The 72,089-nt window shown below is 41.8% G+C and overlaps 2 protein-coding genes across 3 annotated transcripts in view; one reads left to right on the top strand and one right to left on the bottom strand.

Annotated features, from left to right (window-relative positions):
• LOC149307413 (hyaluronan and proteoglycan link protein 3-like) overlaps window positions 1–13,078 on the top strand; it is a 16,345-nt gene extending 3,267 nt beyond the window's left edge. Inside the window, exons 1-5 of one of the 2 annotated variants that reach the window (XM_089537962.1) lie at window positions 3,699–3,782; window positions 7,033–7,203; window positions 7,982–8,350; window positions 8,732–9,034; window positions 10,454–13,078. In XM_089537962.1, the coding sequence (XP_089394088.1) occupies window positions 7,071–7,203; window positions 7,982–8,350; window positions 8,732–9,034; window positions 10,454–10,734 (1,086 nt within the window). In that variant the 5' untranslated portion in view covers window positions 3,699–3,782; window positions 7,033–7,070 and the 3' untranslated portion in view covers window positions 10,735–13,078. Of the gene's footprint in view, window positions 1–3,698; window positions 3,783–7,032; window positions 7,204–7,981; window positions 8,351–8,731; window positions 9,035–10,453 lie in introns of those variants that run through there. The other variant, XM_089537963.1, reaches the window with a different exon arrangement.
• A 4,987-nt stretch (window positions 13,079–18,065) lies between these two features.
• Window positions 18,066–52,253, bottom strand: LOC149307414 (aggrecan core protein-like). The gene is made up of 17 exons (XM_089537965.1): window positions 52,184–52,253; window positions 50,038–50,421; window positions 48,745–48,919; window positions 48,329–48,456; window positions 46,756–47,049; window positions 45,517–46,005; window positions 44,169–44,343; window positions 42,213–42,340; window positions 41,786–42,079; window positions 41,078–41,257; window positions 37,866–40,013; window positions 31,211–31,324; window positions 25,799–25,957; window positions 23,104–23,186; window positions 22,387–22,531; window positions 20,624–20,806; window positions 18,066–18,170 (listed from the first exon to the last, which is right to left on the bottom strand). The coding sequence occupies exons 1-17, from the start codon at window positions 52,251–52,253 to the stop codon at window positions 18,082–18,084; spliced, it is 5,238 nt and encodes a 1,745-aa protein (XP_089394091.1). The 3' UTR covers window positions 18,066–18,081.
• Window positions 52,254–72,089: the final 19,836 nt, after the last annotated feature.

The following is a 72,089-nucleotide window of genomic DNA, read 5'->3' on the forward strand; positions in this document are numbered from 1 at the left end:
GGAAAAGACTCTACAGTCATGTAGAGAATAATGCTTGGAAATGTGGAAGGCAGTGGGAAAAGAGGAAGAGCTTATTCCAAGTGGCCACAGAATATGTGTCAGAGTCTTCTCCCATATTCACACCTGAGGCTTTAACCAACCCAGAATTTTTAACCAGCTTGTATAAAAACCTGAACTGTAAAATGAAAGTGAGAGGCAGATCTTTTTAAATGAACAAATCACGCTTGTGTCAGTTGAGATGTAAGCTTGACTTCTCTTTCAAATACTTTCCATCAGTATTTAATGCCAATAATTTTGATCTGATGGAATGTAATAGACAAGTACATGGGGCTACTCTGTGATCTTGGGATGGTAGGATTCATGTTTTGTTCACACTTGCTTTTGGGAAGCCGCTCATTAATCTTGGCCACATATTTGCATGGCAGCAGTGCTGGTCTTTAAGATTTAGATAGAATCACAGAATCATAGAGTTGGAAGAGACCGCAAGGGCCATCCAGTCCAACCCCCTGCCATGCAGGAAATCACAATCAAAGCATCCCCAACAGATGGCCAGCCAGCTTCTGTTTGAAGACCTCCAAGGAAGGAGACTCCACCACAGATCCAGCTACAGCTTACCAGTTGAAGATCAATATATGCCTTCCTTCAGGTCTACCATATTGTCATGTCTCTTCAAGTATGATTTATGGCAATCCCATCCTAAGGTTTTCTTGGCAAGATATATTCAATAGAGATTTGCCATTGCCTTCCTCATAGGGCTGAGAGAATGTAACCTGACCAAAGTCACCATAGGGCTTTCCATGATACAGTGACAGTTCAAACGCTAGTCTCCCAGAGTCCTAGTCCAGCACTTGCACTACTATATCACACTAGTTTTCTAGAAAAAGCTGTTCATGGTACTGTGATTACTATTGTTTTATGATATGTTTTAGCCTTGGCTGTTTCTATGTTCTCTACAGAGATTTACTCTGTCTTGGCACATACCTTACGGTTGCATCTGCACTGCAGAAATAATCCAGTTTCTGTAGTGTGGATGCAACCTACCTTCTCTTCCCCATCCCAGTTTGTTCAACAAAGTTCTTCCATTCTCCATTTCTGAGTTGTATGCATTTTTGCTCAAAAGTAAGCCTATTTGTGTCCAATGGGGTTTATTCTCAGGCAAGTGTGCTTTTGTTGGCAGCCGTAGGGGTGTCTTGTGTGTTGTACTTTAGGCCAGCAGACTCTAGACTTGTGGGGTCTACTGTAATTTTTATTAGAACTTTCCACCAGGTGAAAAGTAATGGCTCAATGGAAGTCTTCCCAGAACACACACTCAACACAGAAATAGATTTTCATAACCAGAAGTGAAGTTAACAACTTTTATGCACACAAATGTCTTCCTAGATTTGCTTAGTTTCAGCAGACTAATATTTGAGCATCTAGAGCCAGCCTGGTATAATGGTTTGAGCACTGGTCTGCAGCTTTGGAGATCAAGGTTCAAATCCTGGCTTGGAAACCCACTGAGTGACTTTAGGCAGGTCACACTCTCTCAGCCTCAGAGAATGGCAAAGGCAACCCACCTCTGAATGAATCTTGCCAAGAAAACCCTGTGATAGTTTCATTTTAGGGTTGCTATAAGTTGGAAATGACTTGAAGGATTGGAAACCCTGGTTTGATTGTATTATCTATCTATCTATCTATCTATCTATCTATCTATCTATCTATCTAATCTTCCTGCATAATAGACATTTTTGAAGTACTCTATTAAATACCACTTTAGAGAAGTTTCTTCCAGATCCCAAATGGATGAAATGAATCACTTAAAATACATCTTTCCGAGAGTAATGACTAACAAAATGGAACCGAGACATGAAATATTTCAGTTTTGTTAGTCACTCGGAGAAATATATCTGATTCCTTGGAACCGAAAGATAAGGATCACCTGGTTAAGGTGATTCTTCTCCTCCTGAATGAATTCTTCTTTCCTGACAATAGAAGGCATGGCAAGACATGAACAGTGTCTCCCCACCTTAGTCAATGGGAAACACAACACAGAGCAAATGTAAGCTTATAATTTCCCCCTTCAGTGCTGGTATTGCATGAAAAATAACAGACAATTCATCTCTGGGTTTGTTTGGTTTTGGAGAAGTTGTGGTTGGTTCTGTTTTTAAAGTGCATATCCTTCCAGAGCTACAGCACCAATGGACAATGATAGTTTGCCGACAGAAGGTTGTTGGGAAGGGAAGGTGTGATGGCCAACAGTGTTGCAACCTGGATGTATAAAAGCCCATTGTGCTTGAATGGACCAAGTGTTCGAAGGAGTGGATGGTTTTGTTTAGATAGGGGGAGAGATTGCAAAGGAAACCTCAGCTTGTTTAGGTAGGAGAGAGGGAGTGTAAGAACAAGTGCTGTTTTATGCCTGGAGAGGATGTAAGGGTATCATTGTATGTTTGGTGAATGAGAAGGGGCTTGGGAAGTTTCCTGTAATGGGAGTCTTCCTAGCCCCGCAGGAGACTTTTTTATTTTCTGGTGGGGATTGGGAAGCATAGGATGGGATAGGAAAGAAGGATATTGCAGAAACTGTAGAAGAATATGGACACATTAGTCAATTGACAACAGAAGCACATAAAGGTTACATTGCTAGGTCACAAGCAGGTAATTCTTTTTTAAAACACGAAATTTTATTAAGTATAAAAACACAAAAAACACATACTTATATAACATACATATACATGCATATACAACCATACGTACCTGTAGCTATATCTACATACTTTATACCAACTATGCCATCACACTCTTTCTTTCTGGTTCCTTCTTGGCCTCATTCCCACTTACAGATAAATTGGTGTGTGCTCTGAATCGATGGATTGATTCAAGATCGGATTGTGGTTTACACTACACTTGTCCTGATTGCATTTTCTGTCATTTTCTGGCATCAAAATAACCCACTTGTGGTTCCCATTCACGAATGAATCAACTGAAAATGATTCGGTTCCAGACGGCCGAAGGGGAAATTTGAACCGATTCCAATCTGCTTGTGGTTCACACTTGTGCGGAATTGATTTACCATAAAAGAAGCAGAAAAAAAATCAGTGTCAAAAAGATGCAGGTTAAATGGGTCTGGAGCATGGCCCCCTTCTTGGAATCACTTCAGCTATTTGGATTAAGTGGGAACCAGAGTCGTTTGAACTGATTTGAACCGAATCACGATCCGGTTTAAAAGGTAATGGGAATGAGGCCCTTATCTTCTTTCATCTCCAAACAACCCTACATTTTTACATCTCCAATACTCCCCCTTCCGTCTTCATCAATATATTCTTTGTTTCACCTTCTATCCTCCTTTTACTCTTCCTCACACTTACTCATACTCTCCTAACACTTACACAAACCTTCTTACACCTACACATACTTTCTTTCACTTCCTCATACCTTCCTACACCTGAATGTACCTTTTCCAACTTACTTCATCTTTTATTCATACTTCCCTCCTTGTCCATACAAGTCTGTTTCTCATCCTCTATATGACTTTCTTTTACAGTAACATAACTTTGTTTAACCCAGTCTACTTTCTTTTATACGTCTTCTTTTCATAAATCATATTTTATAACTTATACCTACAGACTCTATTCCCACAAGGTTCATATATTTACAGTTTCATTCTTACTATAAACTTTCAGGTATTCATTCGTTTTATGAACTCAGTACTGACAAGCAGGTATTTCTGAACAGACGGTTGCCAGAAATGTAGAAGGAAGTCCTGTCTGCCTCCAGATTTTAATTTTATCAACACCTGATAGTCTAAGGTAAATAATTCCTCGACAGGGGTATTTCATTTTCCATTTAAATACATATATATATTTAAAAAACATAGGTGCACGCGCCTGGACAAGATTTTGGAAACCTCTCCTAGAAATATCTATTCATCACCTTAGTATTTGCTATCTCAAATTGGAGGGCACCTTTGCTTAGGAGAGAGAGTGGTTAGTGCCAATGGGCCAGTACATGATATCTCTTCTTTCAGATACTGGGTAGAGAATTCTGGGAGTTGTTCTCCAAAATGTAACTCCTCCAAACTCTGCTTTCAAGACACCGCTTCACCTTCCAACGGAAAGGATGAACCACGAATCTGCTGTCCCATCCCCTCTACATCTGCTGTCTTAGTTCTCACTTTGCCTACAGTACAAATACAAATCCACCCAAGGATAAGGCTGCCCTGCTGCATCTCTGTGTGATTCATCATAATGACTTTTTCCATTTTCCATTGAATCTACATGAGCAGGTTAAGAGTTAGCTTTCTGTTGTACTGAAATGAGGCCGGAGGACATCTTTCATCCCAGAGAAGGCTGCTTGTTGTCTCTCTCCTATTCACTGCTCTGAATTAACTGTCATCGAATCACAGAAGAGACCTAAAAGATCATCTTTGCCATCTCCTGGTTTATTTAGGAAAGCTGCAGCTACCACATCTTTATAACTTCCTTTTTTTTAATTTCTATTAGGGTGAATGCCCCAAACAAAGACCTACATGATAACTCTCTGCTTCTGGGTAGATTGCACTGTTTCAGTTGCAGCAATCCTGTGTCTGATTTCCATGGGATTTCACACTTTGTGGAACTCAGTAGCACTTACCTTTGAGTAAACATGCCTAGACATTTGAGTAACTGCGGTTTGGCTATGCAGAAAAAGTTGGCAGGTGTGTTGTTTTGAAGAGCAAATGAGTCTTCACTTTTCCCCAGGCTGAAAATAAACCTTTTCTGTCACCAGAGCTTTGGCGACATTCTTCTGTCTTAGCACCATTAATTCTGCTTTTGAGTATTCAATCAAATTTTATAGCTTTTTACCAAAGGTCATTGCATAGCACAACAATATAACAATATAACAATTCTGCTTTTAATGAAATGTGAAGTCTCTCCTCCATTGCATTTCAGTGTACTAATAGCAGAGATCTGCAACCGCATGGTGCTGCATGGAGTGATCAATTCAGGGTTCCATTCAGTTCTACCCTGTTGGCTTGGATAGTGTGCTGGCTGGGGATGATGGGAGTTGTTGCCCAACACATCTGGAGGCCAGCAGGAGTAGGGAAGTCTGATCACTGATCTTAATATCTTTCTGAGATGGGCATGGGTGAGAGAGTAGTCTTGGAAGCAAGTGAAAATATGAAGCGAAGTGCCTGCATTTCTGGAATGCCTGGCAAGGATCGGAAATGGCTGGTTGCTTTTCATTGGAAGAAGGAAAGGAAAAAGGCTCAGGTCTTGGACCCGCTCCCGCTTCTTTTACACACGCAAGGGCAGTGTCAGCTTAAAAAAGGAGGTTGTAAACTATGTCTAACCAAAGAGGCCAACAAGTCAAATTCCTGAATGAAATTGCTTGCAGGAAACTTGATGGACACAAAGTGCCCTCTGGCGGTTGGTCAGGAGTTTGATACGACTTTTAAGTTTCAGTCTAATCCTAAATACTATGATGTCTGATGTTGGAATCTAAGCAGTATCAAGTCTGGTTAGTACTTGGGTGGTAGAGCACCGAGAAAGACCTGATGCTGTAGGCCATATTTCAGGGGGAGGCAATGGTAAACAATATCTGAGTACTCCTTGGCTAAGAAACCCTATGGAATTCATGATGTTGCCATAAGTTGGTAACAGGTAACTTGAAGGCACACACATACACCAATCATTCAGCTCAGTTTTATTTATGTTTACACAGATGTAATCTCATTGAGTTCAGTAGGAGCCACTCCTTACCAAATGCACTCAGGACTATGAGCTGAATGGCAATGCATTTAAAATTAAAACCACATATTCCATAATTGTAGGAAAGGAGGAATTGCTTCTGGCTACTTCAGGCAATTGTATAATCCATAGAGTGAGGATCCAGCCAAAGTGAAACACTCTTGAGCTCCATTAATTGAAGATCAGCAGAAGAATGAAGCATGTTCTGATTTCTCCTTATTTGAAATCAGTGGGACTTGATAGATTTTCTCTTGGACTTGTGCATATGTTTGTATGTTTTTTCAGTTATTTTTGTTTTACTAATAATACCCAGCTCTTTCTTAACAGTAAGAGTTGTTCAGAAGTAGAATGTAGAGTACCTTGAAAAGTTGTGGACTCTTCTTCATTGGAAGCTTTTAGACAGAGGATAGATGGACATCTCTCATGGTGGGTTTATAAGTGGATTCCTGCACTGGCAGGGGATCGGAGTAGCTATCTCTGGGGGACCCTCCCGACTCCTTGAGTCTATGATATATTTTTTAATCAGATGGGCATTGCTGCCCCAAGACCCCCCAGAGGAAATGTATCACCCCATAGGAGAGCAAACCAGGACACCAATCTGTAAATATGTGCATTTGCACACAATTGGCTGCTATCCTGTCCAGAACCCATACATTTACAAGATCATGTTTATGGTTGTTTGTGGCCAAACATGACTCCAAAAGCCTACCTCATAAGCCATGAACATTTCCAAGGCACTGCAAATGGAAATGAATGAAGTTCTCTCCCAGTTGCATATTGTATTGAGGCAAGCAGCTGCATCAGGATACTGAGGGGTCTCACCAGCTGCCCATCTCAATGGGAGAATGGGAGACTTCTGCAGCCATTATTTCCAAGCATTTCAGTCTTTGAAACCCTTCGGTGGGGGTGCTGCCTGGTTTAAGAGGTAAGTTTTTGGGGAGTGGACTTGGCAGAAGTAGCTCTGAAGCAAGATCATGGCCAATGGTTTGTAAGTGTAGGTGGAAATAGATCACTAATGGCTTTCATTTCAATGGAAATGCATTGCTTCTTTCTAAAGTGGGAAAGAATGGAACCAGATGACCTGTAGGCCTATTTAATCTGCTGTCCAGGTGCTGACTGTGAACGGGCAACTTTCAGACCCATATTCCCCCTTCTTAGGGTTCATAGACCCCTAATGTGGCTTTATAGTCCTTAACTTTTAACTGTTTTTATCCATTCTGCCTTGACATGGGAGAGCCCTAGTGGGTTCTGATGGCATTTAGAAATGCCTTTTTTTTTTTTTTTGCCTTAAATAAAGAGCTAATCCAATTCTCCCTCTTTTGACTGACAGGCACTCATTTTGTCTTATTCTGGAATATCCTCCAAGTGATGCTCATCCCTTTGGTTGTGATGCTGCTGCAGACAGGCAGCAGCAACTGTGGCCTCCCTTTCTACAATGGCTTCTATTATGATCGAGTCATGAATGACAAAGGTGATGGCAATGGCAATGGCAATGGAGAAGGTAAGTTATGGGCAGGTGCTCTGTTCTAGAATCATAGAAACATAGAGTTGGAAGAGACCTCAAGGGCCATCCAAATCCAACCCTCTGCCTTGTAGGGATACACAATCAAAGCACTTTCGACAGATGGCCATCCAGCCTATGTTTAAAGACCTCCAAAGGAGGAGATTCCACCACCCTCCAAGGCAGCATGTTCAACTATCAAAAGCTCTTACTGTCAGGAATTCTACCTAAAGTTCAGGTGTCAACACAGGGATGTTGAACGTTTGGCTCTCCAGATGCTGATGAGCTCAGAGGAGTTGCACTAGATGGCTCTTGTGGTCTCTTCCAACTCTATGAGTCTATGAAAAAGCAACCTCATCCAAAAGTGGCCAGTGGCCATTTCTTGATACAGGTAAACTGCTTACAGACATGTTACTGTCTTCATTTGCCTCTCTGAAACTTCAGCACACCATTCTTGCTCATGTTCATGCCTATCTTTACAGCAATAGGGACTAGAAACATGACCTTTAATTTTAACAGTGGAAGCACTGAGATTCTTGGAAAGCTCAGTTCTGCATCCAGTGGAACATGAAAGTATTAAAATTATTATTATTTTAAGATGCTTTTTGTTTTTAAAAAGTTTCTTCTCAATTTGCTCTAGCGTAGTTTTAAACTGGAAGGGGCTGAGAGAAGATCTCATTGTTTGTCTCCTCCTAATCCAGAATATCTCTATAGGAGATGCTTGCATTTTCCCCCTGCTTCTTTGCCCATGCTAATTTCTACCTTCTCCACCTCTCAGTTCACTTAAACGGTGTGAGGCTGCTGGTTGAGACTTCGCAGGATTCTGTCTTCTCCCTCCGCGGTGCCAACGTCACGCTGCCCTGCCACTACTACTACTCACCCAAACTGGATGCCCCACGCATGATCCGCATCAAGTGGTCCAAACTGAGGGAGGATAACACCAAAGATGCTGATGTGCTGGTTGCCTCTGGGTTTAAACATCGCAGCTTCGGTGACTTCCGAGGACGGACGCGTCTGCAGCGGTCAGCTCCCCATGAAGTGTCCCTCGTGATCAATGACCTGCGCTTGCGTGATGCGGGCAAGTACCGCTGTGAGGTCATTGATGGGCTGGAAGATGAGAGTGGGACTGTGGAACTAGAGTTGCAAGGTGCGTGGCATGATGCTGAGGCTCCCTTGTTCACTATTAAGCAGTATGGAAATGGAAATGCTAAATGCTACGAAGACTGTAACAATGAGTGACTTTAGGTCAAAATTTATCACTACACATCTCTGTCTAAATTACAGAGGTGCATGCCAAAAAGTTACTTTAGTTTTCTGATTGAAGGAGATGAAAAGCTTGTAGGGTCTACTGGAACCATCCAGAGTTTATATTTCTATTTGGCCACAAGATGGCAACAATAGTCTTTGCCATTTTTAAGGTTTAACGTCTGCTTTCTGTTGGGAATCAAAATTAAAGGATTCACACACCTGCTGCACAACCAAATGTTTGCTTTGGAACCCACTCACCAGATGTCTTTTATTTTTTTAGGGGTGGTCTTCCCTTACCAGCCTCACCACGGACGCTACATGCTCAACTTCCATGAGGCTAAGAAGGCCTGTGAGGACCAGGATGCAGTAATTGCCTCTTTTGAGCAGCTCTTTAAATCCTGGATGGAGGGCCTTGACTGGTGCAATGCAGGTTGGCTGGTGGATGGGACAGTCCAGTACCCCATCACTCTGCCACGGGAACCTTGTGGTGGGAAGAACTTGGCCCCGGGCATCCGGAACTATGGAGAACGTCACAAGAACCTCCATTACTTTGATGCCTTCTGTTTTTCATCTGCTCTGAAAGGTGAGCTAAGCTCTGACCAGTGGTCAGAGATTATATCCTTGTAAGTGATCACTTTTTGCAACTAGGTTACTTGAAGGAAGAAATGGGGGATGCTGGATTGACCATTGTAATGTAGTGCCTTTGGGGATGGTTTGGAAATTGTACTTAATTCAGAATATAGCCACTAGGACAGCATTCCAAAAGTAAGTGCCCTCCAGATCTTTGGGACTATAATTCCCATTGGCCACTGCCAAGATGACCAGTGGTCAGAGATTCTAGGAGCCCTACAGATGGGGGACAACTGTGGGATGCTAAGGGCCACAGTGGCCTCCTAGGAGACCTTGGAAAGCCACACATCTTACACACACAGACACACACCTCTTAAAATCTCAAATCCCCTGTAAGGGTTATGAAGGCATTTTTCCTATGTTTTAAGCCCCTCCTGGGCCATTTTAGGCCCAGGAGAAGAGTTTTTTTTAACGAAAATAAGTCTCTGGAAGCCTCTCCTAGGCTAAAATAGCCCAAAGGAGGCCAAAAACATGGCAAAAATGTTCCCATACCAGCAGACATTTTGGGGCATGCAGGTGGATTTTTTTTCAATCCTCTGATGGGTCCGGAGAGCCAGAAAAACAGCTCTAAAGGGCTGCACTTTACCCATCCCTGATCTGAAACATCTGGAGAGTGCCTGGCTGGTGAAGGTGGCAGTAGCTGCCCAGCTAGAACCAGTCTATGAGAACAGGCCTCATAGGAGCCTTGGAGTCTGCCTTATGGAGACATTCATGTTGATTTGAAACATATTTAGACAGTTAATGAAAGTGAATGCATGTCTTTTGATTTGCCTTCACTAAATGACTTTCTTTTTCTATCTCTGAACTCTTTACAAATAAGATGTGTTATGTTTGAAAAAAAGCACCCGGACAAGCATCAGGGGAAATGGCTTTAAAATGTGTGTATTAAGACAAATCGATACACATGTGTACATTAGGATAGTGACACCTTTGCTTTCTGATGGCTTAGTGTACACAAACTTTGTTCCATGCACAAAATTATTATATAAAACTACTTTTAAGCTAGGTCTGTAAGGTGTATGTGAAACATAAAGGAATTTCATGTTAAGACTTGGGTCCTATCTCCAAGATATTGCATTATGTATATACAGATATTCCAAAATCTGGGGAAAAAAATACCCTGTAACACTCCTGGTCCCAATCATTTTGGATAAGTGATACTCAACCTGTATTTTCATCTTGGACAGGTGTCTTTGTCAACCTTATGAGGAGCTTCTTAGGATTAACTCTTGGACCTTTTCCTTGGCAAGCATATGCTTTGAAACTGAGCTAGAGTGACCTGCTGACTGCACTCAGCACTGGTATAAAAATATGGAGGATATTTTGACATTCATTAATTGCTAGATAACATGTTTTTCTGCCCTCTCAACAGGGATTGTTTATTATCTGGCTCACCCTCGGAAGCTTACCTTGGAAGAGGCCAAGCAAGCATGCCAGGATGACAAAGCAGAGATTGCCAAGGTGGGCCAGCTCTATTCAGCATGGAAGTTCCTGGGCTTGGACCAATGTGATGCTGGCTGGCTGGCAGATGGTAGCGTGCGCTACCCCATCACCTCTCCCCGGCCCAACTGTGGCCCACCAGAACCTGGTGTCAGAAGCTTCGGCTATCCTAAAGTAGGGAAATTTGGAGTCTTTTGTTACAAGAGGAGCTAAAGGAAGGCAAGAAGCAGGCTGTGACAGCTCCCTACATGCGTGGACAATATTGTTGTCACCTGCTCCCACCTAGAGTTTATTTAAAGAGCCAGTTTGTGGGGGCTTTCTTTTAATTATATGTCTTTTTAATTGTTTTTCTTTGTTTGTTTTTATATTTTTGTAATGAGAGGGAAAAATACTGTACAACTTTGCATTGACAGGCCTGGATTTGTTTTGGTGCAGATTCAAAGATTTTCCAGCCTCACTGCCCACCTAATGCAGCGGCAGGGGAAAGCTGTGTTTAATGGGGATTTTGGGTCTAATTATTGTGCTTTCTGGAATGGAATGGGGTCATGCTCATCATCTGCAGAAGGGAAAAATAATTTTCTGTATAGCTAGTTGCCACGTCTCACTCAATGAATTACAGACTCCGGTGTGACATTTCCTAGTTCCTACCAGCATAAATTTCATTACTCCACCAATAAGCCAATGTTTACAAGCTCTGAAAACTGAGCCAGATAGTTTGAAGGCTCAGGGCTCTACTGTACTAGCTTGCTGCAATAGTAGGTATCTCTTAGCTTGTGTAAAATTATCGCTGCTAAGACTTGTTTTGCTTCTTAGTTTGTTGATAAGAATCCCAGGGCAAAGAAATATAGGCTGTTTGACCAAGGCCAATCCAGGATGTTTTACTGCCTGTAGAAAAAGCGTAAGATTACATCTCACCTCATATTCTTAGTCTGATTTACAGTAGTTGACTGGAAAACATTGACAGTGGGATTGAGTTCTTCACTACAATTTAGGGCATCAGGGTAGTTTGGGGGGGTGTAGAACAGGCAAAGTAGACTCAGGAGATGTGGACTGGGGCTGTCACTTAGCACCTGCCTCTTGTGGCAGGTGCCTTAGTCTCATAAAATGATAAAGCTGGAAGAGATCCCAAGGGCCATCCAGTTTCATCCCCTGCCATGCAGAAATATACAATCCAAGCACTCGCGATGGATGACCATCCAGCCTTCCACTTCTTTTTCAGTTACAAGAACTGCAAACACTCTTCCGTGTTGTGAAAATTAATGATATATCATCTGGTTACCATTTCACAGTCGGAAATCCTGGGATTGTTACAGAGAACAAGAGCCCTTGTTATACGTAACTGAAGACTCTGTTTTATCTTTTGTATTCATGTTCCAGACTTATCCCTCACTGACTTAAAGGCCAAAAGTACAGAGCTGGTCCAAGGCACTTAACTACCTAAGGTAACAAGATGGATCCCCTTTTTGATCCATGTACAAAAGCCAATGCCTGGCAAGTCAATCTTTCTTCAGTTTTGGTGATGAGACACGGCATCTGAAGGTAGCGGATGAGGCTAGGGCTGTATAGCACATAGCATCTGATGCCAAGGATGATGGACCCCCTTTGCCTAATGGTAAATCCAGACCAGCAAAATGAGGAAGGTTGTTGCTGAAAACCATGCCACCGAATCATGATCATCCCAAAACAGATTACTCTATTGATAGTATGGCTGTAGCAGTGTAAGAAACAGGCGGGCGCATGAAGTCTGAATGCAGTTCTTAATATATCACCTTGGACTCATAATAAGCTATTGTTTGTGTTCAGTATGAAAATTCACCAGACATAGGCTGCAATCCTATTAGAGGCATATGTATGTAGGCCAACTTTATGCCTATGTATGTTCCTTTTTGGTCTGTATGGAGGCTGGTATTCCTGTCTTCCTTCTGCATTGACTAAAGCCCCCACCCCAAAACTTACCATAGAGTCACCACACCCCATGGGATATTCTGTTGAGAACTCTGGTAGACAGGACAAATGTCTGGTTCTGTCCCAATATCCAGATGAGAAGTCAGAGGAGCTGAATAGACCTCAGTGAAGAGTACAGTCATTTCAAGTCTGGATATAGGGACATAGCCAGATGCATCTCTGATCCTCCATCACTCTCACCAAGCATAGAATTGTTGGCAGGGAAAGCTACAACAACTCTACAAGAGATCCAGGTGGAACTACTACACTATGCTGGACCATACAGGATTGTGGCTATTGACAAAAGACAATTAAGGTTCTTGTTGCCATAATACAGTCTAGCAATTTTCTTTAAAAATGGAAAACCGCAGGTTCCAGGGAACTTTTTGCATCTTACTTCATTCTATATACCTTTCCATTTTTTCACCCTGTTCTATCCAGAATAAGCAAAGTTCTTGTTTGGATGCCTTCCTTGTGTGGTGCAGCCACACCACTATTTTGGGAAACATCTGTTTCCCATAATTTTGTATTCATCCCTGAATGTACCCCAGCTCTTGTTTTCTTTCTGTCAAAGGCAGAGATCTGCTTGGATGCTTGGAAATAAAACTTTGAAAGAAACCAGCCACGAAATCACACTTTTCTATTCCCCTGAGTCAAAGAAGCTGTTTCACCAACCTGAAACATTTCATTGGGCGTTGGAAGTTGTCGGAACAAGATGTCCCATTTTTGTTGCTCTGGAAAGATTTAAAAACAAATGGCATTGAAATGTGTGTTGGAGAGAGGGGAACAACGGTTAATGATGGGTATCTTGGAGCAGAACAGAAAAGAAGTGTTGAAACATGAAAGGTGTCAAGGTGCTGAAGGGTGGAGAAAGGGAAGGAAAGGGCTGGAGGGTTCGAGAGAGGCTGCAAGTCTGTTGGAAGCAGGAACAACATTCATGGAGATGTCAGCGATTAATCAAAGGTCTGTGCTTATCGTTTACATTTGCAGAAAATATCAAGAACGGCCTTCCTTAAATATTAAAATAATCTTCCCTTCATATATACAGCAGTGTGTAATAAATAAAAGTGTGCAGATGTTGCATGCATGCCCCCCAACATGTCATAGATGGAAACTGGGGATATGTGGCCAAGCAGCACCAGCATGTGTAAAGATGGCAAAAGTTATTAAGGAGAAAGAACACGTAAGTTGAAGAGGTTGCAGCATTTTGCTTTTGCCTGAGGCTACTGGGAAGGGTGAGATTCTATCTCTTCTCCTCTCCTTCAAGATGAGTTGAGAGCAAACTATTTTGCACTTTGAGCTCAGTTTGCAACAACTGAAATAAGCTGAGGACAAAGGGGGAGGAAGGGGAAGGCAACTTTTTTTAGTTCCAGTATAAGGCAGCTTTCTATTGTCCAAAAGAAAAAGTCTCATTATGAAGACAAGGGGTAGGAATTGTGCAACCCACCACATATAGTGGCAAAGATGGCTAGGTCTGCTGAGGCTTGTAGTCCCATAACATCTGGAGGACCACAATTCCCATCCCATATCATTCACACCATACATGATGCCCCATCTTCTCCTTTCTGCCCTGAATTCTCTCACTTCCCTTTCGATGGAACATGTTTGTTCTTTCTTGGCATTAATGAACGTATGCATCCTGCACTCAGGGTGGCACATCCAGACATACACACACACACAGAGCATGCAACCGTCACCCCACAAAAGATAAAATACAACAAGTTTTATTTTACAAAGTTTCACAACAGTGCTGACAACAACAGGCACGGCTGTTTTCATTTGAGTTCTTGCATTTAATGCACAAGAGTTACAAAAAGAAAAAAAAGAAGAAAAATAGAAGGAAGGAAAGAAAAAAAAAGGAGTACTGGGTCGGGATTCTTTCTTTTTCTTGTTTTGTTTTACAGAAAAGTCAGATCAATTCTTCCTTGCATGCCATCTCCCCCACCACCAGCCAGTTCCCTTTCCCCATAGGTTACAGAACACATGTCAAAAAACAGGCTCCTTCCAGCATCCCAGAGATGTTGGCGAGTCCATTTAAATTACTGTAAAAATGACTATTTTTTTTCCTCTCTGTTTTCAATAATTATCATTATATTTTAACAAAAATATAAATAGGTGCAGGGAACCCAGGTGTCCTGCACGGTCCCCCTTGAAAGAGCAAGAGAAAGAGAGAGCAAGTGCCATCTTGGGATGGGAGCTGTGTCTTCATGTGTCCAGTGGGTTGGGGCTAGGAAACAGCTGTCAGGGGAAACATAGGCTTACATCTGACTGACATCTTTAAGATGCATGCAGGAAAGTGGGGAGAAACCATTTCTGACAAAGCATATCCCCAGTGCTGGGAAACGGGAGAGAAAAATTGCTAAAGAAACAAGCTGACTGCACTGGCATTCAAGCATTGTTTCTGAGTCAATATTTCAGTGACAAGAAATCAAGATGGGGAACATCCCCTTTATGTTTGGTGCTAACCTTGGCTGCAATCCTAAATAGGTCTATTTGGAAGGAAACCTTGCTACGTTCAGTGAGACTTATTCCTCGGAAGGAGAGTCCAGAATTGTTATGCAAAGGGATCTTGTAGCACCTTGCAGACTAACTTGAGTGTCCGAGGAAGCAGACCAAGTCTGTGGAAGCTTGGCCTACAACTTCTTTGGCTCAGTCTCAAAGGTGCTTCAAGATCCCCTTTGCATGCTGATATTCCAAACTAACACAGCTATGTCCAAGATTTCTATGTTTTTAGAAAGCTGTAGGAAGGTCACTTGAGTTGGACAAACTTTGGTGGTGGTGGTGGGGGCCCTCAGAGCTTCACAAAATACTGTTGTACACTGCATAATCCACACCTTGTTTTGATAGGGAGAGTTGAGCCTTCTTGACTTTTCCAGTTAAAATGATGGGCAGCAAGTTCAGAACAAACAGAAGCTAGCCTATCTTACCTCATAGGGGTGTTGTGAGGGGCTACTTCTTGGAAATAGGGTAGGGCATGTGATCAATATGTGTTGTTGTGTGTCTTCTGACTTATGGCAATCCCTGGCAAGTTTGTTCAGGTGGGTTTGCCATTGCATTACATGAAAGAAATACTTCTAATTTATGGATATGGTATCACTGAAAATAAACTTGGCTAAAAGGATCAATGGTGGGTCTTCTCTTTAAAAAAATTATACAACTTCATAGATTTAATGGATTATCTATGACTATGAAAGAGCATCTGGTCTTTGAAACTAGAATGCTAATACTGATAACTGAAGACCAAAATGGTATCTTAAAACAAGAGGCCCTTGCATACAACACTAATATATATCAATATGATTCCAATTTAAAATTGTATCATATTGTGGAGTCATTACTCCTTTTTTGATATGACTGTGAATCCTTGATAGTTATAGAGGGTGTGTGTGTGGCTTATTTTAGATGTGTTTTGTACCACATAGTGGTATTATTAGAACATATTTTGCCATTATTAGCACATATAATGCCACAGTCAAGTGGGATTATAAGCATTGTTTTTGGAAAAAATGAAAGTAACTAAAAGGGAATTTTGGTAACTTTTTAATAACTAGAGATAAGTTACTTTAGACGTATTTTGCTGGAATACAGTTGGAGCCTTATGTAATATGAGGGTATTAGAATTGCACAATGTCCATATCCAGTTGAGGACTTGTGTTAGGTTACTATGATCTGCATTGCACAACATTGCAAGTTGTGCACTGATGCAGAATGTGCACCAAGGAGCATTGGTCTCAGTGTGCATTGGATGCTCTTGCTGGTGCTCATCCTCACAATTCAGTAAAGGAATTTCTTAACACTTCTGCTGCGTAGGCTAGGTATATGTAAATTTCCATAATGTAGCAAGTCATATAGCATTCTGGCCAATTATACTATCTACCTGGGAGATTATTTGAACTATAATTGCTTTTTAAAAAGTAACTTTCCAAGCACTCTACTGTGATTGTTATCGCTTGGCAAAGGTATCTCCATTTATCTGGATTCAAGGTTCTTTGGCTTGCTCCCCCTATCAAAGCAATTCCTTGGGAAGCTGATATACCTGCTCTTAGGGCTTGTCTACATGGATGAAAAATGCAGTACTCACCCTGAGGCTGGTTCTGGTAGTCTTGATGACATAAGGCTACTTCCAGGGAGGATCCATGTTTTTCTGCCATCTGAACTAAGCAACGTCAGGGGAAAATCCCAGTATTTCCTAGAAGCCCTGGAGTAACCTTGGGTTTTGTTTTTGTTTATTGGCATGTGGGCAGCTGGATCAGGCCCAGTTCAGTCCAATCCAGTTGTCCACATGCCAAGAGCCACACAATCCCCCATCCCCATGCTGAGCAGCATAGGGAAATAGAATGGCCTGTTTTTGGAGTGGCCACCATCGCTTCCTCGCAGGTAGAAGCTCTGCTGTGGCCAGAAATGGTCACCTAGACTCCTTGTTGATCACATATCTGGGCAACCATTTCTGACCTCAGCAGACGTGGCAATGCACAGGGCAGGCTTTCCATGGAGCTCCTGCCCATAAGGAAGCAGCAGCAAAGGCTCAAAAAACAGGACAGCAGGACCAATGCGATGTTGACCCAGCTGGCCCATGTGCACAATAACTCAGTGTCTCACCAGATTCATCCCAGTGTGTGTGGCCACCACTGTGGTTGATCTGGGGCCAGTCCAGCACATAATGCTTCAGACCGTCCCCAGATTAAGTGGATGGTGCAGACACACCCTGAGTGCTTCATCCCATGTCATCTGTCAATTTCTCTCCCATTTCTCCATGCCCAAAAGACCTCCACCTCACAGACGGTGGAGATGGTGGTAGAAGAGAAGTGATGTCAAAGTCACCTGTGGAAACTGACCAAGGAGCTGAAAGAGCCAGAAAAAAGATGCACCAATGGGCTTGTTACTTTCAGCCTCCATGCATTATTTTATATTTTTGCATTTATTGAAAGGGGTTAAACGAATCCAAATGACCAATGACCTTTTGCACCACTTCAGGGGGAGAGTGGAAATACTCCTTTCATCTGCCTTCCCATCAAAACATCTCAATCTGTTTCTGCTACCCTCTTAGGAAAAGGCTTCCTCCGTAACATATACTAGACCTCCCAGTGCCCTCTAGAACTCTTCAATGTGTGTCGTTGCACTGGAAAGAGGGAGAGAGGGGAACCAATCTATTGAAAGTGAAAAGAGTCATGTCCACCCTGTAAATTAAATAATTACATTGTCTATGAATAAGTTCAGGACACTCCCTCACACACACACACACACACACACACACACATTCACACACACAAATAACAATCTTCTTTTATTATTTAACTTAACCCTCACCCTGTGATCCTCCCCATCCCCATCCCTCCCAAGGCACAAAGATATTCAGATCCAGTTAGTAGCAGATAAAATAAAAGGCTGGAATCACAATGGCTTTTGCATTGCTGTCTTTCAAAAGGTTTCTTTTTCCTCTCTCTTTTGTGTTTTTTGTTTTTTACATATAGACAAGGTGGAATTTTTTCTTTAATATATATTTTTTCTTACATAAAAACAAAAAAGCAACAAGCGTCTGTTAATATAACTGTTCCATAAAATTTCTCTCTCTCTCTCATTCTCTCTTTCTATGTCTTATCTCTTGCTCTCCTTCCTTTAATGGGTGGTTCTCTGTGCCATTCCTCCATTGGTCCTTGATCGAGTCCGTGGGCTTCGCTTGTGTAGTCTGCGCTTGTAGGTGGAGGCTGTGGGAGGGGAATGGGAAGAAAAGACACCTTGTTACCCAGGGCCTGGAGGTTACAGAGACGTTGCTTGTCCTGAGCTGGCTTGACTAAGGTTCTCTCTATCCCCCTCTCTCTGGAAAAACACTGCAGAGGCTATAGCATGTTGTTTCTGCAGCCAGCTGTGTTGAACATGGCCACGGCGCCAGCCTGCTTGCCACTCCACAATTGCGCTTTCTCTCACCTCTGACATTCTGGGACCTGATGAATCAGATGGCTTTCTTTTTCAGGGCACTTTGTAGCAGGCTCTGTCCTGTTTTCCACCTTCTATCCCCCCCCTTCAACAAACACTAAAGGGAAAGAGAACGGAGATGCGAGGAGGGGGTACCAGGGACAATTTTGTCACTGTCTGGTGGGGGAGCAAATGTGCCATTTCTCATGATGGCCGATTAGCGAAGACACTGCCACCATGGTGGCCCATGAAATCCAGCAGCAGCTTGCCTATGCCTGTCAAGAACTGCCGTTAACCCCCAGCTTTCTCTATTTCAAACATCAAGAACTTTATTCCAGTAACTGTAGGTGTTAGTAGGAAGACATTTGCAGACAGAACTGCTATAATCCCCAAACAGAAACCCAATATTCACAATACTCCATCCCAAAACTTGGCAGGGTTCACTATAATTCATCCATAAATCAATGCATATCCATGTACTATCTTTCTTGGTCTACTTACCTAGCCCCCGTTAAACAAGTTTTGTTTTCACTCTATAACTTTTATCCTATAAGAAACAGCATTCCCCACGTATTTGTGCATTCTTGTGTCAAGTAATTATCTTTACTGTCAACCACTAGCAAAATTTTCTCCAACACTACATCTCCCATGATTCCCTATGTCCACAATATGCATTTAATTAATAATAATAATAATAATAATAATAATAATAATAATACAATTTATTTTTATCATGCCCGTCTGTGCAAAGCAATTGGGGCAGCTTACAATAATTAAAATATACATTACATACATACCCTCCAATCCCTCCCCCTTAAAATACAATTAAACGGTTTATAGTATAAAACATAGCTTAAAAATAGCTTAAAATTTGGTATACATCTCTAAAATACTCTTTATATTACTGTACTACAATAATAACCAGTTAATACAGCACATACAGCTTATGACAGATTCAGTTAGATTCTGACAATGACTTTAGAATATCAAGAGAAGCTTTCTTCCAAGTACCTTATGTAAATACCATGTAAGAATAATAGAAAAATCCTTCTCACTGCTGGTGCCCCAACTATAACATACTCTTCCCATGGAGGAAAAACTGGCACACACATTTTGGCACCCAGGGCAAGCTCTCTTTATTTGCTATTGCATTTTATCATTATTTGACCCTGGGTGCTATTCTGTTAGTGCCATACACAGGTGCAAGTCAACCTTACACATGTGTATGTCTCCTTTTTAGTCAGTGTGGAGGCTGATATTCTTTTCTTCCATATCACAGCTTCAGCCCCTGCCTCTGTCATTTCATGTCTGCTGAGAAAGGCAAGTTGTGCATCAGAGGAGCATCTGACTGTGTCTCCGTAGCCAGATGCAAAACAATTACATTATCCACTGAGACCTTTGGAAGATCATAGTCATTTTGCATCTGGCTGTGGGTACATAGCAAGATGTTTTTCCAATCATCCAGGCACATTCAAAATTACACCTATTTTCCATTTATTGTATTTGCTACTTTTCTTTGAATTAATACCATAATACTTAAAACTGAATTATTTTATTATTTGAATGATAGCTGTGCAATGAAGAGTGTGTTAGAAGTGTTTTAAATGAATCAATGAATATGTACATAAATAAATAGTCAAGTAGGGAAGGGACAGGGTCATCCTTCTGCGAGATGTAGGTATTTTGAATCTTTTGCCTCAGGCAGCAGAGTAGAAGAAGCAACAAATTTCATCTCCCTTGCTAGAGAGCGGTACCAAAGCCGGTACTTTTTATTGGCCAATTTTGGGTAGAATTACTTTTACTTTTGCCCCGTGAGTCCCTTCTTTATCCTTCAGTCTTCAAAAATCCAGTGACGATTTACAGAAACTGCTGAGTAGAGCATGTTAGCCAAGAAGAACTTGCCAACTGTTGCCACTGCTATTGAATGAAAGTCTTAAAGCTGAATTTCCAGCTGTCCCCTGCAATCCAGTCTTTCTTGGGAGAGAGTCAAACTCATAACCCTTGTAACACTGAAGTTTTAGCTAAGTACATTTCCATATATAGAGATCCAGCCGATATCAAAGGCCTAAATGCCCTAAAGGCATCGGATCCCATCTGATCTTGGAAGCTAAACAGGGTCAGCTCTGGTTGGTACTTGTATGGGAGCTCACCAATGAATACCAGGTGTTTTAGGCTATATTTCAGAGGAAGGAAATGGCAAAACCAGGGTGTGAACTTAGAAATAATAAGAGAGACAATTACGTACGGTCTATGCAGGCTATCCGTGGCTCTTCCCAGTGCCCATTGGGTTGACACCGAATGGTGGGCACGTGGCGCTGTATGTAGCCTGGATTGCACTGGTACCGCACCATGGAATTGATTTCATAGCGGTCCTTCTTCTTGCCAAAGTGCTTGGCATTCTCAACCATTGGTGGATCTCTGCAGACAACTGGTGGGAAAAAGGAAACCCGTCAAACTGCTTTCAACTTACTCTGGCCTCAGAGGGAGAGAAGAGCAGCCAGGCACAGCTCCATCATACCTTGACCAAGTCTAGCTCATGCTACAAATTATTTTGCATAGTTAGTCTCAAAGGTGCTGCAAGATCCCTTCGCATATTTTTTTATGAAGTTCTTTACATTGAATTTATGGAGAAATTAAAAAATGTAGAGAAAAATGTGTGGCAATTGTGTCAAAATTGTGACTAAGTACTGATTGTGGATAGGAAATGGCAACAGTTAGGTAACATTCTTACATTTATAATCACTCCTTAGTCACAATTGTGATACTATTGCCACAATTGTTGCTTGACCTGCAACCTACTGTAATAGGAGTCAGTTGCATGAGAAGAAAGAGTGCCATTCTGCCGATGATCCCAACACTGCTGAATTATATTTGCGTCAGGCGGAGGGATTGAGCCAGGAGAAGTTACTTAGTCAAGTACTTAGTTAAGTATAAGGTGATACAGGATTCTAAGAGTACTTAGTTAAGTATCAATTGATATAGGATTGCAGCAGATATTTAAAAGTTGCTTTTGACATACTCAGTGCTTACTGAATTTGGGAGTAAATTCTCAGCAAAGCTATCCTTGGCCTAATGCTTGGTTTCACATGGGAAAGAGCATTCCATTATTGCTGCTTTTGTTTTGTCTGTGGTCCTTGACAGCTTTTGACGCCAACATTGCTAAGAGTCTCTTGTTCTCTGGTCCATCAGCCAGGCTCAGTGGCTGTAGAGGGTCATTTCTTTTGTTCAATGTGGCAGCCAGGATGGGAGCTATAAACAATCAGTTAACTAAGATGGTTCCTTTCCACTTTCAGAGTCAAATAAGCTACCTTTAGAGCTGCAATGTTACTAAAAATTAAGAGCAGGATGAGTTCGGGGAAACTGGTCAGTTTCGCTTCTCTTCCATTTTCAGAGTTTTTGAAAAACTCATATTCTGCCACCCCCAATTTGGAATTTGAAAAAAAGGTGATTATAAAACAAATTGAAATTGTATCTCCTCCTGATCTGCCCTTGTCAAATTAGTACCCTTATTCTGAGCATGGAGAAGGCCATACTGTACTGTCCACCATAAAGGTATTAAAGGAAAAGAGCCTCTCAGTACTAATATTGGTGCTCTACTGTTGGAATACTTTAGTTGTTGCAAACTGAGTTCAAAATGCAAAATCAATTTTCAATCAATTAACTCAGTGGGAAGAGAAGAGAGGTGAGAGCGAAGTATTCTCCTTCTCAGTAAGCTCAGACAAAAGCAAACTGTTGCAGCTTCTCCCAGTTTGTCTGTTTTCCCTCATTAATAGCCTTTGCCATCTTGACCACACAACAATGTCCCTTGGTCATTCATAGAACTTCATCTAAGAAAAATTAGGATGCATAGTAATTTAAGTCCGGTAGAGCTATATCCTGCAAGAATAATCCCATCACTGAAATTTCCTTTCTCACACTACCCCAGTCACAACAGTATGGCTTGTGAACAACTACTGCATATACTTCTTCTTATCCCATAGCCCTGTAGTTGAATGAGCCCAGTCTCACCTGTTCCTTTTTTGCATGTGAATGGAAGGTGATAGTTGCAGGGGACATCATTCCACTCGCCCTTCTCATGCCAAATCATTACGACACAATCTTCTCCTTTGGCAAAGAAGTTATCAGGCTGGTTGGGCCGCCAGTTTTCATATTGCTGGGAGAGAAGAGAAAGATGCCTGTTTTTAAAGACAGACTAGCCCAGAATAAGGGAGTGTGATTTATATCTTGGTGCCCCAAATCATAACTGTCTTCTACATGCTGTACTTTCCCTTTCCTTCCTTTCTGCATTTGGTATTTCTTTCATTATCAAAGCTACTTGATTCAGCATTCATCCACCTAAGAGCCAAGCTGTGCTATCGGAAGACTCCACAGCTGTTGCTGAAATGTATCATTTCAGACTGCACTTGGGGAAATCACATGTTTTTATCATTCTCCATACTTTTTAAAACTCCCTGCATGCAAACAACTAGACATGGCAAACCAGAATCTTTCTCATTCGGTGTAGTCCAAAGTAGTACAGACCAAGAAGACCATCCAAAACTATCTTGACTTGGTATTCCAAGGAGTATCAGATGGCTTGATCTAGGCACCATTTTAATTTTACCATGGTGCCTCTGATGTTACATCTTGTAATCTTGCCCAGCAAGGAGAAAACATGGGAATTTATTTCTCCTTGCATGCTAGACAACTTTACTGCAAACAGTGTCCCTTCAGAATACAACTCACAAGGGAGTGACCATCAGACCAGCGGAAATCATCTTCAACAGCTCTGTCGCTAAGGCCAATCCACTGGTAGTCCTGTGCATTGTCTACAAAAGAGAGTGAGAAAGCAAAGGGATTATAATGAAAGGTGGCCTATTGCACTAATAGGAAAGAAAAAGACATTTGCTAGGACAAAAGTTTTATTACCAAAGGCTAAATTGTATACGACAGCTTTCCTCACCCTGCTGGCCTTCAGATGCATTGGGCTAGTACTACACCTCCTGTCAGCCATATTGAGTATTGGGATTTGCAACTTTTGTGGTCAAAGGTTGAAATAATAAGGTGTGTAGGGGTGTGTGTGTGTGTGTGTGTGTGTGTGTGTGTGTGTGTGTGTAAGAGATGGAGAGAGAAAAGGTTTCCCCAAGATACTTTATATAAAAATAGGCTCTACAGTTTAAAGGGTGTCCTGTACCATATTTTTTAATGAAAGGGATTATAAATTAAGAGTACAGTCTTATAGATGTTTAAACTCAACTGAGTTCAGTGGAACTAGCTTCCAAGCAAGCATGCTGAAGATTCAGAAAAATGAATCTGAAATGAAGCTGCAGAGAGAGGAATTGTTTTCCAACACCATTTCTCACCAATTACACCAATTTCACAGGCATATCAGCTGGCCTCCTGTTAGTGAATTGCAATGGCATCAGCTGGGCTTATGCCATCACAGCTCACTTTACTTGGTTTTTGTATAAAGGCCAGAATTCTGTCCTAACCAAGAAAAGGACTTCTCCTCCTGTCCCAACCCTTCTTGTAAGAATCATAGTTCTCCTTCACTCATGCCTATTTGCATAATGTTGGAAATTGGGGAGATAAGTAGGGATGCCTTCAGCTATTTTCCTATAGCTGCATGCACTGCAAGAATGTTACCTGCAGAGACCTCATGGGGACCCCTGGCAGCCTGTCAGATGACTGACGCAGCATGTTCAACTAAAGGACAATAACTGGATATGGCTGTGCATGCATATGTACGAAGAGGGGTTATGCTGTTTACAAGGCCAGCTTTTGAGGACTAACATTGGGAGAAGTAGCTATGGAGACATAGCTATGTAGTACAGCTATCTCTGCCAATGCAGGAATTCAAACATTATGGTTTTTTTTTTTTTTTTTTTTGCCATTATATCAATTTCATTTGGACATATGATGTCTCCCTCCAGCTCTGTTACCAATATAGTCCCCCTAATAGGGCTATTTACAGTAGCTGGAGAGAGGCTTTCATTGGGAAAATGGCTTTGGGAGAAAAGCTCTTCCCCACTTCTCCATCTGTATCCTTAACACACACTGCCCCCTTCTAACTTGCTACTACAGGTTGGTTCTCCCTTATCCAAAATGCTTGGGACCAGAGACATTTGGGATTGTGGAATACTTGTGTTTGCATATATGTATATCATGAGATCTCTTGGAGATGGGACCCGAGTCTAAACACAAAATATATTTATGTTTCATATATACCTTATACACATATCCTGAAGGTAATTTTATGCAACATTTTAAAAAATAATTTTGTGCACGAAGCAAAGTTTGTGTACATTGAACCATCAGGAAACAAAGGTGTCACTGTCTCAGCCACCCATAAAAAAAGTTTTGGTTTTTAGAATATTATGGATTTCGGAAGTTTGGATAAGGTGGACTCAGCCTGTTTCCATGGCCAACAGGGATCCAAACCCTGGTCTCCAGGGTCATAGTCCAGCACTTGAAATCACTGCATTATACTGATTAGGAAAACCACAGAACATAGGCCTAGACTTTGTTGGCAGTTCTGATGCTTTGCCCCTAGTCGAAATAGTTTTGATTCTTCTATCACAAATGAAACTTTATATCATTATCATTCTGCAGCATATCTGTGAACAGCGTTAATGGCCCACAAGTTAGAGGATCTTAGGTCTATTCGGGGTTTTTTTTAACTTCCTATCTAAATGTGTTCTCAGTAAGACAGTGGTGTCACTATTTATGGTGACAGCCATTGCAGAGGGCTGCCGGAGGGGACTAACCCTCCCGCTGATATGCTCACCTGCTTCCCCTCTCCATCTGCTGTGTTGCCCTGGCCAGGCAAGTGAGCCAGCAGAAGCATGTTTGAACCTCCTGCTTCTCTATCGCCGGGTTCCTTCCCAGGGAGAAAGCCCAGCAATGGAGCAGTTGGGAAGGGTGGGCATTCACTCCTACTCCTTTGCCATTGGACTTCCTCTCCAGGGGGAAAGGCCAGCAATGGAGCATCTGGAAAGGGTGAGCATTTTCTACTCTTCCTCCTCTGTCACTGGGTTTCCTCCCCAGGAAGAAAGGTCAGAAACAGAGCAGCTGGGAATGGTGAGTGTTCACCCCTCCTGCCCTGAAGAGGGAAGAAGGCCCAACCAGGTGTCACCCATCCTTTGGGGTATCATCCAGTGTGGTTGACACCCCTGCACCTCTCCAGTGATGCCACTGCGGTCAGAGCTTGGAAAAGGTTTGGACTATAACTTGCAGAAGCCTCACTGGTAATGCTGGCTGAGAACTGGAATTTTTCAAAATAACTTTCCCACACTGTGTTTTTTCTCTAACTTTCAGCCCAAGTGAAATTCAAAATGAACTTGTGGGTTCTGGCTTAGGCAAGACATCTGCTTGAAACAAACCAAGAATATCCTGGCAAGCCTAAGGCTTGTTTGAAGAAGTTCAAAATCACTCTACTCACTATTCACAAACTCCTGCTCTTCGGGGGTGATGATACTGCTCAAGTGGGACTGATGTTCTCGGCACAGGTTCTCAGCATCCACCCAGGTGTGCTTCTCTTCAAAATGCTTGTAACAGTTGCCTTGGAATTTGGTCCAGCCTGCTTCACATTCTGCCAGATCTGGAAATGGATAAGAAGGAGATATGGTGACAAATAGAAGGAGGACGGGATGAAGCTAGTTCCCCAGTCCCCTTATAAACACCCAGACAGCATTTGATTGAATGGAGATGCAATGCACAGTTGTTTTCTCAAAGAGAAAGAATTATTGACTTTCCTGCCATGGAAGTTCCCTGTGGTGCCAGGCAAAATTTCAGAGTTTGCTGATGCTCCTGTAATATGGCCAAAAGATGATGGAAGATGGGACTGCCTTTTTAAGACTGCCAAAATGGAGGGGAAGGCCATTCAAGTCACTTGGGCTGCACACAGTTCCGCTTGAGGAAACGTAAGTGAGTTTTTTGTGATAAATTGCTGGCAGGTAATGAAATCCCAGCAGGATTTGGCAAGGCCTTGAAAAATTCCACACAGATTCAATTACATTCAATTACATTTTTTTTTAAAAAGTGTTGGCAAATTTTATCGTGTTGTTATTCTAATCGGTCATATATTCTGTTAAAAGTGTGGGGGAAAATTGTGGAGTTATATTTGACATCTAGCATCAACTTAGTCCTGAGCAAGTCATGGTTAGTGGGGTTTGAGTTTTGGACTATGACTCTGGAGACTAGGGTTCAAGTCCCTGCTCAGTCATGATAACCTACAGGGTGACCTTGGGCAAGTCACAGGTCCAAAACACACTGCAGAAATAATCCAGTTTGAGACTGCTTTAACTGCCCTGGCTTAGTGCTAGGAAATCCTTGGAATTGTAGTTTCACCAGAGCTTCCTGAAAGAGAAAGCTAAATGTCTCACAAAACTATGGTTTCCAGAATTCCCTAACATTGAGCCAGGGCAGTTAAAGCAGTCTCAAACTGGATTATTTCTGCAGTGTGTTTGGACCACACTCTCTCAGCCTCAGAGGGAAGACAAAGGCAAACCCCCTCTGAACAAATCTTGCCAAGAAACTGCCATGATAGGTTCACCTTAGGATCTCCATAAGTTAGAAATGACTTGAAGGCACACAACAAAAACAACAATAGCAACAACAACAGTCAATTTAGTCATGCTTCTGTATTTTGCATTGGCCTTATATTAAAATTAATTCATTAAATATTAGATATATTTTGTGTCATGTGGCATCATTGCAAATTCCAAGATATTCCAAGATATAATGGGATCTTCTCTACAAGGAAGCAAAAAACATTAGGATCTTTTAGGACTCTGGAGAGTTTGAAAGATGATGATGGAGAAGAAATAATTTTAAATTTAAGAATTGCATTTGCAGTAGGGACGGGAAGCTCTTCTATTTGTTATTCTTGTTGTGCTGGTTTTTTAAAAAAATGTTTATGTTTTTAACTGGCTTTAATATTTTTATAATTTGATCACTTCAAATTTGTATGTTTTGTGAATTTATAACTACTTTTTAATTTGTTGCAAGCCACCTTGAGTCCTGTATTAGGAAAAAGATTGGATAAAAAGAAGCAAGCAAGCAAACAAACAAAATCAACTTGTGACCCTCCAGTTTCTGTTAGACTGCAATCCCCCATTATTTCTTGCCATGGGAATGAGAATTAAAGTCCATCCACATGCTAGGGCCACATGGTCCCCATCCATGATATATAGGCCAAGATCTTCCTGTAAGTGTGAACAACCCCCTTTTAAACTGGTTTTCAAACCGGTTTATAACTTAGTGTGAATGGTCCTGATGTTTTGCTACCAGTCCAGAAAAACACCAAAACCAGGACCCAGCAAGTGCAAATGAAAACCACCCAGGGTCAGGGGTTTTTCCTGCAGACAATGGATCACTAATAAAATAGACACTCTGAGGCCTTGCAATTTACAAACAGACCAACACACAGATTAACATGTAAATCACTTCCTCTCAATCAAGGGTCACACAGTTTATATACCCCACTCACTTCCATGTCAGCATTCACTGAAGATGCCAGCCACAGATGCTGGTGACATGTCAGGAATAAATTCCTCCAGAATACAGCCACATAGCCCCCCCAAAAACACAAAAAAACTATGGATGCCGGCCATGAAAGCCTTCAACTTCACAGGATTGACTGATTTTATTTTCTTAAATCCAGCCAAATATAGGGACTCAAGGCAGTGACATTAAACCTTGACTTTGCCATTATTTTAGTATAAGAGAGACCATTTTGCTACATCATTGTATTTAATGGGACTTGAGCATCCATGGATTTTGGTGTCCATAGAGGTGGGTCTTGGAATCAAACCCCAGCGGATACCAAGGGCCCACTATATTTTGGAAACCTGGCAAACCTACCACTGAGACCAGCAGATGACCCCAGAAGATCTCGGTGGAAGATGCCCTCAGTTGACGTCTAGCTAAGGGAACATAACCAGGTCTTTCCCCAGTTTCCCTAACTTTCACCACTGGTTGGGGGCTCCCATAGCAAATGGTAAATCCTGGGGGTGGTGATATGGGAATGGTAACCTAGTTCCACATGCAGAACTCTTTCACACAACAATGTATGATCTCTGCCTACAGCGTTTCATAAAAAATGAATAAATTTTACTTGTTACTCCAGATGGTTACGGTGTTAGCAATCATCACATTGTTTTAAAAACTAAAAATATTAGCAACACTGATCCCCTCCAGATGAGAAAAAGGTCTCTGCAAGTCCCAGTTTTTGTTCCTATATAAATCAATTGCTTTCCATTCCTACTTTCCAGGTCAGTTTAAATTAACAGAGGCCCCAAACAGGCAGGCCAAAATAAAGCTGCTTTGAGTCACTTTGGAAGTATGCTGTATAAATGATGCATGTGTCCTAAGAGTCTGGAAGCCACACCAAAGCCATGATCCTGTCCTAAGGACTGAAGCACAGCTTTGGTGTAGCTTCTGGACTCTTAGGATACATGCATCATTTAAACAGCATACCTCCAAAGTGATCCGAAGCAGCTTTATTTTGGCCTGTTTGTATGGGGCCAGAGTTTCTCTCCCAAAATGTAATGCATCTCACCTTGGCTATCTATGTGTATGGTTCTGGAACTAGTTAAGATGGCTGCCATCAGTAAACACAGCTATTGTTTCCAGGACATCGAATCAACAGAGATCAAACAAGGGAAAGAAACAAACAAAATGATCTTGACATTTAATTTGTGTAGTATTGCTAAAGCACTTAACCACTTTAGCTATAATATATATAAAAGTGGGGAAGACTAAGAACCCAAGAAGGGAGGGAGGGAGGGAAACCTGGGATATTTCAAGAAGGCATTTGGATCCTAGGTAAAATCAAAACAAAAAGAACTATGAACTTTTGATACCTCCAGAGACTCCTTCCTTCCAAGAGAAACATAATACAAGTAATGTAGTACTACATTGATTCCATGCTCTCCCAAGAGCTTCATGTGGTCCTAGGCTCCTCATTGTCGATCATTGCTACATGAGATTGAACAAGGTAGTAGCGAAGCTTTATATCCAGATTATGTTTGTCTGCCTCTCTCTCTATCCTTCTATGCTCCTCTCTATCCACTCATCCAGCTGGCTCAGAAATGGATAGTAACTACTCTCCTAAATCGTCTCTCTGAGAATCATGTAATAAAATGATCATTGCTCCACAGGGCACAAACATACACAATATTTCTTTTCCATTAGCCAAGGTAAGCGAATGGAAAGATTTCCTATGTGTGTGGGTTGTTTGCTTCTCCCATTCTTCTTTCTATGGCATGTGAATGGTGAAGGATCACAAGTGAATGATTCCTTTTTAGAGGCAGCAGGTAGCATCCTAAACTTAGCTACCTATTTGTACAAAGATGTACCAGAAATAAGTGTCTTCTTGAAGATACTAGTGGTATATTCTGCACCCTGGCAAGAAAATATATATTCTTTTTTGTCTCTAGCTGGAACCGATCAGTACTTGCATAGGGAGAAATATGAAGTTGTTTGCGGGGAAAGAGAGAGAAATTGGCCATGTTGGATGGGGATGCTAGAAGCTGTAGTACAACACATTTGGAGACTATAGGCGGGCAGTGGTTAGTTTACATAGTTATGAATGTAGTAGAGGGAACTGACCAAATGTATCTATTCTATCAAAGAGAAAATGCACTCCTTCCTAAATAAAACTGCCAGAATGAATTTCATTGTCAGTAGATTTAGGATGGGAAGAAATCCTCAGCTATTCTGCATACTAAGTTTAAGAGTGTGCAATGGCAAGAGAGATGGAGATACCTACCAGCATGGATGATTTTTGAAAAGGACATAGATGATAGGTCTGTTAAGACTACTATAGTATGGAGCGTGAAGGTAAGGAAGAATAGCTCCAGCACCTTTTGCTCCAGCTCCAGTACATTGTGAAGCAATTGCATCATTGATATGAGAAAAAAGGGCTACCACTAGAGACTCTGCTAAGAAGACTAAAAGATTGTCCCTTATCTTTGGTGAATGCAGTACAAGCGATAGATTTGGGCCTTTTCTCAGCTCCAATTTCAGCTTGCTTAACTCTCTCTCACAAATTTCAGTGAGGTCCATTGAGTACCGAGTGAGGATCCAGTTTGCAGAGTCATCATCTTTTATTTACACATCTCCATTCTATGTTCAGTTTGTGTGTGTGACAGAAGGGAATGATGGAATACTGAGGTTCTAAGAGTGTCAGGGATAAACCCAATGTGATTTATGGTATAAGTATTGAACGAAGAGTCAGAGAGACCAGGATTTGAATCCATTTTGGGCCATGCAAACCAAATGAATAACTTTGGCCAAGTCACACTCTCTCAGAGTTAAAATCAGGGAATGGCAAACCCCCTCTGAATAGATTTTGTCAAGAATACCTTGTGACAGGGTTGTGTTAGGGTCACCGTAAGTCGGCAATTACTTCAAGACACAAAACAACAAACACTGAGAGTTTCAGGAAGAGAAAGAATGTTAGAACATATGTGTGTGTGAGTCTGCTTTATAAGAATAATAGAAAATACTATGTATAATGTATACTGAAAAGATTTCCCTTCATATCCTCCAAATGATCAAGGCAACGTTCACATACTTCAGACCTCCACAACAGAAAGAAACTTCCTAAGCAGATTTACTGCCGTGTATAAAATAAGCAGAAGGATTTGTTTGTTTTCTATCAAAACATATTTTTATAGTTATTAAGTGTTAGCGCTTAAGAGAGAAGGATAGGATGGGACAGGATAGGATAAGAGCACTGGGCATGTACGTGTCAAGTTAATTCACAACCTCACCCCAAGGTAAAGAGATGAGACAGAGGTGTTAGTACAATTAGCTGAAGCCAGGTAGGGAGGTAGGCAGGCCGTACCAATGTCACAGAGATCCCCTCCGTAGCTGGGAAGGCATAAGCATGTGAAATTGTGGATGCCATCGACGCAGGTAGCTCCATTCAGACAAGGGCTGGAGTGGCACTCATCAATGTCTGCAAGAAATCAAGGGTGCCATTAGGATGTGGGCTGGGCAGGGAGCTGGTCAACAGGAGAATTAGATGCTAGGGAAAGAATGAAATAAATTGTTTGGAGGGACATTGGGAGAGAGACAGATTCCAATGCAGAAGTAAGAAGGACATGAGGACGGGAAGGTAGGGTTGGGTAGCCAGCAAGGAAAGACCAATCATAGAGGCAACGGTGTCATCCACCTGGGCTGCTGAAATGGCAGAGGAGTCTAATACTGTTTTGTCCATGTTCTACACAAGAGAGAAAAACACTGCTTCTCTTTTTTGGGTGGAGAAGAACAGAGGCAGTTTAGGTGTTCATCTTGGACATGGTTCAAAGCCTTAGGGTTGCTATTGACTGATCAGAAAAAAGGAGAGGTCACTTGCCAGCATCTTGTGCTGGGGAGGAGAGCTGAAGGAGAATAACTATTGAGGAACAATCAGCATATGCCGACTAATACCATTGCAAAATTACTTAATTTTAATTCTGCTTAGAGGCCAAATGGAAGGAATAGAGTCTATATGCTTTTCTAGGGCGGGATACATACCGCCATTTAGTACGTCTTCTATACGTACTAGGGTTAGGAAGGGGCGGTGCTTCCGCACCCCCCTAACCCTAGTACGTATAGAATACGTACAAGATGGCGGCGCCCCTTCCACATGGGCGCCGCCATCTTTGCGTATCAGACGCTGAGCGTCCGTACGCGTCGCGCCGCTTGTGACGTAGCGAGCGCGCCCCTGGCGCCTCGCTACGTCGCAAACGCGACGAAAAAAGAAGCTCCATTTTGGAGCTTCTTTTTCGGTCCGCGCGGGAGTCGGGCCGTCTGAAGGCTCCGGCTCCCCCGCGGACCTACTGGCGGCGGCGGCAGAGCGCCGCAAAGTGGCGGTATGTACCCCGCCTATGTGTGCCTAGAGAGTTTTAAAAAGTGGCATGTATCTCTCACATACACACACATGCATGCAGACATGCAAATTCTGAAAACCTGGAACAGGCCGGGAAAATGTGTGTTTTACACATGTTTCTGGCCCACAGATTGCAAAATAAATTATTGGCACGGTCCATTATTGTCTACTGAATTTACCCACCAAGGTCTGTGGGTTTCTCATCCTCCTTGATAGCTAATTATATAAAAGAGTTGGGAAGGCAGATGGTGGTTTTACTGCTGAAATAAAGCAGGGCTTAGCTCTCTAGTTATGTCCTTGGGAACAAAAACAGTTTCAAAAAGTAAGTGATCTTATGGGAGGAGTGGATGTAATGAATTATAACAGATGGTCAGTGAGAATCTTCTTCCTTGTTTAGGTTTGGATTTGGCTTTCTTTACAGACCTCATAAGCCATCTTAAGCCCTTTTCTGCTATGGTGAAACGGACTGTATTTCTATTTGAATTCTAGTAATTATTTCTAAACTTAAATGTATGCCAAATTTATGCAAACTGAAATCCTAATCTTTCCTCTTTTTTGTTTTTACATTTCCTGATTTGGGCAAGGAACAAGTGACCACCTTCCTGACTGACAAGAGATATAAAGAGATAGTGGAATGGGTCAGGAATGGATATAACTGTTTCTAAAAGATCCTGATTTTTTGACAGATGGAACAGATTGCAAATCTGCTCTTTTTTATCTCAAGAAACCAAAACAGTCATTTCCAGAAGGGTGAGGAAACTATTTGGATTGTGGGAGGCAGCTAATTTATAGATAACAGAAATGGTATCCTAATATTTCAAGAATTTCTTGTTCCATTCCCATTGCAGCGAAAGCTCTTAGAAACGCTGATTGTAGCAGCACACAAGCAAGGCACAAATACAATAGCACCTTTTCTTAGTCACATTCCCCAGTAACTGTTCGAAGCATACTGACATTGATACAGCAGGTAGTATACAATCTTCATGACCAGTGGCCACTGATAGCCTTATAAACTTGTCTCATCATTCCAGTTACGCTTTGTGTGACTTTATCTACTCTCTCCTCTTTAAAGTGGGCCATTACTGCCTCCTGTGGAAGTGAATTTCAAAGTTGAATTATGTGCTATGTGATGCACCCTCTTTTGTCTGTCATCTATTGCCAAACTTTCAGCATAAACGGATGACACAGTCTAGGGCTGTGCTTGGCAAATTCAGTCTGGCAATGATGAACCATCAATTCACACACAACTGCAATAAATATTGCTCAAAAGCTGGCAGATCGTCTAAGTGCCAGCCTTCACTATCGTAACACAACAGTTAGCTTCTGAAGGGAATTCTTAAAGAGAAGGGGGCAAGCAGAAGGGCCTTTGGAGGGCCGAAAAGAAACAGGGGTCTTGAAAGCATCAGCCAGGGGCCAGAAAAAGGTGCAAGCTAAGAGAGGTGCAGGTGGAGGTGGCCAAGATCAAGTCTTCCATCATGCAGGACAAAGTAACCAACTCAGGAATAAGATGCTCTTGGAACAGCAGCAACAGTTCCCTTGTTCTGTCCTGAGTAGCACCCTGATGCCCGAGAAGGATGGCTTTTGGATCTTCCTGTTTCCTACCATTCATTGTAATGCCTATAAAGAGTTCTCTGAAGGACTCTTATAAAAGGACTTTTATGTTATTTATGAATTATGTGGCTACATTTTTTTAGCTTCTTAATATTTATGTACCTAATTTCTTGAACAAGGGTATTACCGCCAGGTAACAAGTTTGTCTTCTTTGCTTTATGGTTTGGATTAATTCCTTTACCTGTTGATTAATATTCCTCTGTATATACTGAATTGTGTATCTAAGGGTTTATTAGATGAATCTGTCTCTGTGCTAGAACAAATCTGGCAGATTTGAATGGTTACTAGTTACCAAGCTAGAGGCAAATCTGGCTTGGCACACCATTTGCTAAGCTAGGAGCGATGGAAATGTGTAGGCATAGAGGTACCTATGGCCAATGGTGTCACTAGGGTTGGTGTCACCGAGTGTGGTAACTCATGCCATTACTCCTCAATTGACCTCCTCCCACAAAAACACCATACAGAATCCTTATCAATGTTTTTGTACTCATGTTACTCATAAATCATAATTCCCACTGAATGCAATGGCAATGGTTGTGGCATAAACAACTAGCAAAATTGAAATTATATCTAAATTACAATACCATATGCACAGCCTAAGTGTATTTACATATACAAAGTTTCATGTGGTTAAAGTGAAAATGTGATAAGATGTGATGTTGTAAAAGAAATACACACACACACACACACACATTAGTCTTCTCCTTTCTCTTCCCACTGACACCATCTCATTCACTGAGCTCCAGTGTTTTAAAATGATGCAAACAAACACCACAGCCTGCTTATGCCAAAAGGCAGATTTTGGGGAACAGTGGTGTAACCCCCCACCTTCAAGTGTCATTTGGTGTGGTCCACACTCCTTGCACCATTTTGGTGGCTCCACTGCCTCTGGCAACAGAATTGGTGAGCAGACTACATTTCACACTCGTCACCATTCAAATGTTCCTCTCTCCATGCAGACAACTGACATAGACTATAACCAGTGCATATAATAGAGAGAGCAGAATCATACCAAGTGGTCCCCTTTGTTCAGACCTGGTTCTAGACCAGAAGCCAGATTTGGATGAGTAAGTGCAAGCGTATGGTAGCATTGATTCAAATCCCGATAGTGAGATTGAAGCTGACGTCAAAAAGACCACGAAGCCCAAGGCCTTCGAAAAAGGACCCATCAAAACAGTATCTCTGACCTGAACGCCTGGGAATAGGATCCCCTATTTTGAGGTTTCAACTTTGAGAAGTCTGAGACCAGGCTTTAAATCCCTGCTTCGCCGGGAAACCTCTCTTGGTGACTTTAGGCAAGTCACATTCTCACGTAGTCTCATGAGGAAGTCATTAGCAAATCCCCCTTGAACAAACTTTGCCAAGAAAACTCCATGACAACTTGAAAGCATACAGCAACAGCATCATTGAGGTGGTCTGTGACTGGAAAAAATAGGTTCGGTGTGTATGTGGGGTGGCTCATGTTACTAGATTTCACTACTTCTGTCTGCACTAGTGAAAAATGTTGCACTCACCCCAAAGCCTGGCAGCCTTTACGACACACAGTTACTTCTGGGGAAGATCTGTGATTTTCAGCCCTCAACCCAACTTTGCTCTGAAATAAGCAAATCAGTGTTTTCAGCTCTTTTAGCTGTGTGGAAGCTGGACTGGGTCTGATCTGGCCAATCTAGTTGTCCATACACCAAGAGTTGCGCCATTTCCCTTGCCCTATGCTGAGCAGCGCAAAGAAGGGGATGGATCACCTTTGGAGCCACTCTCGCTGCTTCCCCTTCATTCCTTAGACATCCTTTAGACATCTAGTGAACTGTCTTCCTCCCTCAGTTTCTGATGTCTTCCTCTCTCAGTGTATTTGTCCCTTTAACAACAACAGGTAATCACAACATATGGACTTGAATTGTGATTGAGTCTGCAATATTCGATTATAGTTGGACCCACAGAACCAAAAAAAGAGGTACAACCAAAAAAAAGAGGTACAACGGCATTCTGAATGTCCTGACAGTCCCCCAAATTTGATCTGTAATGTTTAAGTCTCTGATTTCAAAAATCTTGCCTCTTATCCTCCTTTTGACAGTTCAAGAAACTGTTATGAAATCGGTCTCTCATAGAATGAAACATAGAAACACATATGACACTGTTCACTGATTGGTCTCAAAATGGTCAAAATGGTTTGAAACAGCTTTGAGTTCATGGATCAGACCTATCCATCAACCTTCCATAAAAGGTAAAGATAGTCTGATAACAGTCTTATTATTTATCCAGTTCTGTCCATGGAAACCCACATGAGATTCCTTCTCACATGGCAAACCTCCTTTGAATATATCTCACCATGAAAATCTAGGGTAGGGTTGTCATAACAGCGTCACCTTGAAGGAGCATGGCAAGAACAACAAATTCAGCTCCATTCTAAGAAGAGAAAATCAGGACCTACCTATGTCACAGTGATCCCCCATATATCCAGGTGGACACAAGCAAATGATGCTCTCATCTTGTTCCTGACAAGTTCCAACTCCACATGGCTTCTCTTCACATGTTTTGGGCGTAACTACAACCACAAAATTTATATCCATTTAATCATTCTGCTGTGTAGATTGGACAATTGCTGAATCCTAAATGATGGCTGCCTGCAGGTTTGGTGGGTCTTGGTTTAAAAAGCTGCAGGACCTCACAATGGTCAAGATGTATGCCCTTTCTCTGTGTGCTTGCTCATTTCCATGACTCCTAATTCACCCTTTTAGTTTACTTTTGGAATATATAAAAACTTTGGAAGAAGATTAAAGCTTCTCAGTGCTGAACCCTATCTTAAGGCACAACTGACACTAGCATTCATCGTGCCTGGGTAGCTGTCCAAAACTCATGGGTGGTGAAAGTTCACACTGAGAAGACATTCATTGCCAGAATCAATCCATGAAGATAAAACGTTGAAATGGTCAGTGCTCATGTCTACTTGTACCATGCTCTTTTTTGTCAATGAGTAAAGACCTTGTAATTGAAAAAGGCCCTCAACTTTTAATAGGTTGAGGTAGTGCAATAGGTGTTCTAGTTCTTAATATGTACAGCAATAGGTTTTAATCTGTTTTTAACAGTTCTAGATTAATAATTGTAAGTGGATTGTTGTTTAATGCTTTCTTTAAAAATGTATTACTAATTGTTATAACTGTTTTAATTTTTTACATCACAGATTGTTTTAGCTATTATGTTTTAATGGACAATGGAAGCTGCTTTGGATCCCATACGAGAGGAAAATGGGGAGAAATTCCCACATGGGGGAAAGACTGGGTCCCATATGGGGAGGGGGACAAACAAACAATGCTGTCTGATTTACATAATTTTGGGAGGGATCCCATCTTGTTTCACTGGTAATCCTTCCATATTTTCTCACTCTCTCTTCTTCTCTGTTTCAGGGTGCAAAGGATTGTACCAGTAGCCTTCCCAGAATTTGTCTAGTCCCCTATCAAACCTAAGTTGGTGGCTACAATTTTATCTTGTGTTAGTGAATTCCATGCTTTGACTATTCAATGTCTGACAAAATACTTCTGTGTAATAATATTTACATATCTTCTTATATCACCACATTGCAAATGCCTCCCTTCTATTTTATTGGTATCCAGTAATATGAGACAGGTGTGAATAAACACCAACAATACAAAATGCTTTCCTCAATCCAGCACCCCTGAGATGTGTATGACTACAACTCTCATAATCCTTAGCCATCGGGGACAATAAGGTGATGGAAAATGTAGTCTGGCACAAGTGGAGAGTATCCAGTACATTGAAAGTCCTGTCATCAAGACCCAGATAGGTTTTGCTAAATGTTAGAAAAGGATAAGAAGGCATAAAATGACTGCTAAAATGTTTAAGTTTATGTTAACAGCAGTGAGGGTCCCCCCACCCTCAGATTGTATGGATGAAAGCTGGCTTACCAAGCTCAAAGAAAAGAAGAGTGAAGTTCCAGGAGATCCAGAAAATCAAGAGTGGCTAGACTATCTGGAGATGCATAATATATTGTTAACTGTACCTTGTGTAATTGACTCTGTTTCATCTATCACTTCTGGTGAAACTTCAGGCAGGTCATCTGTGGCAGGAGGAGTCTCTGGAATAGATGCACCTTCTCTTTCTGACTCTGGTAGCACATGTGTGTAGGCCTCTGTTTCAACCTGGGTTAGATCTTTGGAGTGCTCAGTTAACGCAGCATCAGGTAACAAGGTTTTCTCTGGAACATCTGAGACTGGGTGAGGAGGTGGCCCTGAACTGTCCCCATGAATCTGGCTCCTTTCTTCAAATGCCCCAGAGGGCAAGCCACTGACAGAAGGTACACCAGATGTTTCTGAGTAGCTTTCAGGCAATGCAGATGTTTCACTACCTGTTTCATACATGGTTGACATTTCTGGGTGGCTTTCTGGCAGTGCTGATGCTTCACCACTCATTTCATGAATGGTTGAAGTTTCCACACCAGGTTCATGAAATGTGGATGTTTCCCCACTATTATCATGATATTCAGGGGATGTTAGGGTACTTTCAGGATATGCAGAAGTCTCTCCACCAGCTGTGGAGGCTTCTCCACTTGATTCATAAAAATGAGAATGTGTGGCCTCTGTACCTCCAGCCAGTTCCTGTGAAACTGCTGGGCTTGTCACAGCTTCTACTAGATCAGAAGTCAGTAAGGTGACCTCTGGGAGTCCAGAGGCATCACCACTAGTACCAGCTACAGTTGAAGACTCTCCGCTTATATCAATGACACCAGTAATTTCTCCACTAAAATATGGAATACCTGATGATGTTCCACTGATGTCAAATGTCCCCGATGGTAATCCACTAGCTGTTGTCACATATATTTCTCCAGATGTTTCTTTCTCTCCTGATGGGAAACCACTGATTTCTAATATCCCAGATGTCCCTTCTCCTAGTTCCTGGGCAACAGATGGCTGTGTTACAACTTCCACCAAAGTTGTATCCACAAGAGAGACTGTTGGAAACCCAGATGGGAGCCCACTATAATCATAAATTCCAGATGGCAAACCACTGGTGGGACCCACACCAGAACTTTCCCCACTAATGTCTGTTAGTCCACTTGGAAGTCCACTGACTTCATGAACTTCTGAAATCCATCCACTGTAATCTATTTCTCCAGAAGGCTGACCACTCACATCCAAAATTCCGGAAACTGAGCCTGATAGTTCTTCATCTCCTGAAGGCAATCCACTCATTTCTACAAACCCCTTCCCTTCTTCTTCTTCAGTTGAAGAGGTTGTTGTCACTTCAAACAAATTAGCTTCTATGAAAGTAACCCCTGATGTTTCACCACTTCCATCAACACCTGAACTTTGGCCACTTAAGTCCACAAAGCCACTTATATCAGGAATCCCAAAAGGTGCTCCGCTGAAATCAACTCCCGAAGATAACCCACTGATATCTGGTAGACCAGATGGTTGTCCACTAATATCAAGTCCTGATGGTAATCCACTGATGTCAGGTATTCCAGAGGGCTCCCCACTGATATCAAGTCCTGAGGAAAGCCCACTGATGTCAGGTATTTCACTGACATCAACTCCTGAGGGCAACCCACTAATGTCCCACTCAGCAGAAGGAAAACCTGATAAGTCTCCATCTCCACTGACTCCAATTGTCCCTTTGCCTTCCATTTCTCTTTCTGTTGCTGTGGTTACAACTTCCACCAATGTGGCATTCACCAGAGACACAGTAGGGAATCCAGATGTGAGACCACTGTAATCATACTCTCCAGATGGTAAACCACTGACAAGGTCAATGCCGGAACCCTCTCCACTAAATCCAGAAGGCAATCCACTGATTTCTGGAATCCCTTTGCCTTCTTGTAATCCAGGTACTCGCTCTTGGATTTCTGAGCCAAGGCCTGATAATTCTTCATCGCCAGAAGGTAAAATGCTGACTTCAATAATGCCAGAAGATAGACCACTTGTATCTCCTGATGGTAGCCCACTTTCTCCAGACGAGAGTCCACTTAAATCTGGGATTCCAGAAGGAAATCCACTTTCTCCAAAACCTGAAGGTTCTCCACTAGGTTCATCAATTCCACTTATATCTGGCACCCCAGATGTCCATCCAGAAACAGATGTCTCTGTTATTGGAGCTTCTCCGCTTGTTTCTTCAGGTACTGCATCAATAGTAGGAACAGCTGATGGACTCACTAAGCAAAGAAGCGGAGAAAAAGAGAGAAAAAAACACTTTTTTAAAAGTTCAAAAATGCTGTGAAAATTTCTCACAAAACAAAGGGAAACTTCACTCTAAAAAGCCATGGGAGCAGGAAGACTGCTTCAGGAACATGAAGTATTTCATTACAGAAAAATGTCCTCTTGCAGAATCTCTGAACTGTTTGTGTTGTTGGGACACAACAACAGCACTCATTCTCCCTGGTCTCAGTGCTCTTCCTGATAGTCCAAGGATGGAAATTGTGCAGCCCTCCCGGTATTGTTGGACTGCAACTTCCAGCAGCCTCAGCCAACAAATCCAGTGGCAAGGAATGTTGGGAAATGCAGTTCAACATCTGCAAATCCACATGACTCCCACCCCTGTGCTAGTCCTTGTGATACAATGAAATCTAGTAAGAGTTTTGGTATAAATATAGCCTTAGGATGGATTCATATGTGCCTTTAAACTGACTCCACTTAGGGGTTTCTGAGCCAGATTACTTCAGAGTAGGTTTGCCATTGCCTTCCTTTATGGCTGGGTCTTCATGGTCCAGAATAGTCCAGGAGTTACCTGGGCACTCTGTTGTGATGCCAGGTGGCTATCCTGCTGTGATGCCAGGTGGCTATCCTGCTGTGCCACCTGACACCACCACTGCTGTCTCTGAGGTTAGAAAAAGGTGCCCAGAGTTGGCCATATTCCTGGTGCCTTGCTCTGACCTCAGAGTGAGTGACATGTGCTAGCAGCAGTGGTGCCATGCAACACAGTGGGACACGTTGTAGACAACCACGCAGTATCACAATGGAGGGCTCCAAATTTTCTAGGAAGATCGGGAGCAAACAGTGAGGGTTTTTTACACCATTTTAAAGGGGGGGGGGGGGAAACAGTGAGTTCGCTGCTGAACTGGCCAGAGATCATTCTGACATTTCGTGCCAGAACTGGGAAATGGGCCTTGCATCATCAGGACTATTTGCCATGGGAATAGTGGGGAGGACATTTTATTTGGCCAGCACAAAAGCTACATGTGAACAGACCTCCAGTGTTTAACAGTATGACCTGACTTACCAGTTAACAATGATATGTTAGTTGGAAATACTTCTGTTTCCCACTCAGTCTGATTTTCAGAATCAATGGCAAACTCAATTTCCACAGTTGTTTCTTCTCCAGAAGGGACTTCCTCAACTCCAGGAACTAGCTGGGCTGCAATGAGATCCTCCTCTATGTCCTCATACAGGGATGGCAGAGCTGAAATACAAGACTTATGGTTAGGAATATCCAAGATAGGAATGCTTGAAGATATTGTTCAATCCACATGTCAATGCACATCAATCTGATCTGTGTCTTCTAGACCATCAATTCCCAAACTTGGGTTCCTATATTAGATTTTAGCTTTAATAATCCCCAGCTAGAATGGGCATTGCTATTGCCTCCCCCTGAGGCTGAGAGCATAAGACTTGCCCAAGATCACTCAGTGGGTTTCATGGCTGAGAGGGGAATTGGACCCTGGTCTCCAGAGTCAGAGTCCAACGCTCAAACCATTACACCATGCTACCTGTCCATATTACAATAGCAATAGCTAATACCAATATATCATGATTGGGAGAATCCACTCTTGCCTCTTCACTTACTGTGGGAATTGTATCCAATGCAAAGGGAAGAAGGGGGATGGCAGATGCTGCCATGCTCCCTGCTGATAAAAAAGTTATCATTATATATAAATGCATGGTGTATTACTGTATTATATTATATAATAAGGAGAAAGAGAGATACTACCTTTAAAACAAAAGGCATGGTGCTTTGATTGTGGGTCAGGGAACCCTGTCTGATTGGGGTACAAGTAGATGGTCCTCACACCAGGTTTGTTCCCACCACATGCAGGACGTGGGTTGACAATCGGATATCGGAGGCTGCCGTCAGCCAGCCAGCCAGCACGGCAGTTGTCCAGGCCCAGTTTCCAGGCAGCATAAAGTTGTCCAGCAGAAGCCAGAGTGGCATTCTGGCTCTCACAGTATTCTCGGGCTTCCAATAAGGTGAAGAGATCATGCTGAGTTGCAAAGAAGACCTCACCTAGGGATAAAAGAGTTTGCATGAGTTCTTGGCTCAGACTCTACTTATTTCCCATGAATAAGTCTTAAACACTTGCATTTATTTTGAAGAAGAGTTCCCTCGCCCCCAGCATATATCACAGAAGAAAACTTACCATTCAGTTTATCAATGTAGCAGTATACGTCAAACATCTCAGATGCTGGGCGCATACCATATGTCCGCACCCCTGGGATATCATCCTTGTCTCCTTCACATTTGCTTCGTGGAACCACAATGGGATACCTGATCAGTAAGAATAAGGGAAAATGATTCTTACTGATCACTAGTCTTTTGCTGAAAATATTACACTATAAAGCATCATGCACCTTGACCATTATTATGTTAGTGGTGGTGATGGTGATGGCGGCAATAATAATAATAATAATAATAATAATAATAATAATAATAGCCACTCAATTACATGAGTTTTCCCCCCAGACCCCAATAGTTGCCCTAAGTGTCCAGATGACAACCATGCACCTGTCAGGCTGCAAGGTTTTATAAAGAAACTTTCCACCTCACAATTTTTGCCACATATTTTCCAACCCCAGTCCTTTGTTAAAAGCAACAGTGCTTGAAGAGTCTAGTGTCATTTGCACAACTGGAAAATAAGCTGGAAGCAGACCTGCAATCTGAGTGTGGGGAGAAGGGGGGGAGATATGATAATGAAGAATGTTTTCAAACTATACGACTGCGTCATATAGAAGACCTAGGCCCTATGTGCATGGGCCAGAATACTCCCAGGGTAGCTCAGAGTATCTTGGCCACAGAGCTGATCCGACCTCCCTCCATTACCTGGAAACCACTGTTCTAATGTTGGGTGGCCATGCCACCTGGCACCACTGCCACCACCCTGAGTTACTCATTTCTGAGGTCATAATGGGGCACCCAGAATTGGTCGCATGACTGAGCGCCTTGTTCTCACCTCAGAGCAAATAACTCTTACTAGCAGCAGCAGCAGTGATAAGCAACATAGGAGGACAAATTTTAAAGAGCTGTCTGGGGTCAGAACGGATCTTCCGGGAAGATTTGGAGCAAGCAGTGACTTCTTTTACCCCATTCTAAAAGGTGTACAACCCAGGTTTGGTGCTGAATGGGACAGGCATGGTTCAGACTGTTTGCACCAGGCTCAGGGATTGAGCCCTGCATCATCCGAACTCCCACTTCCCCACCGAGGGAGATCGATTTATTTGACCTATGCATACAGGGCTCTGCTTAACAGCACCACAGTCAAACTTATCCTGTTCTAATTTAAAGAATGTAGAGCCCTGCTGTGAGTTGACAACTTCAGTGTAAACGTTTTGCTGGGGACTGGAGAGGGGTCTTTCAGAACATGCTGCTGGCTCAGAATGACACAAAAGCCTGCACTGTTGCTTCTTCCAGAGCCTCTGGAAGTCTTGTGCATCTGCCTTGGAATTTGGGAAGAATTCCCCAGAAAGGCTTCAGGGTAGTCCCTTGGGCTGAATTCTCACTGAAGCAGTGAACCTGCACCTCCGTTGTATGGTTTTAGTCTCAAATTATAGTAGAGAAGACAGTATAGGACAATTTCCAATATCGAGTGGCACACTGAAGGAAACTGTTTAGATTCTGACTGGTTAATTCCAACTGGAGTAAAAAGAACCAGCATGATGTAGTGGTCTGAGTGTTGGACTATGACTCTCTCTCTCTCTGTCTCTCTCTCTCTCTATATATATATATATATATGAATTAAAGTATAGAACATACAATGACCTGTGGATAAACCAACCCAGATTTTTTGGGTCAACGTTGTAACTAAAATTTCTAGACTTATACATGAGTATATACAGTCAAATGCAATAGTAAGAACACTAATGACATTATATCAAATAAGAATTATACAGTGTTACCATAATATGATGATGTTGTTTGTTATATAAGCCTCAGAATTATTATTTTTTGAAAAGGAGAGATACCGCTGGCATTGGTGGTTGAGGTAGATGCTGAATACAGTATAAGAGACCATAATCTTCCCCAGTATAAAGGAAATAAATTCACAAGTAGGAAATTGACCTATTTCGTTCCTTTTACCCAAGTCATAATCCATCCTTACCTGACTGTCTGGTCCCTCAGCCAGCCAGCATCACACTGATCATAACCATCCTCATAAGCAGCTTGCAGTTGTTCAGGAGTGGCAATAACAGCGTTGTTATCCAGGCAAGCTTGCTGAGCTTTGACAAAGGTCAGGGAATATCTGTTGGTGGATGGTCGGTAATGGAAGACAACACCTGTTGAGGGGGAAAAAAGGATCAAAGGTGCATTTGAACAGGAATACATGGATGTTTGGGCTGAATTTCCACTAAAGCTGTGCCAAATTTTCAGTGGTTTCAACATTTGCTTCCAAGTTAGTATATCTGGAGGCCCTTCTTCCATGTCAGTGAGCCCTCCCTGTGGATTTGCCTAGCAGCAAGAGATGGGCATTTAAATTTTCCACAGTGTTTCTGATGTGGGGCTGATCCGAGGGAAATTAAAGTGGCTTTTTTCATTGGGTAACACAATAATTGCTCAGAAAATTGATTCAAAAATTGGAGACTATATTTTATGGCTTTCTGTTACTTAAATGGTGCTTGATTTCATTTAAGTCAGTGGTGAGGAACCAGTGGCCTTCCAAATGTATCAGCCCTGGATATGCACTATGAAGTTTAGGTCTCTTGGTATTCTGCAGGGCTGGAGGATCCCCATCATTAGTTTAACCATATTCCACCCACCCACACACTTTCATTTTATTGCTTCTGTTGTCACAAAGGATATATTTTTATGGATGCTAATTTTTTTACCATATATCTCAGGTTGCTGGTTTTACTGTTTATAGTATACTTTTATTTGGTTAGTTTGTTATTTGATATATTTTAAGTCAGCTCCATTTTTCCTAAAGCAAGGTATGTAAAATCATGGTCATTGTTATATTATTTGGATCAGGTTCATTTTGTCATTTAGTATTTAGATTGAAGTGTAATGTTTATTGCAAACTAGTAATGGAGAGAATATTTTAAAATATTCAAAGACTATTTGGTCAAAAACTCAGTTTGGGACTTATTCTGCACAACATTTTGCACGTGATTGTTTTGCCTAGAAAACAGAATTTTCATAGGAATATTGTTTTCTATGCAGCAAATGCTGCTTCCTATCCCAAAAAATAAAAAAAAAACCAAATTGCTGTAATTTGGGAGATGGGTGTATTGCATGGAAAACAGCATTTTCTTTTTAGGATACAGCATTTTCTGTGCAAAATAATCTCATGTGAATTTTTTTTTACAGGATATGTGTCGAATTGCAAATAGGCTTCAAAGAGTAATTTTCAAATATTTTATTGCAGCAGGATGAAAATTGGAGAAATTCCTCTTTGCTTTCTTTGAAAAGAAACAAAGTGAAGAATGATGTCAATATCACAAACTTACCACCAGCGGGAGAAATGGGCTGGCTGGGAATAAGGCCAATATCAGGAGCAGCTGTCCCAGGCACGATTTGTTCCTCCACGGTAAATGGCAAGGCCGATTCAAGTCCTGGTGTTCCAGTAGCCCACAAGCTGTCTTCCACTGAGCTCACCTCTGGGGTATCAGTGGTGAACAGGGTATCCAAGATTGAGACAGTGGCATTTTCTAGATCCTCCCAGATTCCCACCTCAGTCCTGTTCTCTGTCTCATTAGTGAAGCCAGTAGCAAAGAGATCTGGAGTGGCTGTGAAGTCTTCATCCGCCTCTGAGCCAGTGGGTGTAAAGTCTATTGGTTCCAAAGTTGCGATGCTTCCCCGGGCTTCTTCCTCAGTGGCATTACGTGGAAATTCCAGCTCAACATCTGTCTCAGTGAATGTCTGGATGGTAAAACCACTGCCCAATTCATCTATGGTCTCATCTGTGAAATTCTCATGGATGATTGTACCCAAGTCACCACCTAGAACATGAGAGAAATGTTGGACTAGTAACAGGATAGAGAAATCTCCTTCGCTAGGACTAGATCCAGGTTTGAAGGCATTCTGCTTGTCATTAAACCCTGGTGGGCTCCTTTCTCTATTAGTTGGGTGTAGTGGGCAAATGGAGTGCCAGTGTATAGGGGTGCATGCAGGCAGTGGCATCAGAAGCATTCTTCACAGTCCTATAAGCATCCGACCAATTGCATTTCTGACAATTCTATGGTGCAATGGTATGTTTGGGTCATTTGGTGGGAGATTATAAGGATGGCTTTCTCATTCGAGTTGGAAAGACTTGAATTTTCTTGTTAAAGAAAGAAGTAAGGCCCATGACAGATACTGACAGTGAGCCTGCAAATATATATATTGTAGTATAAAACTTATATTTTAGGATAAATTGTGTAAAAAAAATTTTTTTTAGGAGAAAATGTTTTAAAATGTGTATTCTAGAAAACACTGTGTGCAAAAATGCACATTTTAACAAAAAATACATCATTTAGGAGAAAATATGAGAAAAAAGTCCTATTTTGAGAAAATGAATACAAATACATTTTAATAGAGGATGTGTACAATCTAATTGTGAAGATTTGCAGTGTCACAGAGAAAAGGATCAAATGGGCCTATGTCTGAACACAAACTGAACTGATACAGACTAAGGGAGAAGTGGGAGATATAAATAAAATTTATTATTATTATTATTATTATTATTATTATTATTATTATTATTTACTCACCAGCATAGCAGATGGCATCGTAGCGTGAGTGGGGGTAAGGATACCCTGTCTGGTTGACATAGAGGTACACGGTGCGTACTCCTACCAAGTTGCCACCACAAGTGGGCCGTGCCTTATTGATGGGATACCGAACGCTGCGGTCCGCCAGCCAGCCAGCACTGCAGACATCCATGCCATCTTTCCAGGCGAGGTACAGCTCTCCTGTCGTTGCCAAACGAGCGCCAAGGCTATGGCATTTCTCTGCAGCTTCTGGGAAGGTAAACTTTTCTGGGGAGGTGGCATAGAAGACTTTACCTGCAATCATCAGACAGTATGGAGATTAGTTGAAGAATGTGCACTTTTTAAAAACTAATGTACTCATGCTTGTGTTGTAAGGGTATTCATTCTCAGTGTATAGATCCCATCTTGGAAAAGTTCCCAGGCAGATCCAGTAGCTTTTATCTCTCTCTTCTCCTCTGAAGAATCTCTGCTGAAAGTTGCAAAGTCCTGTATGTTAACATATTCGACTAGGGGTAACTTGGTCAAATCCCATAGTGTGTCTCTCTAACACAAGTTAATGTCACTAGTAGGTACTGATTTTGAACAGAGGGGGGCAAAGTGTGGTCTGTGCTCCTTTGAACCTTTTTTGTGGCCACCAAGGCATCACAGAGGGCCATTTATAAAAAAATGTTTTTGCTCCAAAATGTCACCAAATGAACTTTAGTGAGTGTGGGGAGCATCTCCATTATGTTTGGCGCCCCTCTGGATCTCTCAGGGTCTCCCCAAAAAAGCATTTGTTTTGCCCCAGAGGGACCCAAAATGCCTTCCAGGGCCCCAGGAAGACACAAAAGCATTATAAGAATAGCCCCATGTCCCTTAGAGAGCATTTTGGGACTTTTGATTTTTCAAGGGGGTGGTCCTCCAAGTTCTCTTGGGGTGCTAATGCAGTCCCATAGCATTCCACAGTTGCCCACCCCTGATTTATAAGCTGGTTGTTGAAATTCCACCTGTGTATATATATATTGAAATTTCTGCATCTGGGATGTGCTTTTTACCTTCTTTACCTTTATTTTCCCACTATATTCTGCTGTGTGTGTATGTGTGTGTTTATGACTGACCTATGGTCATATTAATGCACATAAGCTTTATCAGCTTTTCCAATCCAATAAATCCAGTAGCTTTTCTTCAATAACTTACCAGGGAGAATGACCAAAGGAGGGAGAGCATGACATTTTAAAGCTGGATTGAAATGTCTCAGAAGATAAATTTCATAGAATGTTTTTTTTAAGGCTCCGCCTGAACTATTGGTGACCATATGTGGCTTGACCTTCAAATTGTTATCATCTAGTAGATTGATTATAAATGACCTTAGCTTGCACCATAAATTGCTGTGATGGCTGGGTGTTGGTATAGCAGGGATATCAATTTGATAAACTAAGGTTGGGCAACTGTGGCCCTTCAGGTGTGTTTGGACTGAAACACCCATTATCCTTCGCCATTGGCTAGGCTGGTCAAGACTGATGGATGTAGATGAAAAATGTTGGGAAGGCCACAGTTGTCCACAATGCACTACAAAAAATGAACAATGAATTACCTTCCATTTCGTCGGCATAACAATACACATCATATGTCTCGTCTGTATCACGGACGCCATATGTTCTCACTCCAGGAAATTCATCCTTGTCTCCATAACAACCTTCACGCGGATGGTGCATTGGGTACCTGATTCAGCAAGAGATTCAGTAAAAGGAGAGACTGTCTTTGGAGGTGGGAGGTGAGCAAGAGAAATAATGTCTACTATGCAATTACAGCAGGGAAGGAGACTTTTCAAGAACAAATGTAATGTCTGCACCTATGCAGATGTTTTAACAGGACACTGAGTCTATAAGCTCTCCTTATCTCCTTTTCCAAATCCATGCCCATTACACAGCCTACTTGATGATAGCTTGTCACTGTGGCTAACCATTCCTACCCTATGTTTGTGTAGAGAACATCCTACTGGTTGCTTACCTGACAGTCTGATCAGACAACCAGCCAGCATCACACTGGTCAAAGCCATCATCATAGGCAGCCTGTAGCTGGTCAGGGGTTGCAATGACAGCACTGTTTTGGATACATGCCTGCTTGGCCTTCTCAAAGTCCAAAGTGTACCGGGTGGAGATGGCTCGGTAATGGAACACGATCCCTGGAAAAGACATTCACCAACACACATACATACATGTCAGTGAAACTAGGTTCAGGTTTTAAATACAAGTTAGAGAGAGGTCTATGTGTGGGTGTGAAAGCTGGGCAGTAAAGAAAGCTGAAAATCAGTTCATTCGGAATGTGTTGTTGAATAAGAGTTCTACAGATGCTTTTTGTTGTTGTTCTGTGCCTTCAAGTCATTTCTGACTTATGGGGACCCTAAGACTAACCTATCATTGGGTTTTCTTGGCCAGATTTGTGGTCAGAGGAGGTTTGCCTTTGCCTTCCTCTCAGGCTGAGAGCATGTGACTTGCCCAAGGTTACCCAATGGATTTCATGGCTGAGCTGGGAATCGAACTCTGATCTCCAGAGTTGTCTCAACACTCAAACTACTATGCCACTCTGGGTCTCTCTACAGACACTATGGATTATGGATTGCTAAAATGACAAAGAAATGGTTCTTAGAGCAAATCAAGTTCCTGTTCTCACTAGAAGTGAGACTAAGGCAACATGGCTGATTAGAAAAGATGATAATTCTTGGTAAAATGGAAGGCAGAAGGAAAAGTGGACGATGGCACTTCAGGTACATTGATTTAATCAAAGAAGCCATAACCCTGGGTTTGGAAGATCTGAGAAGGACAACTGATGGTCAGGGTCTGGGAGGTTTCTCATTCATATAGGGTCATCATAATTCAAAGTTGACTTGATGGCAAATAATAACAATAAAGATGGAGGCCACCTACAGTATTTAGAATTGCCTGCTTCTGCACGCCTGCAATGCTATAAACCTAACCATTAAGACCATGACAGATATATAAAATGTGTGAAGACATTTTTTTCTTTTCCTTCTTTTAACAATAGTACAATGTGTAGAGCAAGATCGGGATCATATCAGACAAGATATCTCAGTGCTGTGGTCCTGAAGAAGAAGAAAAACAGTCCTCATCCATTCAAAATTCAGTTAGCAATGAGGTGGGTAGTCTCTATTGGTTCAAGTGGATGCTTTTCTCCTGAAACTAATAGCAGGTGGTGAGGGGGCTGGTAGGACTATGGAATGAATAGAAAGGATTACCTATCCTTTCTAGGGGTCTGATTCTATCTCCCTCCCCAAAGCCTTACCTTTTACTTTAACCTCTACTGTGTCCTGGCTGTCCTCAATGCCATGTATCACTTCACAGCGGTAGATCCCAGTATCATTGGACCGAAGTGTCTTGATTTCCAGGGTGGCATCAGTGGGTATGGCAGGATAGTTGGGCAAAGAAACAACCTCCTGGTATGCAGTGTTGATTCTCACACGTCCATCCATAGCCACCAACAAGACAACTTCTTTGCCTTCGGATAATTTACTCCATTTGATTCTTGGGGACAGAGGGGGTGTGAACGGAGAGGTGGTGACGTGCTCCAGTGTGTCAATGTAGTAACAGGGAATGGTCAGAGTTTTTCCAAGGGGAACACGCAAAGGGGAATGTAAAGGTATGCTCACACTCAGTGTGGCACCATGATCTGTTGGTCCCAAAAAAATGGGGGGAGGAAGAGATCAATAGCATGTGTGAGTTACAGAGCTTGAAACAATGAGTTGAACAACATGATTAGGTATAACAAGTTATTTTGTTAGCATAACAACTGATCATTTCACTATTTTGGTGGCAAAACCAGTTTTTATGTTTACCTTTATAGACACAGGACGCATGCTTCCATGACTTATCTGTGTTTTGTATCACAAGGGAGGAACCTGTAGCATTCTGAAGGACTTTTATTTTTAATGTAATGGAAATAGTTTTAGTAACTCTCGAATAATGAGAAAGCAAAGAATTGCTTCCAAAAACAGTGGTAACTTGGTACTATAACTGCAACTAATAACCGCAATTAATTACTTAAAGAGGTCATTTCCCAAGCTCTGGTCAGTTTCTGTCTAGGTAAGGCTAAAAAATAATTTTCAAACTGTGTGCCAAGGGGAAAGTGCCAACAGGTTGTGTGGCATAAATAAAGTCACTGAAGGTTCCTGCAAATCTAAAATACTTGACTGGCAAAATAAGTTCTCTGCTGTATATCATTTTGGACAGGTAAATACCATGTTGCTGCAAAGCACATTTGGAATGCACAGAGAGCATCTGTGAGCAACTGTGAAGGGTCCATTTCGGGTGGCACTAGCTCTCCCATTGACAGAGTCATAAGCAAAATGCTGCCCTTCACAACACACAGGGGGCACCCCCTCCCCAAACTGCTGGTGTACCAAACAGCATAGCCAGGACTCCAGCAAAGAAAGTATCATCCTCTTCCATCAGATGAGGAAGAGCCAGGCATCAATGGCTACAAGCTTACCATCATTTCATTATAGAAAGAGGAGGATGGAAGCAACACCATTAGCACCAGCTCTAGTGTCTTCTGCATGCCACCAAAAGAGAAGGAGGTGGCGTGTGACAGCCAGCTTTGCACTCAGCAGTCCTTGTATCAAAGGCACTCAGATAGGGAGACTGGAAAAATTGCCTGAGGTGCAGCACAGGCAGTTTTCCCAGCCTGCCTCTCACAGTTCCTTGGCTCCAGCAGGTATTTAAAAAAATAGCTGGGCTCTGGGCAGCTGCTTCTTTCTCTTTTAAGTGGCATGGAAGAGGTGCTGGCACTGCTTCCACTGCCTTCCTTTCCTCCTCCTTCTATGACAGGGAGGCTGCAGAGGTGACAATGCCACCATCACCACCTCCTCTGGTGTGAGCTTGGCTGTCTGTGCATCATGCATGCCAGGTTAGCAGTGTGTGTATATATGGTTGGAGTGTGTGTGTGTGTGTGTGTGTGTGTGTTGGGAGGGGCTCTGCCAGAACTGAAGATCAACCTTAGCATCTGTATAAATATACAAAATATACAAAAATATACAAAAAATAATAAAAGGAGGGGCACACCAGAATATATAAGGTGGCAACAGTGAGGGCAAGGATAGTGTATTTGATGCCCTCCTTATCTTAAGTGACTGGGTCAAACGACAGTGGTGGTCATGCATGTGTTTCTATGAAAGACCCCCTTTTCTGACCTTCCAACAAATATCATTAAATCGTGCAGCTCAATACATTTAGACTCTGGACTTAAAGGTCTTCTAGCCTACCAATTTTTAGATGGCAACAGTCAATGGCTGTAGTAAACTAGCCCTGTTGTATTGAAGGGACTTTCCTATTCCCTTTGCCAAGTCCCTGGTGGTCTGCCCCAAGTCCTGGCCTGGTGGCACCATTGTATCCAAAACTTTATATATTGAAGGTAAGCTCTCGAGCATACATACCTAAAACTTCCACAGAGATGGCTGTAGTGATGACTTGCAAACACACAAATGCTAGTAGTAAAGTGGTCATGGTTTTCCTGAAATATACAAAGATAAAGAGCTGTTATCAGATTGACATGACTGTCTGTGTGTGTGGCATGAAGGAGACAAGAACAAAGAGCCAGTGTGGTGTAGTGGTTTGAGGATGACAATGGCAACCCCTTTGTAAAGAGACGTGTCAAGAAAACCCTGTGATTGGTTCTTCTTAGGGTTGCCATAAGTCAGAGGCAACCTGAAGACACACAACAACAAGAAGAGAACCTGAAAAAGTGTACTTCCTCAGCTGTGGGCTCCTGTTCCAGTGAAATCTATACTTGTGCAAACACTGATTCAGCACAATATGCTGGTGCATTTCCAACAGACATCTACACACACACATGTGTGAGTGAAGATCAACAGATGTACCTGTAGATGTAGTTATGGATATATGATAGCAGCTGGTGGCTTCCTGTCTCTACTCTGGATTTTAGTTTGAACATTAATGGAGCTGGTAATGGAGCTCTAGTGTCCCTGAATCATCTCAAGGGGAATGGATTTCCTATGAACAGAAACTTTGCAAAAGCACCGCAGAAGCACTCAACCTCTTTTGCCAATACCCAACACTTTAAAGCCCACTGATTCTGAATGGGGAAGCTCCATTCATTTTTCATCTTCCAAAGACAGGCCCAAGACTACTTGCTGACTAAAGTGACTGTTGGCCCCACTAAGCTCTTTGGTGGACTCAGTGCCAAGTACAGGTTGACTCTCCTTTACCTGGAATTCCAAAATCTGAAATATTCCAAAATCTGAAATATTCCAAAATCCAAAATTGTCCACATGGGTGGCTGAGATAGTGACACCTTTGCTTTATGGTAGTTCAGTGGACACAGACTTTGTTTCATGCAGTTATCTTGAGGCTGTGTGTATAAGCTGTATACGAAACATGAATTAATTTCATGTTTAGGCTTAGGTCCCATCTCCAAGATATCTCATTATGTCATACAAATATTCCAAAATCCAAAGAACTCAGAAATCCAGAACACTTTTTATCCCAAGCATGTCTGATAAGGGAGACTCAATCTATATATGTGCTGAAACATCAGTAAAATGATTTGGAGAAACAAAGTTGGAAGAAGGCAATTTTGCAAACCCTTTTTTCCTTGAAAGAGTGGGTCATTTTTGGGTTGAATCCCCATTCTTACGCAGCCCTTGTCCTAATATGGTGCAGGATGTCCTGAGGATTTCAGCTCTGCTGTGATCCATGAATAAACCCCCTATTATCTGTCTCTACACATTTTCTAGGACTAAGAGTTTTTCTGTTTAGAATTCAGATTGGTTCGGGAAATGGGAGTGGAGATGGCTTTTAATCAGGAGGAAGACTCAAGTTTATATCTTTCCCAGACACTTCTCCTTAAATAAGGCAAATGTTAGAATCCAAATACAGAAATAAATATGTTTCTGTGAGGGTTTTGTGCATGTGTTTTTTCAGCTGTAACAAAAATAAGAAATTTATTCCATCCTGACCACCTTCCAAACCATCTTAATACTAGGCTCCTTCATACTTCTGGCTAATTCACTACTGTTCTTCCTCTACTCTCCCTTTCTCTAAGAAAAAAAAATTGCCATGATCCCTGGGACATCAAACCATGCCCTGAAAAGAATTAGACTATGTTTCCACCAGTTTGTTATCTATATATTATCCTAGGAAGGAAAAGCTGGTATCGGCCACAGCTTGAAAACAATTAGTTCCAAACTAGGTACTTAGTTCCATTTTCTAATAAGGAATGGGGAACTGGCACATTGTAGTGGTTTGACCATGGAAGGCCAGGGTTTGAAACCCTTTCAGCCACATAAGCCCATAGCGTGACCTTTGGCAATTCACACTCTGTTAGCCTTAGAGGAAGGTGACAGCACGCTTCCTCTGAACAAATCTGGCCAAAAACAACACCACCAGGATAAAGTTGCCATAGGTCAGAGCTGATGTGAAGGTACATAGCGACAAAATAGAATCATCAAATGATAGAATCACTTGGTTGGAAGAGACCACAAAGACCATCCAGTCCAACCCCTGCCATGCAGGAATATAAAATCAAAGCACTCTCAACAGATGGCCATCCAGCCTCTGTCTAAAAATCTCCAAAGAAGGATGCTCCACCAGACTCCAAAGCAGCCTATTCCACTATCAAACATCTCTTACCATCAGGAGGTTCTTCCTAATGTTTAGGTGGAATTTCTTTTCCTGTGTTTTGTATCTATTGCTCCATGTCCTTGTCACTGGAGCAGCAGAAAAAAAAAAAGCTTTCTCCATCTTCAATATGACATCCCTTCAGATATTTAAACATGACTATCATGTCACCTCTTAACCTTCTCTTCCCCAGGCTAAACGTACCAACTCCCTAAGCCGCTCCTCATAGGGCATGGTTTCCAGACCTTTCACCATTTTGGTCGCCCGCCTCTGGGCACGCTCCAGCTTGTCAATATCCCTCATGAACTGTGGTACCCAAAACTGAACGCAGTATTCAAGGAATGTATAATTAAAGAAGGAATGTATAAATAAATTACATTACTACTGCAATATAACAAGAACTAATGGCACTCTGTGTGTAGGGGGTGGTAACATAATTCTAGTGATATTCTGGTATTCTAGTGAGTTAAAATAAACTGACCCAGGGAGCTGGTATAAAAAGTCTCTGATTGTATCAGGAGCTGATGTAAAATATTCTGGGACAAACAAAGCATGTGTGGATCTCCAAAATAAAATCAGAAAGAACAGGAACAAAATCTGAGACTTTCTGATCTTTTTAATCAGTCTGGATGGCGAATTTGCATTTGTGTGTCTTTCAAAAGTGCAAAATTACGCAGGTTTGCATAAAAATGTGAAATGAATGCAGTTCTGCCTTATCCCTGAGTGCTATCCACTAGTAGACCCTCCTGACCTAGCTAGTGAAAATTAGTTGCTGAAACCATCTCCGTAGTTTTCAGCGGTATGCAATGCCAAAAGGTGATTTCAGTAACAGCTTGACCAACTGCCATGGTGGAAACTCTTCAGACTTAGACATTTTGCTTGGAACAGATTTCCCTTTTGGGGTATGGAAAAGGAAAATATATCCTCCTGGTGCTCACCACACAAGAGAGTCTGTTTTTTCTCTAGCTTAGAGCTATTTTTATACAGCAGGACTGAGGGGTAAAGCCTTCCCCAGACTAGTCAATTTCAGCTAGCCAAGGTACGTGTATGGTTGCACATCTGAAGGTGTGTCCGCATGCAAAATTCCCTTCACATGGAAAGCTAGCATGTCACAATATTACAGTTGGAAATGAATAAAAATTAAAATATGATGAACAAGTATTTCCTAGCTTAGCCTCTCCTTCAACATGGTCCTCCCTTCCTGAATCAGTGTCCTGTGCCACATTATACCAGATAGAAAGGGAAACAATAATATTACTAATAACTTATAGAGCCAGCATGGTGTGGTAGTTTGAAACTTTGAGAGACCTGAATTTGAATCCCCATTCAACCATGGAAACACACTGGATAACCTTGGGCAAGTCACACTCTCTCAGCATCATAGGAAGGCAAGCGCAAACCTTGACAGGACTGCCAACATAAGCACACTTGTCTGAGAATAAGCGCCACTGATTCTGGTGGCTGGTCTGGGAGGATACCTTTATTGCCAAGAATTCACAAGAAAATCATAGTTCATTTCTTCTCCATTCTCCAGCATGTGTTTTAAACATTATTTTAAATATATATTGTTTTAAAAATAAGGGGAGTAGTACAATAGCACAATTTGAATGTAATCCCATTAATGATTAGTGTCTAGAGAAACCATGGCGTTCAGGGAAAGTTAAAATATATAAAAGCAGCCCCAGGAAAATGTTGGTTTGCAGGGGAAAGCATAATAAAAACGGTAGAAGTGATTAGGGCATGGAGTGATAGGGATTCATAATAGTGTCACTGCACAGTTGCACAGTTGCACAGTCGCATACTTATGTCATTACGGCTTCCCAGTTTATTTTTTAAACACCAGTTATGGAGCAGAAGGTGGAGCAAACAGGGGGGTGTAAATGGTATCGTCGTATTGCAAGCCTGAAAAAGAAACACAGGAACCAAAGCCATTGAAACACAAATGCACTGATGATGTGTCAGGAATTTAGCTCCTGCCATGCTTGTTAGTGGTTTGTTCTGTATATGCAATGTAATACGGTTAGCCCTCCATATCCATGGATTTTTTTATCCATGGATTCAAGCATACACAGCTTGAAAATATTCAATATATATATATATATATATATATATATATATATATATATATATTTATTTTCCAAAAAGCAAATCTTGATTTTGCCATTTTATATAACTTACACCATTTTACTGTGCCATTGTATTTAATAGGACTTGAGCATCCATTGATTTTGGTATTTGTGGTGGAGTCCTGGAACCAAACCCCAGCGGATACCAAGGGCCCGCTGTGCTGGATAATGGGATACACTACACTTTTGGGGATGCTGGGTGGAAAGACTGTTTATCTTCCTTGGAGTTGTCTAATGAGCAGATGTGAAGGAGAGGAAATGCAAACTGTGAACATCAAAGTCAGTTTCATGCAATGCTCGGTATGAAGGAGAAAGGAGGGGAAAGGGGAATATTTTTACATGAAGATGAATGGGGTGGGCTCATGCAAAAACATTTGAATTTCTAAGTGCTTTTATCATACTGCACAACTGAAATTGCTTCAGTCCTGATAACATTGTTATGCTGTAATCAACTGAGTTTCGTCAATAAATCTTTTTGATTTCTCTGAGGCTTGTGTTTTTGAACTGTAGTTATCCAATATATGACATGGTGCAAAGGAGTGAATTGCATTCCCTTACTTTTCCATTTACCGGAGAAGTCGTTTTCGAATGGATCAACACAAAACAAGTGCTAAGTTTGTTTCTTGCTTTGAATCCCTGGATATTTAGCCAACTTAGTGATGAACTAGGGTTGCCACTTCTGTTTTTCTGAGATAGTAATCTTTAAAACCTAAATGGTAGACAGACACACGATGGTTTCTTCCATGTTGAGAATAGCTGCATTTGCTGAATTTGGCTGCTGCTCATAGGGATGAATTTCATTTCAATTTCCTTTTTGAAGGATTTTTCAAAATTTGCCAAGTTCTTCTTTAAAAATGTCCCATACTTAACAATATTCATCCTGACTCCCTCCCCTGGCTCCATCGGCTGCTTTTCCACATGCGCAGAGAGAGAAAAATAAATAAATCCAGACATGCAGCATGCAATCCAATTTTTATTTATATTAGCAATTTTGTCCCTTAATGATTATGGATGCTCCTCAAGGTTTCTAGCTGGTATATAACTTGGTGGGGATAAGGGTGGAGTGAAGACATATCTGTTCATGAATGCACATATGCATGTAAAGGCAGATTCATAGAGCTGGCTGTTATGGCATAGGCTGCCTGTTATTTTGGATGCTGCCATGAGTGACTTTAATCTTCAACCGCTGTTAAAAACAATTACCCCCCCCCCCCCCAAAGCCCAGAACATCTTGTGTAACAGAAATGGTGAAGAAAGCTGATAGGAAGAAAGTCAACTAATTTGAAATGTGGTCCTGGAGAAGAGTTCTGTGGATGCAGTGGGCAGTTAAAAAGACAAACAAGTGGGTCCAAGAACAAATCAAGCCTGAACTCTCATTAGAAGATGACTAAATTGAGCCTATCATACTTTGGCCACATCATGAGAGGTCATGACTCACTAGAAAAGACAACAATAATGTTTAGCAATACTGAAGGCAGTAGGAAAAGAAGAAGACTTCATGCCAGAGGGATAGATATTCAAGGTGGACATGGCCCTGAATCTGCAGGACTTGAGCAGAGCTGTTGAGGACAGAGTATCTTAGAGGTGTTCTCATTCACAGGGTCACCATGAGTTGAGGTTGACTTGAAGGCGGTTAACAACAACAAACAGAAGTTAAAACAGAATTAAATTGAACTTCTGTTTAAAAAACACAAGTTGAAAATGTGTTTAAAAACACATTAAAGACATAATACAGTGCACCCCTATCATAGGCGGGTATGCTTTACGCGGCTTTCAGCATACGCTGAAAGCCACGCAGGGAGGAAGGGGTGGCGCGTCCCATAGGGACTAATGGGGTGTGTGCCTGTGGCTCATGTGTGCTGCCGCGCTTCTGCACCACCGCGTGCATGAGCCCCATTCATTTAAATAGGGCTCAAGCATACGCGGAATTTGCTTTACGTGGGGGAGTCTGGAACGAATCCCCCGCATAAAGCAAGGGCACACTGTATAATAGGAATTCAAGACCCCCTATTAAATGACCTATCTGCTGCAACATATTGGCCTCATTCCCACTATGGTTTAAACCGGATTGTGATTCCAAATGATTCAGTTTAAACCACCATGGTTCCCACTTAATTTGAATCGCTGAACCGATTCGGAAAGAGGGGGCTTGGTTTTTACCCATTTTTACCCATTTAACCCATGTCAAAAATAGAGTGTTTTTTGGACTGAATCGATTTATTTGGAAATAAATCGATTCAGCCCAAGTGGGAACCAGGGTGGCTTTGAATTGGATTCAAATCCGCCCTGGTTCCCACTGTCAGCGGCTTCCCCAGCCATATCTCCATGCCTGCTCTGTCCTCCCAGCCTGCCTCTCTCCTTCCACCCCAGCCTCTTCTCCATCCCTGGTATGAAGAGGAAGATTGAGGGAGGTATGGCAGGGAAGTCGTGGCTGTTGCTTCCTGCACCGAATCTTGAAATCGGCACAAACATAGTGGGAACCACTATTTGCTGAACTGGTTTCAGGAATTGAATCAATAGGTATGTGGGAATTAGGTCATTAAAAACCAAATGCTTCCTTAACTAAAAAGATGTTTACCACTGCTGGAAAGACAGCAAGGAGAGGGGGCAACCAGATCTCCCAAGGAAAGGAGCTCCACAACTTGAGAACAGTTGGCATGACCTTACCAGGCATGCCTGTGACGGTGGTGGGACTAAGAGAAAGCCTCCTGTTGTAGACCATAAAGCTTGATCAGACTCATATAGGGAGAACCCTGACATTTGGGTGGGTGGAGGAGTGCTTCAGGCATGGAAGATGATACTTACTATGTATTTGTAACTAACTCAGCAACATAGCTCCCCCCCACTCACTGTTTCTCATGCACTTCATAAAAACCCTCATAATTTCTTATCCTATCACCTTTTGTTCGCTTATTGATTTTACCATAATTCCCCATCAGAAACCTCAAGGTTAACAGCTTCAAAATTCACTTTCCTGGGACAAATGCAATGTCTCTGTGTGGTATTCAGCATAGAATAGAGGAGGATCATCTGAAGGCAAAGAAGACCAGCCCCCTTGCATGGTGTCCTTACTACTGCTATAAAAATATTCTCATCTTGGAATTAAACAAAGTGTCATATTCTAAGCATGAGGTAAAATCAGCAAAGATTCCTATAGTCATTTGAATTTATTAAACCATCTGGTCATGAAATTATTAATTAGATACCCATGCATATGATTTCTTAACTGACTCTATTTTATATTACATGGAATGGGCTGTATTTGCAATTATTCCTGTTCTAAAATCTTCCCTAAATTGCTTTTTGGTGCAAAAATCCTTCTTTGGAGAAAAAGACTTAGCTATTTGCCATTTGCCACTTACATTTCTACTTCGCCTTTTCTTCAGTGAGCATGCATAGCCTATTTCTTCCCCAATTTATCCTTACAACAACCCTGTGAAATAGACCAAGCTGAGTGATATAAATAGTCTAAGGTTATCCAATGACTTTCATAGTTTTGTGGGGACCTGAATGAGAATCTTTCAAGTCCTAATTTAATATTCTAACTATTTTTTTATTTACATTAAATAAACACATTTCAAAATCAAATTTATAACCATCAATTTCATAGTTAAATAAATTGGGTGTTGTGGCGACTCCTTCTTTTTGATTTCAATTTTGCATGGTAACTGAAATTAAACAGACCTCAATAGATGCCTACAAACACATCTCAGTGAATACTTACCTCAACTTTGGCGAAAACTAAAACAGTATTGTACTTGTGGTATTGGATTTTGGTGACTCAGGATATTTGGATAGATGTGTCTTTGAGACTATGGCCTAAATCCAGTGTTAGTCTCAACTGAAACACCTTATTGAAAATCAAATTTACATATTTCTTGCCCAATTAATTCAGCAACGGAATCAATAGGTTTTCTTTAGCCGTGACTAGCAAATATAGGTTTTGCCTATGAAATCTTCTACTAAATGAAGGCAAAGTTATCTAAGGCTATGTTTTCTCCATCTTTGAGATTCTTTTTTACCAATCAGTTCCTAGTGTTTCAACAATTTCCTGATGCCATCCATATTTTTTATACATGTAAAGGAATGAGTTCCCAGTCGACAAAGGGGTAAGGCAAGGTTGCATAATATCACCCTATTTATTCAACCTATATGCAGAAAATATTGATCTCACAGCACAGCAGGCTTAGAGTCAGAAGCAAGAGGAGTGAAGATCAGAGGAACGAACATTAACAACCTGAGATTTGCAGACAGCATAAAACTACTAGCAGAAACCAACAATTACTGAAGAAAGCACCAAGGTAGGACTTGACACATATGAACCTCAGGAATACTGATCAGGGCTTCATAATGAAATCCTCAAACATTTCCAAGCTATGCTAGAGCTGGTTACACTAAACAAGTTGTTAATATGCTTTGTGCAAACATCCTCATTCCAGGAGACAATTTCATGCTAGCATTCTCCATGGACCTTTAACAAACAGCAGCATACCCAGCACATGTTAACAAACCTGTTAACAAGCCTTTGGGGTCTTATAGCATATGCCAGACATACTGTAAACCTTCAAAATATTCTGCCAATATGTGGGAGAAAGCCCAGGGCAATTTGGCAGTTTGGACACTCTCTCTGTTTCAACCACAGCTGCTTGAGTCTTTCACCTTTCAAAGGCCTTTCTACTGTGATGCTCAAGCAATGGACCACTGTCAATTCAATAACTGGTACAGTACCAGACACTGATGGCAACTAAGGTAATCAAATCAATTATTAATTAATTGGGATTTTGAAAACTAAAAGATGGAGCTTAAATGAACTTTGTTAAAATCTTAAGTGACTGACTCAAGTTGGAATTTCAGCATGAACCTAATTCTAGATTTAAGTTAATTAAATTATTAATTAATTAAATGAGAAAGAATGCTAAAGAGCCAACAAATTCCCCCCTGGTTCTTTACCTGAAACCATCTGCCTTGGACTTCATAGCAAACAGTGAGGAATCACAGGAGTTGTGGTTCAGCAATATCTCAAGGGGCACATGATTTCCAACCCTATATTAGAACATATATAAATTGCATCAAAATACCCAGAAGTGCATAAACCTAATAGAAAGCTCTGTTCTTATCCTCATATTGTTAGGAGTTGCACAGGCAACTTCCCTGCTGTAAAATGCTGGGGATTGAGTGTGATGTACTGTATAACCCATCACACTCAATTCTGGGATTTGAAGTTTTGTGAGATATTTAGCCTTCACTGTCAGAGTGCGCTGGTGCCATAACAAACAACAAATCCCAGGAGTCCATGGGATGGAGCCATTACAGTTAAAACAATGTCCAACTGCATTCAACTGCATTCATCCTAACTGAATCTGATTTGACAGAAATTAACAAGGACCACAGACATTATAACTACTACCAAATGGCCCTTCCATCCCACCCTAAGCAGATATATTTTTTGTGCCGATTAAGTCTGATCCAGTTTAAATCTGTATTTTAACAGTTAGTTTTATGTGTTTTCTTTTTTAATTGTGTTCTGTATTTCAACATGTTGTACCCCATGTCAAGTCTTGAGGAGAGATGAGAAATAAATAAAAATTGTTGTTGTATTGCATGTTATGTTATTATTATATTGTACTGTATTGTGTTGTGATGGGGCACAATGGCTCAGTGGTTAAGACACTGACTCTGATGACTGAGCAGTTTGAGGCCCAAGTGCCGCATGACGGAGTGAGCTCCCATCACTATCCTAAACTTCTGCCAAGTAGATAAGTGCAAGTAGATAAATAGGTACCACTTTGATGGGAAGATAACAGTGTTCTGTGCAGTCATGCTGGCCACATGATCACAGAGTTGTCTTTGACAACACTGGCTCTATGGCTTAGGAATGGAGATGAACACCATCCCCTACAGTCAGACATGACTTGACAACCTTGTCAAAGGGGAAACCTTTACCTTTACCTTTTTATTATTATGCTTTCGGGGAGAGGCCGCCTTTAGTAGTTTGAGTGTTGGACTATCCTGGCCTCGCACCAGGAGGCACGGAGACGCACTATCCACGATGCTGCAGCCTTCTTTGAAAGCTCATGCCGAACGAGTCTCGAAGAGAAATGACAACGCAGAAAGAACCACAACCCAGAAACATCACCCAAGGAGACTTTCTGCTGTGCTTTCTGCAACCGGACATGTTTATCTCGAATTGGCCTTTTCAGTCATCAATTTGCTTGTAGAAAGCGTGGGATGAGTCCTTACTGAATCTTCATTTGTGAAGTAAAGCCAGAGAGAGAGAGAGAGTTGGACTAGGAAACTGGGAGACCAGGATTTGAATTCCTGATCTGCCATGGAACCCACTGGGGACCTCTCAGCATCAGAGGAAGACAAGGGCAACCCGTCTCTCAACAAATTCTGCCAAGGAAAACCCAAGATATATTCACTTTAAGGTCACTGTCAGTCAGAAATTAATTGAAGGAAGAAAAGAACAAATCATCTCTAATTTCTCCTTAATTGCGGTGGTTTGTTTGAAAGGAGCCAAATTGATTTACCACTGCCAAGACAAAAGACAAGAGACAAAAGTGAGATAGCTTACAATCATTTCTTTTGGGTGCAAAAAGAACATCTATCAGGAAAAGCCTTCCATTGTGAGCCTGTCAGAGACTTAATTGCAAATGAAGAGATGGGAAGAAAGAAGGAATAAAAGGGAAGGGTGCATTAATGAGTACCTGAAAAACTGGCCTTAGCACAGACAGTTAACTGTAACCCATCTTACAGGCTGACCCTGTCCAACAATCTTGAAGGGCTGAGAATATAGACTGAGCTATGGCAGTTAAAACAATGTCAAATTGTATTATGTCTGCAGTGCAGATTAGACCTATATTATCATGGTTTGAGCATTGACTAGGACTCTGGAGACCAAAGTCTGAATCCTAGCTTGGCCATGTAAACCCATTGGGCAAGTTACACTCTCTCAGCCTCAGAGGATGGCAGTGGCAAACCCCTCTGAAGAAAATGGCCAAGAAAACCCCATGATAGGTTCACCTTAGGTTCATCATACATCAGAAATGACTTGAAGGCATGCAACAAATCCTGATGATGTGGAAGGAGTTGAGTTTTGGAATCACTCAAATAGTTGGGATAGTGAATATCATGCATAACACCCCCAATAAATAAATTCAGAATACCCATCAAATTACTCCACTTCTGAATGGTATAAGCATGAAATGATGTACTAAACAAAAAATGAATCTGATGGTGTACTGAACAAAAAGGAAACAATATTAACAGCAGCATCATTTCACTGAACAAGATGGTGGCAGCTACGTCAACTGCATCAGAAGAACACTTGTCAGAAGAACCTTACAAAACATTGTCTGCCAGCTGACTAGGCTGACAACCCTTCCATTTCAGTTGTGTGTTATTTTCTAGTTGACATGTTCCCAAGTAAAGAGCAGAATGAGTCACATTTGCATTTAAACCACATGCCAGGTTAGCGCAAAAGGGTTGAAATGGCCACACCTCAGGTTAAAAGCCAATGTAACTTTCTCATGGGTTTTTTCCTGTCACACAAACATGTTGTCTGTGAGGTGTAGGGAGGCTTGCTGCTTCACAAACATCTCTCTGTTTGCCTTCCCTTTGCTGGCACTAGCTTGGCGAGATTTTTTTGTAATGCCCTGCCCCTGGGCGCTCTCTCTAAGACCCCTTTGTCATAAAAATTCCACACCTCTCTGCGTCTCTCATCTCCCAGACACTTTTCCCACCACAGACCTTTCAGGCAACCTTACTTCTACCGTACATCTCAAAAATGCCTCAAGTCTCATAAAGCAACCCTAACAAACTTACAGCCTCCCTGGGCCACACATCGTGACTCCTCAGCCCCACTATAAACTCAGCTACTAAGATGCCCAAAGAGCTTCTTGCTTTGACAGAGTAATTAATTTTAAGAGTATGTCATCCATTTTTAAAAAATCATCTAAGTGGAGTTTGCCACTTAGATGTTGCCAAAATAAAATTAAAAAAAGAGAGATTTGGGCACTGCTTAGGCTAAATGTCTCACAAAATGACAGTTCCCAGAATTCCCTAGCATTGAGCCAGGACAGTAATAGAGGTCTCAATCTGGATCATTTTTGCAGTGTGTTTTGGACCTTAGTTAAAATAGGCCCAAAAGTGATGGGCAAGATAGAGTGGCCTCTGGCTGCTTTGGAGGTGGTATGTGCACCTCTGGAGCAGCTGGGAGCCAGCCTGGGGCCACCATAAAAAGGAGCACAAAAAAGGGCTGTTTGCCAGCAGCCCATTCAGGGCTGCTGTGGTGGCTGGCCTCAAGACCACAGTGTCTGGTTGCTGTGGTCCCATACTGATTGGGGGGCAACTGTCATGGGCTGCCCTGGCCCTGACTTAGAGGCACAGCCAGAGAACTCAGACTCTGGCGCCAGTTGATAAGCATGCCCTCTATTCCATCATCAAAGTCATTTACAAAGAAGTTGGATAGCACTGGGCCCTGTGAAAACCTACTAGTCACTTCTCATCAAGATGAAGAGGAGCCCTTGATGAGTACCCCTTGGGTCTGGTTAGTCAACCAATTACAAATCCACCTAACAGTCGCATTGTCTAACCCACATTTTACTAGCTTTTTTGCAAGAATATCATTGGGAACCTTGTCGAAGGTCTCACTGAAATCAAGATATGCTACATCCACAGCATTCCATTCATCTACCAAACTTACAACACTATATATATTGGTCTGGCATGACTTGTTTTTGAGAAATCCATTGTTGACTGTAGTGATCATGACATATCCTTTCCTGTTTAACAATTTCACCTCTGATATCAAAACTTCCACCTCAGATAACATCACTAGCAAATTACCTTTTTATTGTTATTATTCTGCTGTTATTATCAGGTTGTTATTAAAGGTCCAAAAGCAAGTGCTAAAAAAGACATGGCAAAGTTGTCAGAAACAGTTGGGTTGTCAGAGTGAAAACTGAAAAGTGGTTGTGTACCTTTAATGGTTGTATAGAGGTAGGTATTTCAGCAGGTGTTGCTTGCTAACCTGGTTGGATGACAAGCAACACCTATGAAATGTCTTTTTCTGCACAGCCCTTAAAGACAGAGGAGCCACCTGCAGTTTACAACTTGGCAGTCCAGAGAATCCATTACATGTCTTTTACAATCATTTTCAACATCCTGCTGTCTCAGTTTTCCTTACTTATTAAAATAGGCAGGATGTTTATCCCATAATTTGAAAAGAAGGCTTTTGCTTAGCTTTTGTTGGCTCAACAATTTCTGTTAAATCTTAGGGCCAGTAGGATGGCCCTATTCAATGAAGGGTTCGGGCCTGATGCTTTCCAAATAAGAGAAGAAACCTCAATAAGCCTCTTGGTGAGGCTTAGGAGAATCACAACTAACAGCTAATGGCCAGCATGAAAAAGGAACAACTGGTATGTAAATGTTGCCAAGGCCATACCTCAAGGAGGTGAAGTGGTGGTATGCTCAAGACTTGTTGGTCTGAAGTGTACTGTTGTTTCTATTGCTGCTGCTCCTCCTCCTATTGTTGTGTGCCTTCAAGTCATTTCTGACTTATGGTGACCCTAAGGTGAACCTATCATGGAGGGTTTTTTTGGCAAGATTTGTTCAGAGGTTTGCCATTGCCTTCCTTTGAGGTTGAGAGCATGAGACTTGTCTATGGACACTCAGTGGGTTCCATGGCCAAGTGGGGAATCAAATCAACGAACCCTGGTTTCCAGAGTCATAGTCACACTCAAACCACTACACCTTGCTAGCTCTCATAAAGTATACTGTGCACCTGGCTAAACAGTTTCTCCCTCCTTCCCCCATCTATTGGCAACCTTCAATACAACATACAGCAAAAGTTAACATAAATTTTTAAGGACAGGTCTAGGGAACTTGGGACCCTCCTGATATTGAACTCCAGTTTCCATCAGGTCTAGACAGCATGGAGTACATCTACAATGTAGAAGTAATGCTGTTTAACACAACTTAACTGCCATGGTTTCTACATTTTAGATGCAGTGCTAAAGAGGCAACATAGGAATAGCATATAATAGTCACCTCAGTGGGCAGAGGTTCATCACCCAAGTTTGTGGGGATGTAATAGAAGCCAATGACACAGAGCCAGCTTGGTCTGAGTCCTGGCCTCAGATTCAGGAAGACCATGGTTCAAATCCCTGCTCAGCCGGGCAGCTCATAGTCTAAGAGGAAGGCAATGGTGAACCCTCCACTGAACAAATTTTGCCAATAAACATCTGCAAGAAGATCACTTTATGGTCGCTGCAAATCAGAAACAACTTGAAAGCCCACAACAAGTAGACACCATCTCTGACGTGCTCTTAATTCTTCCTGTCCTTCCCCTTTTTTTCTTTCCCGCATGCAAATAATCCTTAAACATAGTACTCTGAACCAAAGAGGATGTGATTCTTCATCTTATGGTGAAAACGATTTGTGTAGATGCCACACAAATGTATGTGTGTCCGTGCACATGTGTGCACATGCATACACACATTCAGCATGATTTACAAGAAAAAAGCTGGATGGTTCCCATTATAAAATAAAAAGGCCCATCTATTCCTGAGGCCAACAAAAAGCTTCTATACATTTACACTGTAAGTCTATTGAGAGGTAAAAGTAGAGGCAGTCACTCACACCCCTTGTACACACAGATGGATGGAGACCGGAGAACCTCTGGCTTTACACACAGGCCAATCTGTTCTGCTCTCTCACAAGGAGGCAGTGAGTTTCTCCAAAAGCAAACTGTAAGGTTTCCGTTGTTGCATGGTGCTCAAGTTAATTTAATATATAACATCTCTTTCTCCCGCCCCTCCTTTTGCTCTCTTTAAAGGACCTAGAAGGTTCCAAGCTGCTCAGCAGCAGCCGAAAGCTGGCACCGTATGTGGTCCAGGCCTTGCTATGAACACTGCTTTTGTTGCCACTGTTGAGAAGTTGGCTGTGAATGGAGCACAGTGACCAGCTTGTTTAGCACATGGGAGTTAAGTGAGGGAGGAGTTTGGAGAAGAGGCAACCAACTTTGGGGAGATGGCACCTTCTGGTGGCAGGGCACCCTTTCTCAAAGCAAGGAGGGGGAAGGCAAAAAAGACAAACAGGTTAGAGCAAGAGGAGGAAAGAATGCTTTACATATAACCGATGAAAGACCCTGTTGATTTTTGAAATGAGGGGGCGAAGCTCAAATGGCTGACTGTGGCTGCATGCAAATGCGCTTCTTTTCAAGAAATAAAGGCTGGCCTGTGCCAATAATTCAACAACAACAACAAGAACAACATTGCACCAAGGAAACCTATATTGTATGGTCCAACGTGAAGTGGGAAAATAAAAGAGGCTGGAATAAATGCAAATCATTTGCTTGCATTTGTTCTACAGTATTTGGGTTTGCCCAGGATTTGGAAGAGCATGCCCCAAACTGAAAAATCACAACAGCAAGAAAATGGAAAGAGGGTGGGAAAACAGAGCTAAAGCTTGAAATAACTAATTAGAAATAGCAAGTTGTTCGTCATTCATTATTTTCCCCTCAAATAAAAGTGTAACTGTCACATTGTGGTTGCAGCTTAATAGGACACACTTCAGTTACTCTTCTAGTAAGAGGATTTCACCTCCCTAAATGTAAGCCATTGTTGTGTAGTGGGTTCAGTGCTGGACAATGACTCTGGACACTAGGGTTCAAATTCCCACTTAACCATGGAAACCCATTGGGTGGCCTTGGGCAAGCCACCCTCTCTCAGCCTCAGAGACAGACAAGGGCAAACCTCCTCTGAACAAATCTTGCCAATAAAACCCAATGATAAGGTCACTTAGCATTGCCATAAATCAAAAATGACTTGAAGGTGCACAACAACAACAAAAATGTGGGTGGCTCCAGAACTGGTTCATGCTGTGCCTCATACTTCTGAATGAAAACCATTCAGTTTTTTTTAATTAATGGGTGTAACTATTTTAATCACCTTTGAGTAACATGAAAGTAGTAAAGAATTACTTTAAGCAGAACTAGGACAATAAGAAGATATGTTCTGGTCTTGGAAGGACAACTGTAATTATTGCTATTTATTTTAAAGTCAATAATACAGTGGGCCCTTCCCTTACAAGGGGATCCATTCCAGATCCCCCTGTGTAAGGGAAATTCTGTGTATGCTCACACCCCATTGAAAGCAGTGAGACGCCACATGGTGCATGCACCATACATTTAATTGCCATGCAGTTTGGGTGCACTATAGAAGGCTGTTCACAAGTGTGGCTTATAGGGACATATGCCTCCTTTTTGGATGGGGCATAGGAGTCAGTTCTCTTGTCCTTCTGCTCAGTCCCCAAATCTACCATCCCTAGGCAGCAGGTAAACCCTGAAGAGGTGTTGCTGTTATTTACCAATGAAAAGGGCAGGGAGGCAACTCAGAAGGCTGCTCTGGGCTCATGGGGGAAAGAAAATGAAGGTGTACACCATCTGGGAGTGAACCCTTACTTCTTCCCTCCCCTCAAGCTGAGTACAGCTGCTATTTCATGCTCTGAGTTGGCTTTTCCTTCCTTTTCTCTCTGCTGGTCAGCAGAAGGTTCTCCCAGGGCTTAATAGCTACCAGGGTTAGAGGAAGGACATGGAATTGTCCAGTTGGAGCTTCATTCTGATGTAAGATCTCAGCCAAGATCTCCAGAAGCAATTGTGTATGTGTGAAATGAATGTATCTTGTCTCTAATGACCATCTGTGCAATGCACATGAGCACTGAGGAAACTTGCAGGCTGCATCCTGATATTTCACACAGGTGTGTCAGTTTGAATTGCGGATAATGAATTTACATTGATGTTTTCTCAAATACATATTTAACCAAAAGAACATGACTGTCTTAGCTTTCCAATAAATGGAGAGGCAAATCAAATGAGAAGTTTCAGCATTGGACTGGACAAATGAGCCATACTTTTCGATTTCTAATGTATCACATAGTTCATTAACGCACTACCTTGCTATACCTTAGTGTCTAAAAGATAAAAGGGCTGTTTCCCTACTCCAGGATGAATGAGAGAGAAGATGCAACATTGAGAGGAAAAGCAACTCAGCATCTTTAACTGCTACCTGCAGGCAAGTACCACATGCATCCTTCTATCCTGGGAAACTCATTCTGCAGGGATTTTTTTTAAAAGTGTGGCTCTGTCTAAAGCAAGTTTAGTTCCTACTTTGAAAACTATCAGCTGCTAGTTACAAGCTTTGGAGACACACTTTTCTAAAACGCCTTCAAGTTGAGTTTCCAATTGCTTTCCACTGAAGAAGGCCGTACAAATATTTCTTGGCTGAGACACACTGGGCTAATTTGTGCATTAAAACCTTTTTTTAAAAAACAGTCACACATACATAGCTCCTTAGACTCACTCCTTTACATCAGATGTATTTAATTTGGCAAATGCAAAGAAAAGAGTGTATCATTTCACATCATTTTGGGAGAGTGCACCAAAATTTGCAAATTTCTTTATATTGAGGATGGAAAGAACTTGAGATTTTAAAATAAGTGAGAATGATATTCAAATTCCTTCCTGAGGCACACATGTTACATTGATGTATTTTAATTATAATGGTAAAACGAGTCTGACAATTTAAAATAAGACGCACTAGTCTCCCACATGCCATCTCACAGTCCTGATTTAGCAGAGACAGTCCTGATTAATCATCTGTTGTCCAACATTTTTAGCTGCTTTTAAAATGTCTCAGTTTCTCTTTCCTTCTCCTTCCTCTACTCCTCCCACATCTCCCTTGTTCTTCAGCTTATGTCAGTTGCTGCAAATTCAGTTCAACTGCAAAAGTAGTTTACGCACAATTAATTCATCAACAGGGACAAGATAGAATCTTGCCCTTCCCATTTGGCTTAGGCAAAAGCAAACCGCTGCAGCCTCTTTTAGTTCTGTGTTGGTTGCCCAAGTTGTTTCTGACTTATGGCAATCCTAAGGCAAACTTACTATGGGTTTTTCTGAGGTTGAGAGGATATGACTTGCCCAGGTTCACACAGGGAGTTTACATGGCCAAGCAGGGATTTGAATCCTGGGCTCCAGGTACTCTAATGCTCAAGCCACTACAATGTGCTGATTTATTTGTCCTTCCTCATTAACAGCATTTGATACCCTGAGCACACTTTGATGTTGCTTGGACACATGTGTTCTAATTTTCATTTGTGAAATGTTGGAGGGTTTGTTTCCATGGACTAAACAACCCCTTTCACTTTTGTGTGCCTTCTTGCCCCATCTGGTCTCTATCACTTACCTTAGGACTTTATCACACGTGGGGAAAATCAGGGGTTTAAATCAGCATTATCCAGCGATACTCGTGTGATCACAGTGAACATTTTCACATGTATCGCGATTAAAGATGACTTATCCCGGGAATAACCAGGGAATATCCAGCATCAAATCATTCATGGGAAAATCCATGACATGGCCTTATGATGCCCCTCATGCGCAGCACCATTTGGATGCTGTGCACTAGTGACATCATCATGGTGTGTGACGTCTGGTCTGGCGTACACCAAGATGGTGCCTGGGTGCCTCAAAAAGGGCTTGCAGAGTGTAAACGCTCAGCCCTCGGGCAACCCCAGTTCAAGCCCAGGCCGGCACAGAGTGCCGGTCTGTACAGGCCATAAGACTATGGAGGTACAAGATGGTTTGATTAATGTTTTTATGAGACAAAGGAAATATGTTGATAGGATTAATACAGCAGGAGCAAAACCCATGTATCTCCTGTTAGAAAAGTGGGGTTACCAGCTGAAAAATTCAGGGATAGTCTATGAGCAGGTGGCAGATCTTGATTTCCTCCCACTTAAGCAAATCATTATCACACAACCCAAGAAGGGTAGATATGTTGTATTAAGGTGCCATAAGACTCTGCGTGGCACTGGCTTCTAGTCATCCAAGAGCATGACAATACTCTCCAACATTTCACAGATTAAAACCAGGAAGTGTGCGACCAGAGTGTGATCAAGATGGCAAAAGTTATTAATGAGGAAGAACAAACATGCTAGAAGAGGTTGCAGCAGTTTGATTTTGCCTGAGTCCACTAAGAAAGGCAAGATTCTGCCATGTTCTGGTCTGTGACCAAAATAAATCTTGTCCATTCAAAATGCCATCCTCTCCCTCCCTCCAGCTGAGTTAACTGCATGTAAACTACGTTTGCACTTTGAACTCAGTTTGCAGCAGTTGAAATAAGCTCAAGACAAAGGGGCAAGTGGGAGAGATGAATTGGGACACTTTAAAAGAAGTTGAAAAAGTGGAGTGACAGAGGATTGATCTGGATTGTCATTGCCAAATCTGAAGGTCTATACCAGAACCTGTAGCCAACCTATAAGATCAATTTGGAGCTGGTAGATGCCTAAGGTGAGCCATCTCAATCTTTATAAAAATGAGTACATGATTTCTGGATTTTATCCATTACTTGTTGAAAGAAGTCTCATTAAAGGAAATAAACATAATACCAATAAAGTAATAGAGCAAGATTTGTGTTCCCTGCGATTTTCTGTAGAGGAGTATTTTCTCTTTGAGGAAAGCTTTTTTTTTTATAGCTGGTTATGGTAAAAAGATTGAGGTTTTGGCATTAGGCTGAAA

Source organism: Sceloporus occidentalis, unplaced genomic scaffold, assembly GCF_023333645.1.
Source record: "Sceloporus occidentalis isolate IW3139 unplaced genomic scaffold, rSceOcc1.0.p SCAF_9, whole genome shotgun sequence".
Taxonomy (NCBI): domain Eukaryota; kingdom Metazoa; phylum Chordata; class Lepidosauria; order Squamata; family Phrynosomatidae; genus Sceloporus; species Sceloporus occidentalis.

Excerpts from the sequence above, each read along its gene's own strand:
- LOC149307414 (XM_089537965.1), bottom strand. The coding sequence starts at position 52,253 with ATGACCACTTTACTACTAGCATTTGTGTGTTTGCAAGTCATCACTACA. Across the intron at positions 42,341-44,168 it reads CTGAGGGACCAGACAGTCAG|GTATCCCATTGTGGTTCCAC; the intron begins GTAAGGATGGAT and ends CTTACTGATCAG. Across the intron at positions 41,258-41,785 it reads CCATGCCTTTTGTTTTAAAG|CTCTGCCATCCCTGTATGAG; the intron begins GTAGTATCTCTC and ends CTTGTATTTCAG.